This window comes from Sceloporus undulatus, chromosome 1 (genome assembly GCF_019175285.1).
Source record: "Sceloporus undulatus isolate JIND9_A2432 ecotype Alabama chromosome 1, SceUnd_v1.1, whole genome shotgun sequence".
Lineage (NCBI taxonomy): Eukaryota > Metazoa > Chordata > Lepidosauria > Squamata > Phrynosomatidae > Sceloporus > Sceloporus undulatus.
Genome location: NC_056522.1, coordinates 237,280,547 through 237,352,635, shown reverse-complemented (window position 1 = coordinate 237,352,635; position 72,089 = coordinate 237,280,547). Strand labels below are relative to the sequence as shown.

The window sequence follows — 72,089 nt, the reverse complement described above, 5'->3', positions numbered from 1 at the left end:
TTTTCTCATTCCCAGGACCCCAGACCGCGTGATTTTTAGTAAAATAGATCCAACCAACTGGGTTTATTTGGCCCCTGGCGATTTCAAAGCGTGAACCCGCGGAGCTACGGGCTGACCCATTTTACCCACGGAGAAGGGAGTTCGCAAGAGCTCCTCGGATTCTGGCCTTGTGCTGAGATTGGGTCGGGTGAGGGAGGCGCTTGCGGTTGAGTAGGAACTTCACTTGTGATTGATGAATCGGTTGTTCCAAAACCGGCTCCGGTATTTTTTTTTGTAATGTGAGCATGAGGCCCTGAGAAAAACATTCACCCTTTCATCTGGCTCTGCTCCTACTCCCCTTCACATTTAGATTTCGGTCTCCATTATGAAAGCTTACACCTAATCGACGCTTGAAAGTGGAACGCACATCTTTCTCATGTAATACCAACCAAGGGCTGAAACTGGACTTCATAAACAAACATCCTCATAACTGAGTTAAATACTGAAACACTGAAAGCATTGCTGTGCTCTTCGCACACCTTCACTCGTACATATCGATCACTAACATCTTAGGGTGCTGTGTGGCCTCAGATGATTGAGGATTTTATTGTGACAAAGTCTGCGTCCACTTCAGAGGATATATTTATCGGACGAGCTGTAATGACCTTCTACCAATGTTTGGTACCTTCACCCTTTCTCCTACCCTGTGACTTCTTTCAGGTCCTTTTTTTTTCATTGCGTGCACACTAACATAACAGTTAAGAAGTAGAACCAATTTAACACCCGAGTGCGGTAAGTATTAGGCCACGAATTATTCTTGCGTGAGACCTTTGATCAAACATACTCTTACTCTAACACCTTGCGTTATGGAAGGCGCAACCAGACTACAAAATGTGCACCTGGGTCCAATATGGTTGGTTCAGTCACACGATCTTGTAACATGCAAAAGCTTAGAGGATGACAGTATTTGTTCTATTGTACTTCTGTCCAGTCCACAACCATTCTATAGAAAGGCAGACGCTTGTAAATTTTCAACCAAAGAGGGGCATTTTGTGAAGATTTTTCCATTATTTCCACATGGGCCATCGTGGTAATGACTAAATGGGTATTGTTCAGCCACATATTTTTAGATATGATCTGTGAACAGACAGATGGCCAAAATGCAGACAAAAATTCTCACCAGAAATTCATATGGATACCCAATTCCAATTACAGATTTATCTTCATCTTCTTGTTGAAATCATTTCAGATCTATTCCAAGGAAAACATGCTAGAAGAGCCTAATTGATAGATGATTTTAAGCATTTGTCCTGTTTTAATAGTTTTATACCTCAGAGTATTTATCCTGAAGGTTCACTAGGCCAGTTCATCTGAAGTGATCTGATTGGGGTTACCAGCAGTTTCCTTCCCAGTTTTCCAGGGACTTGGTACCAATTTGTGCCAAGTGGCTACAAGTGTTTTCTTTCTTTCCTACAAACTCACCAGAAACCACGCAGGCCATAGCTCTTGGACAGACACCAGTTAATGGACCCTGAATCTGAATAACAGTGCACTAGGTTACAGCTCTTGCTTCTCTCCTCCTGTCCATGTGAGCTTGTCACTGAATAACTGCAATCTGCATAGGCTTTTCTTTCCTTCTGGAAGGTACTCATTTTTTAATAGTTATTTATAAATTCAAAAATGTAATCTTAAAACTTACTGAAATAGTAGATATTTAATGATCTGTGTATTTCTCAGGTCATAATATCCTGAAAAGGAGTGCAATGGGGAAAGAATTTATTTAAACTGTGCAGGATCTAGGTAGGATAATGCTGTTCTGGGTCTAGAATTTTGTTTTCAGTTCGATCTATAATGATTATCTTAAAAGTAAAACTCCACAACAATATAGTAATTTACTTTCATCTGCCTTATACCTAGGTTTGTAGCTTTTTAAATTCTGTTTGATGACTGAGCTCCTTGATAAACAGGAAAAAGAAGTCAGATCTCTCTGTTTCCTCTATCTTTTTGTCAGGGAACGTCAATTCAAGGTCCCTGCAGGAGCTGTTCTTATGGCAATAATTCTGAAAATGAAGGACGGAGAGTCCTGCAGGAGGCTATCTACCCTTTTGCAAAACACAAGGCCCAGAACAATAAAGACTCTCCGTGGATGGATCCAACATGTATGCTTTTGTAAATCCCTTGTCCCTTATGCTTCTCGGCCTGTTTTCAAAGAAAACCCTTCTGCCAGAACCAAGCCAGAGTTGGGGGCAGCCATTTCTGGATCAGATTGTCAACATCTGGGTCTGGTCTTTGCAGTCAAGACTGTCTCCCTGTCGATATCCTAAAGGTGGTCTAGGAGCTCACTTTTCTTCTTTAACCATTAAGGCTACAAAACTGTTGTTTGGCAACAGGAGCCCTCTAATCCGATTTTGGTGTGTGATAAAGCCAGTGACATATTTCTCAAGTCGGATCAAATCCGTTAGCCACATTCAGCCTGGGGATGTTTGAAAACTGTAACGGCAACAGCTCTGTTGGTGCAAGAAGAAAGCTTGCAAAGGACTTTGAGCAACCATTAACCGTTTACATGCTGCATACCATTCTTACTCTTTAGAAACAAAAGGAAAACATGGCTGACATCAGACAGAATAGACAGGCCACCAAACAATCCTGCTTGCGTGAAGAATTTCCCTGCATGACCTGTAACACTTTTGATCCAGCCTCCTTACCAGCCCACTGAAACAGGAGGACGGTTTGAAGCACCATCCTAGAGTCTGTTTTGCCCGGAGGCGACTACATATGCGGAGAAAGAGAAGGCCTTTGGAAAATACAATAGAAGGGGAGGAAAGGCGGAAGCAAATTAGAAATCTCATTGGACCAAAGCTTTAGCCCATTTTCTGTATGGTTGCTCAAACCCTACAAGTTCCTTTGTCTCTTCCCCATCTCCTCCCTCTCTTTTCCTTTCCCCCACCTTCCTAAAAGGAGGCACCCCAGGATAACTAGACATATCCTTTTCCTGGACATGTCTTCCATTTTCATCCTTCTGTCCAGGAGGAGTTCCCCCAAACGTCCTTCACTTTTTAGATGACTGAGAAGCATGAATTACATTATATGGGTGTTTTTTAAGCTTTTTATTGTGGAATTCAACAATGTCCTCCATTTGAGCATAACTAAGAACATGGATTTACATTTATTAAGGTGTTTTAAGCTTTTATTTTCTGTCCATGGAGGGATTCCCATAACATCCTCCATTTTGAGCATGATTTCCCCTTAAAAGCTTGAATTTACATTTTATACGGGTTTTGTTTTTTTTCAGCTTTTATTTTCTGTCCAGGCGTAATTTTGAAATGCCCTCCATTTTGAGCACAACTAAGAAGCCTGGGCTGAACTCTATATGGGTGTTTTAAGCTTTTATTTTTCTGTCCAGGAGGAGTTCCCAAAAAACACCTTCCATTTTGAGCATGGCAAGGAATGTTTAGAGATTTTTATTTTGGGCCGTGTCCTCCCTTTCCCTTGGCCGGGCCTTTATTGTGCGCTTGTCTGGCCCTCCTTGGGGTGAGGACACACCTGGACACCACCACCACCACCACCTTTTTTCTGAAGGAAGCAAGGGAGGGCGGTGGGCTGGCTGGCTGGCTGGGAGCTTCCTCGTCCATGGGGAGAGGGGTAAGAAATAGTCATCATCATTCATCATCATCCAGACCTACCTGGCTGGCCCTTTTGTAAAGAGTCCCCCTCCTTCCTTCCTTCCTTCCTTTGTTATGGCTCCTGGCCTTGGGCTGCCAGACCCACAAAGGGTCTTCACGAAGGGGGCTCAGGACCTAATAATCTGGGTCTCAGCTCGGTCTTTATTTCTAAACAAGGCTCCCGAGGAAAGGGGGCTGGGAGAGGAAGGGGGGCTCGAAGGCCTAATTTCCCCCCACAATTATACTCTTATATACTATATATATATCTATATATATATTATATATATATATATTAGTTATCTATAACAAATATATGAAGTCCCCTTTCCCCTTACATTCAGGGACTCAATAAGCTGGGTCTTAGCTCGTCTTCTTTCTGTACCCCTCCCCCAGGGATATGGGAGAGAGGAAAAGGGAGGGGCCAGCAGAAGACCTAACCCCCCCCCCTCTATTATATATTATATATGTAAGACACTAACAAAACCTAAGTCCCCCTTCCTCTCACATTCAGGGGTCCCCATAAATTGGTGTCTGAGCTTTGTTCTTCCTGGACAAAGTCCCCCAGGATAGGGGGCTGGGGGGGAGGGACAAGACAGGCCTAATTCCCCCCTATATACCTCTATCTGTCTGTTCTGTCCGTCTATCTTGGATATTACAAAACATGAAGTCCCTTTGCCCTCACCTTCACGGGCCCCAGAAGCTCTCCTCCTTTTCTGAACAAAGCCCAGGATATGGGGCTGGGGAGGAAGGGGCCAGGAGGCCTGATCCCCCCATCATAGATATACGTCTTCTTCGTCGCCCCATAGTCTTCCTTCCCTGCAGACAGGCCCCCAGGGTGTCCCCCAACCCCCCAACCCCCCCCCCCAGCCGAGGCCCAGGCCCTTCTCCCGCTGCCTTCCTTACCCACAGCCGAGGAGAGAAGGGCCGAGGGACAGGGGTCTGTATGGGGCTCCGAGCCCCCAGGCCGCCTCGCTCCGGCCCCGATGCGCCATGATGTTTGCGGAGGCTGTCGAAGGCGCAGCGGGAGCCAGGCGGGATGTTGGGATAGGCCGGTCGGGAAAGCGCAGCCGCCTCCTCCTCCTCCTCCTGGCGTGACAGCCGAGAGGCCTTCGCTCGCTGCTCGCTCAGAAAGTAGAAGCAGCAGCAGCGCCGCGGTGCACCATGGGAAGACGCCGCCGGATCCGTAACCGCCCACCCGAGTTCCTGTGGGGGCTTCAGGATCCTCTCCTCCGTCCCTTTCTCCCTCCCCCGGCATTCATTCCACCCCCTCTCCTGGAGGAATCCCAAACGGCCTCCATTTTGGAGAGGGCTAAGGAGCACCAAGGTGACCAGAAGTCCTCCTTTTTCCCCAAGACATGGCTACATTTCATCTTCTTTCCAGAAGAATCCAAAATGTCTCCTTTTCCAGGCTATGGCCTACATTTTTCTCTCCTGGAGGAATCCCAAAACGGCCTCCATTTTGAGAAGGGCTAAGGAGCACCAGGGCGACCAGAAGACCTCCTTTATTTTTTCAAAGGCCCTGTCCTCCCATTTGAGACTTCTCTCCAGGAGGAATCCCAAAATGTCCTCCATTGTGAGCTAAGGAGCACCACCGTGTCCTCCTTTTCCACCATGTCCTACATTTCCACCTTGTCTCCAGGAGGAATTCCCAAAATTTCCTCCATTGTGAGCTGGACTAAGAAGCATGAATTCACATTTATATGAGTGTTTTTAGCTTTTACTTTGGGCATGGCCCACTTGTTTTTCTTGCCTGCCCACCTTGTGCGGTGCCTTGTCCTCCTCCTTTGCGGTTAGGACATCCGGTCACCCTGTGAAGGAAGGAAGGAAGGAAGGAAGGAAGGGTGGCCAGAGGAGGACCCAACATTAGGATATTCGTAGGAAAACAATAGCTAAAAACCCTTCACTCTCATGGATTCATTTTGTCTGGGTTGTTTAGACCTGGGTTCAAATCCCAGCTTGGCAATATCCTCCATTTTCCCCCTGAATAATCCTCCATTTTGTGCATGACTTTGGGCAAGTCACGGTCTCTCAGCCTCTGAGAGAACATTATGAAATAAAAGCTACAAACACTCACAGAATTAAGAATTCGTGCTTCTTAGTCATGCTCAAAATGGAGGAAAGTTTAGGAATGTAGGGCATGTCCTGGAAAAGGAGGATGATTTAGAGCAGGTTTCGCATTCCCGCTGACCATGAAAACCCATTGGGTGACCTTGGCCAGGTCACACTCTCTCAACCTCAGGGGAAGAAATTTTGGAGATGAAGTACTGAAAGGCAGGGTGGTTGGTGAAGGGGCTCAGCAGTCAGCTTCATAGGGCAAAGGGGGCAGTTGTGGGCAGGTTATGATATGCTCAGGCACAAATTTAAACCATGTGATGTATCGCAATATTTGGGAATCTTGCAGCACCTTTGAGACTAACTGTGAAAGACGTTGTAGCATAAGGTTTCATAGACTTGATCTACTTCCTCAGATGTGTACAAAAGCTTACACAAAACTTCTTTTGCACTGTTAGTCTCAAAGATGCTACAACATCCCTTTGCACTCTGATATTCCAGACTAACATGGCTATGTCTCTGAATTCTGCAATATTGGGGGGGGGGCGTTTCCAACATAATGGCAACCCTAAGGTGAACCTATTGTGGAGTTTTCTTGGCAAGTATCTTCAGAGGGGGTTTGCCATTGCCATCCTGAGGCTGAGAAACTGTGACCAAGGTCACTCAGTGGGTGTAACATGGCCAAGCCCAGATTTGAACTTTTACTGATGGCTTTTGTACACCACACACATTTTTTATGAGCAAGAGTGAGTCAGGACAGGTACCCTGGGGATGGGTGAAGGGGAGCATACGCTGTTATGTATTTAATTCAGCTCGTTTTTAAAAGTACATTTCCTCAAGTAAACCTCCATAATAAACCCCACAAAACAATAGAAATGCAGTTTAAATATAATTAAAAGCATTTTGATAATGCATACATCATCTTAAAAACAAATACAAAAACTGAGGAGGTTGCATTGATAATAACAAAACAATTTTTGTTATTTTGTTTCTGGACAATTTTGAAATTATGTGTCACCTAAGTCAGAAGTAAGGATATGTACACTTGTTCCAGTAGTTATGCAATACTTGAAGTGGGACTTCCAGGAACAAGTCAGTCACTTTCAGCCTCAGAAAACCCCATGATAGGTTTGCCTCAGGGTTGCTAGAAGTCGGAAATGTCTTGAAGGCACACAGTAAAGTACCCTTCCCCACATTAAAACATGAGTATGACGTTACATTCTTTTTTTTTTTTTTAAATCTCTTCCAAACTCCTGGGGAAGCAGTTTTTTCTTGTCATGTCACAACATTACTCATGTTAAACCTGGCTTTAATAAGAGAAGTTTCCAACCCAGTTTAAGTATTGAAGCACAGCTCCCAAACACATGAGATTCCATTTTAAAAGTATTTCTGAGCTTCTGTAAAATGGCTTGTGGATCCATAAGTGTCCAACAACAGAAACAACAAGAGGGAAGGGGCAGACATGAACATACAAGAACAAGTTAAACAAAATTAATAACCATGTGTCTTATATTCTCACTAAATAATGCTGATTAGAATTCAAAGAGTGGATTATCTTCATCCTGCCTCTCATTATAGTGGTCCCACTCACAAACAGTTGTGTGACAAGAAGGTGGCATTTAAAATATCTGAAGATTAAGTACTCTTAAGTATCTACCATCAAAACTATACCTTCTCATATACTTTTTTCAGTTAAACTGATAAAAGGAAAATACTGTATTATTTAGCAAATTTTGAAGTGCAGGAACATGAATACATATATATAATTTAGCAGAACTATAAGTGATAAAGGATAGAGACAATCTTGACCCCAACCCCAGAGCTGCTCTTTGTAATAATGACAGCTAGTACAATGCGAGCAGGAGTTGCCTTGCCCTTGATCCAAACTTTCTTAGCACAGGTTTTTTGTGGGGGTTTTCAGGCTATGTGGCCATGTTCTAGAAGAGTTTATTTCACCAGCATCTGTGGTTGACATCTTCACAGATGCTGGCGAAACAACAGTAATAAACTCTTCTAGAACATGGCCACATATCCCCAAAAAAACCCACAAAAAACTATGTATGCCGGCCATGAAAGCCTTTGACTTTCTTAGCACAATTTCTCAGCAATATTTAATATTTTTTTTACTGTTCTCTGTATAATTTAGGCTGTTTAAGGGAAGATAGTCCTTCAACTCCCTCCCACAATTCCTAGATTTAAAAAACTAGGAGTCTTCTCTATGAAGAGAAAGGATAAATAGTAAGCAAGGAAACAAAAATACATTTTAGTTGCATTTCTATATATCTAACTTGAGCATAAGTGCCAATTAATTTAATTGGGCCTAATTTCAAAATGATAAAGGATTACACAGAAAGTGTTCAATATACATTCCTAGCCACAAAAAAGGGCACAAAAGATTGCAGTAATTATAGAACTATTGCACTAATTTCACATGCAAGCAAAGTCATGCTCAAAATTCTGCAGCAAAGACTCCTATCATATATGGAGAGAGAAATTCTAGAGGTGCAAGCTGCATTCAGGAAAAGAAGAAGCACTAGAGATCACGCTGCAAACATACGATGGATGGTGGAGCACACCAGGGAATTCCCAAATAAAATCTGCATGTGCTTGATTGATTAGAGCAAAGCCTTTGAGTGCTTAGATGACAAATAGCTATGACTTGTTCTTAAAGGAATGAGAGTGCCACAACATAGAATCGTAGAGTTGGAAGAGACCACAAGGGCAATCCAGTCCAACCCCCTTCTGCCATGCAGGAACTCTCAATCAAAGCATCACTGACAGAGGGCCATCCAGCCTCTGCTTGAAGACCTCCAAAGAAGGAGACATCTGATGCTCCTGATGTGTAACCTTTAGTCAGGACAAGAGGCTATCCTCAGGACAGAATATAGAGAAACAGAATGGTTCCCAATCAGCAAAGGAATCAGGCAAGGCTGCATACTTTCTTCCCGTTTATTCAACCTGTATGCAAAAAAATAAAAAATCATTTGCACAGCAGGCTTAAATTTAGAGGCAGGAGGAGTGAAGATGTGTGTGTGTGCATCTAAGATATGCAGAGGACACAACGCTACTAGCAGAAACCAACAAGGACCAGGAGCAATTACTGAAGAAGGTTAAGAAGGAAAGCTCTAATGTTTATTTAATACAGAACATGGAGAAAACAAAATTAATGACCACAGAAGATCTACAAGAGTTCATCCTAGACAATGAGAAAATTGAAACAGTTTATGAGTCCCCATACCTTGGATCAAATATTGACCAGAATACAGACTGCAGTCAAGGCATCAGAAGAAGACTAGGACTGGGAAGGGCAGCTATGAAAGCACTGGGCAAGATCCTAAAGTGCGCAGATATAGGATGGGGGACACCTGGCTGAATGAAACTACATGTGAAAGGGATCTAGGGCATGTAACAGAGCGCCCAAGAAGGGCGCTCTGCCGCCGCCACCGGTTGCTGCATCCGGGAACCGCAGCGGCCAAACCGCGCGGTTCCTGGGTGTAGCAAGAAATGGGGCTTCTTTCTGCGACCCGGAAGTGGTGCTGTGAGGCGCTAGTCTGCAATCACGGTGTCACTTCCGCTGCGCAACATCTGGACGCTACGCGTCCGCGGCATCAAAATGGCGGCCCCCATGTGGACAGGCACCGCCATTTTGTATGGACTCGGTCCGTATTAGGGTTGAGGGGCATCCTAGATCCCTTTCAGATGTAGTTTCATTCAGAAAGAAGCGCCCTTCTCAACCCTAACATGTCCCTTCCTAACCCTAATATGCCCCTAATACGCCATCCTTCTGTAATGCTCCTAGGAGTCCAAGTAGACCACAAGTTGAGCATGAGTCAACAATGCGATGCGGCAGCTAACAAGGCCAATGTAATTTTAGAGAAGAGATGGTTAAGAGGTGATATGATAGCACTGTTTAAATGTCATATTGAGGAGGGAGCTAGCTGGTTTTCTGCTGCTCCAGAGAACAGGACCTGGATCAATGGATGCAAGCTCCAGGACAAGAGATTCCACCTCAACATTAGGAGGAACTTCCTGACAGTAAGGACTGTTTGACAGTGAAACACACTCCCTCAGAGTGTAGTGGAGTCTCCTTCCTTGGAGGTCTTTAAGCAGAGGCTGGATGGTCATATGGCAGGGATGTTTGATTGAGATTTCCTGCATGGCAGAATGGGGTTGGACTGGATGGCCCTTGTGATCTCTTCCAACTCTATGAATCTATAATGATGTTGTCTTGGCAGGATGATGTTCAGAGGAGGTTTACCATTGCCTTCCCCTGAGGCTGAGAGCATGTGACTTGCCCAAGATCACCCAGTGGATTTCTATGGATGAGCTGGGAATCAAACCCTGGTCTCCAGAGTCATAGTCCAACTCTCAAACCACTATGCCACACTGGCTCTCGAGTAGTTCTGTTCCTGTTAGCTATATGACAGAACTGTAACAGACATTTCACATTTAAGAATATGCTGCACTTTCTATATTTTTACTTTCAACAACGTTCTATTTTCAGTAAGTTTGCACAATATACATTCGTGAATGGGAAAGGAATTATTAAACTCAACACTTTTTTTACATTTTAAAAAGTAATTTTAAACATTTGTAACAAAGAGTTTTCTTAAATTTCAGTGTTGTTGCCCAATCGCTTAAATGATATAAAAATACAGGGAAAAGATAAAACCACAAAGAGAAAAATAAGCATAATATACACAATAGTAATGACTAGAATTTCTGCACTAGAGTTGAGGTATCACTCTTTTTCATGTAAATACTATTGCATAAATAGTGTTTTAAGGCTAAAAATGCAAATTAAAATACTGATTACAAGGAGGGAGTGAAAAAAATAGCACCAATCAGGAATGAAGTAAGAATGGCTTAAAAAAATAAGTCATACTGCATTTTTAAGACTAACAAGTTTTATTTGGCACATGCCTTGGGCCCTGCAGCCCACTTTATCAGACGCATGGAAGGAAACAGTGTAGTGTAGGCAATTGTTGCAGGGGGTTTATTTTATTTTGTCATTTCAGCATACCACGCTAACATATTTTCAGCTGAAAGTTCACCGAACACGCCTCAAAAGTGAATGGAAGTTACCTCCTTCCAGTTTTTTGGCCAATTCTCTGCATTTCAAGTATATTTGGAGTGGTGGTGGAGTGAATCGGGTTGGAGTGAACATGTTTTGGACCACTTTACAGCAACTTCTTACCCCAAATTGGGAGGATGTGGGGAGGCTTTGAAGGGCTTATGAGCACCAGGGAGACACATGCAGCCTGCAGGCTTTCCCCGCCCCTGGAATATAGCCTGGGCTGATACATATGCAGGGCAGGCTGGAATGCAAAAGATACCAGAATGCTTATTTATGATCTTAACATTGGCCCTTAAAAGTCAGTGGTCATTGGAAGATGTCAACTACATCTAAACATATATAAAGAAATTCACACACGCATGGGGAAGACAGGTTTTGTCCAGTCCAAGCATAAATGAAGAGTTTTGCACCTAGCTATACTCTGTTAAGTGGGAAACTGAAAATTATAGGTAAAGGAAATGGCACAAATGGTGGTCATAGAACAAAGTCTGGAGCATTTGAGTAAAACAAACAATAGTAATACAGACAATCCTACAAAGATCTGATTAACCTATGTAGTAAGATAAAAAAGCCTTTGTGCCTATTCAAGCCAGAGGAGACAGAGTTTAGCTCCTTTGAAAGAATGCTTGTTCAAGTGTTTCCTTTAGAATCTGACTCTGAAGCTCTTCTCTTCAAGGACAGCTACCTTGAAGTCAGCCTCTTGGGAGTTGGAGGCGTTCTCCACTGGTTTCTAAATACTGTATAACTGTTTCTGATATCAGATTCTGGTGCTCATCCTTTTTAAATACTGGCTTGTTTTCCTATGTAAAATGTTGTAAGGTGTTGTTGGAAAAATATATATAGATCACATTGCAGGATGAACACATGAGCAAACTCCAAATGTTTTGTATTACATTATGGGGTCCTGTAATAGTGCTTTTGTAGACATGAGAACAGAATTGGCATCTATTTGCCTGTGTCAGGATTTCTGCTGTAAGGTCTATTGTTGCTGATGAGTAATCTTTCAAAGTAGGGTGCTGTTGGGTAAAGCAAGTGCAATCTTACTATCCAGAGTGAAAGCCTGGTAAGAAGAAAATCTGTACTGTAAGTGGCATTTGTTGGATTATACTACTTGTTAAATCTTTTTCACAAGCAGCCCAGAAAGCTTAAGCTGAAATGGAGAAGATCCACCTTTTAAATTCTGGGCCTGCCCCAATCACATTAAAGTGGGTAAGTGGATTGAAAAAAGGAATGGTTGAGGAAGGCATCTGCCTACTATAGCACCTTTTTTGTTCCTAAAATCAGATCAGCATACACTTGATCCTTGTGAAGGGTCCAGATTTAAACACATAGATCTGTCAACATCATTGGCCCCAAATAAGAAAAGAAGAATTACTGTATTCTCTGGTGTATAAGACTACTTTTTAACCCAGAAAAAATCTTCTCAAAAGTCAGGGGTCGTTTTATATGCTGGGTGTCATCTTATAGGGCAGGTGCTGAAACCTCCGAGCCAGACTCAAAAATCTGCGGTCGCCGCATGTGGGGGGGGGGGAGCTCAAAAACAGCCGCAGCCACATCCCCTCCATATGTGGCGACCATATGAAAGCAACAAGGGCGGCACTGTACAAGTACAGTAGAAAAAAATCCATTCACCAGGATTCGTGGAAAGAAGTGACTTAATACGGCCCCAATGACGAGGTGAGGGGGCGCCTCACCGGGAAGGTGTAAGTGAAGGGCAGAGCAAGCTGCAGGCTCCCCGGGGTATGGAAAAAAGAACCATGTTTGCACTACCGCTCTGATAACCTTGGAGACAGGGAGGGCTGGGCAGGCAGGGAGAGCTGACCAATCCAAGCAGGCTTTGTATACAACAAGTTTTCCTGCTAAATACTTGCATGTCATAAGTATTTGAAATAAAATTACCATATTTAAATCAAATCTGATGGTTTTTTAAATTTTTATTTGGAGTGCGTTTGAAGAGGGGTAGTCTTATACGGCGAGTATATCCCAAACTCTATATTTTAACTGGAAAAGTTGGGGGTCATTTTATACACCCAGTTGTCTTATACACCAGAAAATACGGTAAGAGCCCTAGCATAACAAAAGCTACTCCTTCTTCCGGGGCTGCACTGTCTGGAATCCTTTCTCAAATCATTTGGCAGCCTATACTTAGTGCAATTGCAGGGAAATTGTGGTTAAAGTACTGGCACAGATGTCAGCAAGGCTGTGATGTTTCTGTTCTGATGCTTCCACACCTTTCTCTCCCAACCCTTCAGCTGCCCACTGTTATGCTACTGTCACTGTGCTGAAATTATTCTCTCTTCAGGCTTTTGTATAAACCCAAATAAGCTTACTCAGTGTGCCAGAAGGCCACTTGCAGTGCCTGCAGCCAGCAGCACAGCTACCTGCCAGGGTGGCATCCCAAATTATGGCCCTATACAGACAGCCAAAATAAAGCTGCTTCGAGTCACTTTGGAGATATGGTGTTTCAATGATGCATGCATCCTAAGAGTCCAGAAGCCGCACCAAAGCCACGCTCCAGTCCTAAGGACTGGAGTGCAGCTTTGGTGCAGCTTACAGACTCTTAGGATGCATGCATCATTGAAACACCATATCTCCAAAGTGACTCGAAGCAGCTTTATTTTGGCTGTCTGTATCAGGCCTAAGTGTGTGTCTTCAAGTCATTATGGCAACCGCATGGATTTTATAGTGCTTTCTTAAGCAAAAAATACTCAGGGTTGGGTTTGCTAGTTCCTTATTCTGAAATATAGCCTGCCTGATATTCACTGGCAATCTCCCATCCAAGTACTCACCAGAGTTGACCCTATTTAACATCCAAGATCAGATAGGATCTGGTGCCTTTAGGGCAGTGGTTCTTAAACATTTTACTCCTATGACTCCTTTTACATCTACAAGCAGATGTTGCACTTCCCTCACTTGACATAGTGTATGAATAAAAGTATTTTGTTTGTTTAGTGTGAATATTTTTTCATACGTTCATGTATACAAAAATCCATCAGTGATACCTTTATTGGCCAACCAAAATGCACAATATACTTGTTGCAAGCTTTCAAAACTCAATGGGCTTCTTCAGCAGGCAAGATGTTACAAACCAAACAAGAGGAAAAAACAACTGGAGATGTTAGTCAGATGTCTGCATGTTGTTTCAGTCCTTAGTAAAGATGGCAACATTTTGCCTGATGAAGAAGCCCATGGTGCTTTGAAAGCTTGCAACAAGTATATTGTGCATTCAGGTTGGCCAATAATGGTATCTCAAATCGATTTTTGTTTGCATTTGTTAAATGGCCAACACAGCTACTGCTGAATGTTTTCTGTATTGTGAGATACTACGTTGTAGCTGCAACAGGGGAACCATGAAGAGTGGCCTGTGTACTGGGACCTCCAACCAAAGTAAAACAATTTTTTCTTCTTAAATTTGGACTGAATTTGCATGTTTTATCTCTACACCAACAAAATGTTCCTGATGCAAAAACATGCCAGTCTTCTTGAGGAATCCATTGTTCTCTGCCTACAAAGAGGCCTGTGAATGGAGACATATTGGATTGCAAAAGAGGGGTCCCTGTTGAGATGCGAATGGACTTTAAATTTCCTGGACTTTGAAAATCTCCCTATTACCACGTGGCCAGAAGGAGGAGGAGCCTGCCTGCAAAAGATATCATCGAAATCATAAAATCTTTACTAAGGATTGAAACAACATGCAGGACTCTAACATCTCCAATTGTTTTTTGTCCCCCTCTCCTGTTTGGTTTGTAACTTCTTGCCTGATGAAGAAGCCCATGGAGCTTCAAAAGCTTGCAACAAGTATGTTGTGCATTTCGGTTGGCCAATAAAGCCATCTCTGGTGGATTTGTTAAATAGCCAACACAGCTACCCCTGAATGCATTCATGTATGTTCATATTTTAACATCTTATAAGGCGATAGCTGTCTTCCTCCCCCTACCTTCATAACTACTATGACTCCCTTAGGCAGAGATTTCAGGTGCCTTCCTTGCCCTTTCTTTTCCCCTGCAGAAGATAAAAAGTTTGGGAAGGGGAAGAGGGGGATCAGGGCCTTCAAGTCTTGCCCCTGCCCCCGAGCAACTCTTTCACATCCAGAGGTCTCCCCCCACAGTTTTGAGAACCATTGCTTTAGGATAGTTAGGTCAATAAGTGTATTTTCAATGTCATTTATGTTGGGAACTGGTTGGGGACTGTAGATTTTTATGATTTCTGTATTATGTAATTGTAATTTTATTTTTGGGAACCTGCCTCAATCCAAATGGGAGAGGTGGGCTTATTATTATTATTATTATTATTATTATTACAATCCTAATATGTGGAACAGAAATTGAAATGCTGTTAATAACTTACTTTATGTCATTAGCTGTAAGAGCCGTCTCTGTTTCTTCACATGAAAATGTGAAAGATTTATAGGAAATGAATTTTACAAAGCACATTGCTTAAATACTCACAAACATTTTAAGGCATGGATGAAAGAAAAAGTGTTCTAAAGATTATCTAGTTAGTTAATCTATATGCAGCCTTTCGGGCTGAACCAAGCTCCCAAGGTAGCTTCCTCACAAATCTATGATAGAAGCAAACAACATTCAAAGCAGCCATCCAAGAGCCACCAAGCAGCAAGCCAGGTTATATACAGTACCTGGATATATTGAATCTAATACTTCCAAGTCTGTCTACCAGTAGTTGTGCTTTTATCTAGCAATAAAGCTGCTGAGACTTATCCCATCTTGACTTGAACTACAGTATGCTAAGTATGCTACAACCATTTCTTGTAAACACTATATATATATATATATATATATATATATATATATTTTCATTACAAATATAACCCATGAAATAAGATACCACTTCTAAAAACATATGACAACCAATAGTGAAATGTAGGCTTTTTATTTATAGCCATTTCATGTCCGGATAAATTCCTATGAAATTTGAGACAAGAGCTTTTAAAACAAATTCTAGAAGAAGACTAAACGGAAGCTAGAATTTTAGCACTTTCTAAAGGGGATATTATAGCAGAAAGCTACTGCTAATGTCACCAAAAGTCTTGGGAAATTATAATGTTGGATTAATTTAAAGGGGGAAAATATGTATTGTCTGAGAACATCTGATGCACTCGATAACAGTACATTTTTATACATGCCTACTCTGAAGTCAGCCCTATTAAATTAAAAGCGATTTAATCACAAGCAAATGTTTCTAGGATAGGGTCTGAGGTCCCATATTTTGCCACAGCAATCAAATTAAATCAAGATAGAATAATTAATTCCTTGAAAATTTCAACTCAAACATATACTAAATCACATCATTTCATTTATGTTTTTGCTTCTTAAAATTGTCTTCTGTTTTTCTATTTAAAAATGCCCAGTGTCACTAAAAGTAGTAAAATACAAATAAAAAAACAAAAACAGAGAACCCAAAGAAGTAACAACTAGTTGATCAAATTTCAACATTTACAGTTGCTGTAATATCACAGGAGGCCAAAGGCTTGCTGGAATAAAAAACTGCTTTGCTGCTGGAGGAGGTCATAACAAGGCTTGCAAACAGCTACAAGGAAAACTCTTCTTTCAGATTCTCACTGATCACATTTCAGATGTCATCAGAACAGAAATGAAGGCTTCTCTCAGATATCTTGAAACCCAAATAGGCTTGGCTTAAGTCAATAGGCATTTCAGGCAAGTTGATGCCAGGTCATATCAGTGTTTATAGATCATAACCAGCACAGTGAATTGTTCCTACAAACCAGTTGCCTATGAAACTATTCTAACAGGAGTCACATGCTGTACTCCTATAACTAACCCCTAAGCTGTAGATTTCTGTTAAAAATGGCATTTCCAGAATCTCTTCAAAAATAGCCCTTTAATAGCATATTTGTCCAAAGATGATATAGCTTTTGCCACTGTGGTCGGCTCTGACATCTCTGTAAGTGGGTTCACTAGCTGTAGTTGTGTAAATGTCTGCTTGACCACCGTTTTAAACCCTGGACACTTGGTTCAGGTCTGAATGCAGGGGACCAACCATGTGTTTTAAATAGGAGAGCTCATGGGATTGTTGTAACTTGAAAAGTCACATACACCATCCTGTGTTCAGGAGCTGCTTTGGAGTAAATCCAGTTGAATTCAGTGGGATCTGTTGCCAAGTAAACATACATGGGATCAAGCTGTACAAATATTGAAAACTTTGCCTGATGGTTTGAATTAGAACCTAGAGAGTGAGAACAAACACATTAAGAAGAGAGGAAATAGGGCTAATTTCACAAATAGCTCGTGGAAAAGAAACATGCTTCAGGAAATAGGAAATCTCAGTCCAGGGGATGAGAGTACAGTACAAATCCAAAGAAGACAAATGTATACGTATAGCAACCCTCCTCCAAATACTTTTGGCACATGTATAACTTGCTGTTGGTCTTCCATTCATGATATAAAGGTGTAATTGGAAATAAATGGCACCTCAAAGGAGCTACCTGTGATTTGTACAATTGCAACAGCTATTTTATCAGGAGATAGCACTCACACAAAAGCAGCAACCATGTGAATGCCACCAAGATGGGAGTTTGGCAGACTGTGCACATTCCTGTATGGCATGGGGCAATGGTAGGAGGTCACTGTATAAATCAACCCACAGAAATTGTAATACCATCGCCCCTCCATTTTCACAGGGGATTTATTCTGGACCCCCGCGAAAACGGAAATCCACTGATATACAAGCCCTATTAGCTTGAATGGTGTCCCCCCCCCAGTATGGGCACATGCCTCATTTTAAATCCCTCTGTTTACCCCACGCAAGTAAGCGAAGGATGCGGATTCAAAGTGTACATTATAATCCGCACAAAGGGAGGGACGGCTGTACCAACAATGGATACTATTGACTTAGATATGTGATGGAAACATGCTAAATACTCAATCATGTCCACTTCAGACTCCTGTTTTCCACAATATTTTATTTGATCTCCTACCATTGATCATAGAATCATAGTGTTAGAGACCACAAGAGATATCAAGTTCAACCCCATTCTGCCATGCAGGAATACACAATTAAAGCACCCCGACAGATGGCCATCCAGACCGTTTAAAAAATCTCCAAAGGAGGAGACTACCACTCTCCCAGGCAGTGTATTCAACTGTTGAACAGTTCATATTGAGATGAAGTTCTTCCTAATGTTGAGGTGGAATCTCTTTTCCTCTAATTTGAATCCAATGCTCTGGGCCCTATTCTCTAGAGCTGCAGAAAACAAACTTAGTCCATCTTCAGTATGACATCCTTTCATTTATTTAAATAGGCCTTTATCACCTCTTAACCCTCTCTTCTTCAGACTAAACATACCCAGCTCCCTAAGTTGCTCCTCACAGTGAATGGTTTCCAGACCTTTCACCATTTTGGTTGTCCTTTGGACACGCTCCAGCTTGTCAACATCCTTTTTGGTGTCTGAAGGGATTCAGCATTTTAGCTGGAAATGATTCATACTTATGAGTCTTTGCACCTGGCATGGTTTTCCTAATATTCAGCTTGTTGGGATTTTTTTGTTGCTATTGGAACAATTTTCTCAGTTAAAAGGGAGGACAAATGTTTTGGTTCTTAAGCTAGCTGAAGATTATTTCATCCACTCTGAATATTTTCATCCAGTCTTTCAACAGAAGTTCATAGAACTGCAGTTCCATGATCATCTCATCTACCCCATGTACTAAAAACAGAATGTTGTTTTGAGAAATACTCTTAGGTGAGTTTGTAAAACATAGCAATGCAATTCAACCAATCACATGTCACCAACCAAATAATGCCCTTTAAGAAACCCATCTTGTTGCCCACTGAACCTAGTTATTTAGGTGATCAATCACTCTAAGTAAATACTGATTTGGAGAGGAAGAACCTGCTGTGGTGCAGAGTGTTGGTCAGGGAGACCAGGATTGAAACCTCCATTGAGCCATGAAGTTCTCTTAGCCAAGCACACTTCATAGAGTTAAGAGAACATCAAGGGGGGGGGGAAGGAGGATCATGTATATTATTCTGGGTTTTCTGGAGAAAGAGCAAAATTGACATAGAATTGATGACCTTTCTCTTTTTTGTCATGTAACACACAGCTTATTGCAGTATTTAGTTCTATACCAGTCTCCCCAATCTGGTGCCTTCCAGATAACCGGACTACAATTCTCATTAGCCTGAGTCAGGCAAGCCAAAGCTTGGTAATTACTATGTGGTAGCCCAAAACATCCAGAGGGCACCAGGCTAGGAAAGCCTTCTTTAGAGTAAAGCTTGAAATATGATGTGGTTATGTAATGCAGCAATTTCAGTGCATAAAGATAAAGTCACAGACTAAGCAAGTCAGCCTTGATAAGTTTTGGACAGAGGGAACAGTGATGTCATCATCTTAGGCTTATTGAAACCCAATAGAACTTTATTCTAGAATTTTGGCCAAGACTGTATAATTTACTTAAATAAGATTTGACTGTATGTAACCAAGAAACTAAAAATAGTCTCAAACATAGCAAAAAACAGATGGCAGATTGTGCTTTTTTTGTTGCTTTTCATCATTCAACTCATGCATATGAAATTGTAATCATCATCTCTTATAGAATCAAAAAATAAATCTTGCCAAACAATGACTGACCGACCCCCCCAAAAAAACAGTTATAAAATAAATAAAAGACATCAATAGAACGTGCATACAGAATTAAAGAAAAGAGTAAGGAATACACGAATGTAATCAAAATATATTTGAGACTTCAGAACCTTGAAACAACACCTACAAGGTGCCTTTTCAAAGACAGTGCTTCCTTGTTTCAGGGAAGTGTCAGAAGTTAGTTTGGTTCATATCTCACATGCACAAATGTACTTGTTCACACTTTTTAAAATGCTGATAAACTGTATTAACATTTTAGCAACTGTAAAATCTGTTTTCAGCAACAACAAAATCATGAGTTTTAATTTAAAATAGTAACACAATCAACATCTATTTGACCACATAAGATAAAATCCCTTGATTTTGAAATGTCAACATCTTAAAGTGTTTAGAATAAGCTATACTGTCCAATAGTTTTTATATGTATTTCTACACACCATACAAGAGAAGTTATATTCAGGACATACAGCTGGTGTCTCTTTTCACTGATGTCCAGCCATTTACTGTATTATGTTCAATGTATTCTGGGCATTAAAAGTTCTTCACTGATGTCATAATTTTGAAAAACTGCCTATTGTTCCTTGGGAAAATTCAGTGGGAATTACACATTTCCGTGATCTCTTATGTGTCTGAAATGTATGTGACCTATGTTGCATTTAGTCTTTCAAAAGGAGCATAGCCAATACAGGTACAATAACCAAGATTATTAAGTTGTTCTACATGTTTGAATATATAGAAAATGTGAGGAGGTGATGTGAAGTCGAAGGCTTTCATGGTCAGCATCCATAGTTTTTTGTGGGTTTTCGGGCTATGTGGCCATGTTCTAGAAGAGTTTCTTCCTGACGTTTCGCCAGCATCTGTGGCTGGCATCTTCAGAGAATGCTTGCCTTGAAAAAGTGGGTATATATATATATATATATATACACTATGTTATATATACATTCCCAGGCTCACTCAGTATGTATTTCCCACTTTTTCCAGGCAAGCATTCTCTGAAGATGCCAGCCACAGATGCTGACGAAACGTCAGGAAGAAACTCTTCTAGAACATGGCACATAGCCTGAAAAACCCATAAAAAAATGAAGAGGTGATGTTTTTAGCTACCATTTTGAATTACTACTGCCATTTTGAAAATCAGACCACAGGGCAAAATACAGCTTCTCTTTCCTAATCTTATGGAACCTCATAAAATATGAACTGGAAAGCTTCTGGTAAACATTGCAGAGAGCTTCTGTGCTAGTAGTCCTTGCAGTATTCTATATTCTTCCTTTGAAAGCTTGGCTTATTTATGGCTTCCAGTGGTGTCCCATGTATGTACAAAGGATTGTTAAAAAATAAGCCAGTTCAGCATACAGTGTGGTAGGGCTAGGTAACCTAGTGTTGTTCAGATGTTATGGACTACAATTCTTGTAAAACCAACAGCCAGTTAAGGAAATTGTGATCTAAATCAATGGTTCTTAAATTTGGGTATTCCAGACATTTAAGATTTCAACTCTTCAGTTCTCAGATTCTCAGCCTGCTTGGCAAATGGTCAGAAATTCTGGGAACTTAAATCCAAAACACCTGGAGGACCAGAGATTGAGAACTAGTAATCTAAATCTTCCGAGAGTGCAAGTTCAGTGTGAATTAAGGAGTGCAAGTTCAGTGTGAATTACTGCAGTCCAGAGCTGCAATAGGAATATAAAGGCAATGAGATTCTATATAAGAGCAAACTCTCTGCTGCATCATCATCTGTTTGTTTTTGAAACTCTTCTAAATTTCAGGAAGTCTTTCACTATATAGAATCAAAGACAGAGCTAGGACCCTCTGATAATCATGAAGTTCTGTTAGGCATGTCAAGTTAGTTGTGATTCCTAGGTCTTAATCAGAAGACAATGTAAAATAATGAGTTTTTGTTTTTCTTTCCACCTATCTTATGTATATAATATTTGGAATTGTTTTTTTCCTTGCTAAAAATGACTCCAATGTTTAGACCTCAACAACTAAAGCTAGATGCTACTGATCTGCAGCAGTAGAGGAAAATGAAAGCAGTTTCAGCAAGTGGAGAGAAGGTGTACTTATGTGGAAATGATGAAAAAGGAAAACAGTCACTGATGAGGTGCCCTAGGTAGAGTTTACATATTTGAAGTGAATTTACAGTAGGTTTATCACCTCTTTCACACCGTGAAAGGTTTGAAGAGGACTGTTATGGAGAAGCTACTTATTACAGACAAGTCCAACTAGGCTTAGGAACTGACTTGGTAGCTCAAGCTAATGACATTCACTTGGACAAGATGATAGAAGTACAACCTTCTTGGTTGGGCTAAATATCTTAGCACTTTTGGACTTCTTTGACCATATTCTGCTATGATTATCCAGTTTGAGATTAGGAGGAACAGTAATATAATGGCTGCAATCCTGTGGTAGTGACTGATGATTTAAAGCTACATCAGATAAATGCTGTTTCACTCCATGGCATTTTGACAAGCGAATTCCTTCAATTCTGTTAATGCCATTTTTGTATTTTTATATGTGATTACATCATCAAGTGCATTTGTAAACTTTTGTGAGAGAATATTTCTGAAAAGCATGATTTAAGTGTATTGAATAAATACATTGTATGTTTGTGTGTGTGTGTGTGTTAGTTCATCTGGAAATGCTTAGACACTAGGGGGCAATATGGATCAAGTATCTTTTTCCAGAACAAATATTCCTGAAGAGCAAATATTAGTAGAGTTGGGGATGTTTCACATTGGTTTGGGTTTATAACAATGTGTACGTACAAATAATTTGAATAATACTCCAACAGCATGTGTTTTCACACAAATATGTGCAAAGCACAAGTTGATTTATTGAACAAATGTGGTTGAAAAGCATTATGATCAAACCATATTTTAAGCAAAAAGAAAAAAATATTTTACAAATCTCCATCATAGATACTTGGATGGTCTATGCAAATCCAAGCACCTTTTCAGATGATTAGGGATACTGCCTAATTTCTCTTTTCCAGCAAGACCACTGATAATGTTGTTTGAATATATTTATATAGGTTTCCATCCATATCACCTTTGTGATAGTTGGTATATTCCTGGTAGTATTCTCTGGGTACTGCAAGAGCTCCAAATGAGCTACACTGACAGCATCTCTTTTTTCCACAATAATAACATGGACAAACTCTTAGAAGCTGAGCTCAATAGGCAGCAAAGTTTATCAAATCTGCCAGGCTTGACAGAGATTCCATCAACTATTTTGGTATTTGAGGATGCAGCAGACAAATAGGTTATAGACTATGCAAGAGATTTTCTACTGTTGAATGGCCAATACTTTAATGACAGCATTGCAGGGTAGTATCAGGAGCCTCTAATGACACTTTTTTCTTAGATTTTGTGAAAGGTTCAATTTGACAGTGAGTTAATCTCAGATGACAAAATCGTCTTTAACAAGTTCATTATGCCTGGTATGTTTGAAGTACAACTTGTGGAATATAATGGTTATTTTCTGGATTTAGACATAATTTCTCTCTTTTTGGAGGGTATGTCCAACTTGCAAGAAAGGATGTGACTGCTGACGACTCTGGTCCTTCTCAACACCAGTAAAGAGTATTTTAGCCCCCTTTGCCTTTCTTCAATGGTTTTCATGTGTGCATGTACATGTCAATCAGCATTCTTTGCAGAAGTAGTCATTTAGTGGTTTACTTTAAACAAAAAGTTAATTGGTCAGAATTCATTTGTAAAAAGGAAGCATATTTGCATACGTACAAAAGCAATCAGATTTCAATGTCCACCTCCTTTTTAAAAAAAAAGAATGGTTGAGTATTAAAGTCCAGTACAGCATACAATCAATTAAGTAATAGGAGGTTTCAAAATAAATGTTAATAGTAGCAATAGCAGTAGTAGTAATAGTAATAATAATAATAATAACAATAATATAAAGTGTAGTTTTATTTGGCATATTTGGCACAAAGCTTACAAGAACCTTTTGATCCCTTCTCAATTTAATACAGTTAGCAAGAAAAAGGCATACTAATACACTTAAGTTATTCAGCTTATGAAAGAGAGGGGGCAAGGCACTAGGAAGATCAAGTGCATGGAAAATATTGACTCCAAGTGCCTAGTGGTATTAAAATAAGGCACAACTACTCTAGGAAGTTTACTATAAAAATCTAACTTTGTGGCTGCTTATTGTTTTTGGAATGTACAAGTTTTAATTCTATTGTTTCTAGGACCAAGATGCTATGGTTCTCTGTAATGGAATGATCTTACACAGCTATAGCTTTCTTAAGCAAACAAGACTTCCTAATGAAACAATGTAACTATTTTTTAAAATTAGGCAATGGCATTTACAAAAATAAAAATTACATGAGTTTAGCTGAAAATGTTTCACATATAAAAACTGTCTTTATGATTTCAGGGGGGAAAAGATCTGATTCTGGGGAAAAACAGATTTGAATGTTATTATTATGTCAAAAACATGTGCTTAACAAATGAGTACTATTGAACTCAGTGAGGCTTTGCTACAATTATGTCTAGCTTGATCCCACATTATCTCAGGTAACTTTTAAAATGGCACTAAACAGAATCCTTCTTACAACTGGGAATCAGTGTCTTGAAATTTAAGATTCAACAGAGCTAACAAAAAAGCTTTCCGTTTGAACATACTATACCAAAGGGCAGTAAACAATTCATGCTATTAATTTTCCTTAGAATAGACAAAAGTGCAGTAAACAAATTAATGCAAAAATGTAAGTACAGTTCACATTTGTGTGGCTACATGTGCAAAGCAAAACTAGTTCAGATTAACAGCCTCGAAGTCGTCATTGTTAGTATTAAAAAAAAGGGGGTACATTTTTATGTTTGGCATGATCATCTTGAAAGAACTATTAACGCAGAACGAAATACTTACAACCTAATGAATGTTGCTGAGTAAATTGAAAACTGGTTTTAAAGATTTTAACTTAAGTCAATAACTGTTTTATTTACTTGCTAATTCTGCAGTCCTGTACTGGCAAATAGTAAAAAAATTATGATGGACTCCTATCTGTTTTAAGTTTTGAGCAGGGCATTATACTGTACTATACAGAGCATTTAAAAATGTGTGCTAAGAAGACAAGGTTCATTAATGGGAAAACAACTTTTTGTCAGAGAGAACAATGATATGATTATGGATATAGCTGAAATGCAAAACACAATTTTGTGTCAAGAAAAATCAAGACATGAAAAAAAAGTCCATGCTATAATAGTACAGATGTGAAACAGCAATGGATGAAGGAGCACCTGAAAATGATTTACATAGTGCAAAGACTGGTGGTTCAAGAGCCTAGTACAGTGAAAAGTTTAGTTTATACAGGAGCCAACTTTGGATCCTCCCTATAGCCTTATTTCAAGAGAGAACTACAATGTTCAATTTGCTACTGCATGCAAAACAAGCCACAAGGTGGCCATCAAGGAACAGAGACCAATTCTTTGTGCCCTACTTTCACAACTACACTGATTCCATGATTTAGTAATGTAGCAACTTATTATCCATGTTCATGCATTTGTGCTTCTGTTCTCCAGCATTTTGCCAAGAAGGGCTGAGTTCCATATATCACATCTTGCTGAAACATTCTTTTGCATTTGTCCAGACTTGAATTCCCTTCATTAACAAATGGAACAGAAAAAACAGAAAATGTGGTAGTTGAATCAAGATATTAAACAGGCAGCTGGTGAAAAGCAAATGTCACCATCAATGAATTAACAAATGGGGGTAGGATTTACAGGTCATAGTAGAGAATGCAAATCTTACATACACCATATAATGCATGCTGTAATCTTAAACATGAGCAGAATGTTCCTCAGTCCCAAAGAATAACTTTAGAGATGGTAGGACACAGGAAGGAAAACAACAAGTATTTTAATGCTTTCTTTTCTGGGAATCAAAACAATAACATTATTACATCTGAATCTTTTTGACCTTCTGTTAGAAGAGCTTGCCTTTTACACGTACCTTTTTGCACATACTGATCTGCATAACAGCATAACTGATCAGGGCCTCTTTCAAGTCATGGTTCTTTTGCTCTTTGAAGCGTTCAATATCAGCCCAGGCACTTTTCATAAAGTCTCTGAAATAAACAGTAACCAGATTAGTGCAAATAATTCATGACTCATCAAGTAAAACCAAGCTGTTAACTCTTTAATTTATTGGATAAATAACTGGCCCTAAAAGCATGGCCTAATAGCAATTGCTCCTCATAAAAAGGGGCTTTATTCCAGCGAAATGATGGTCTCTACTTTTTCAGTGATACCTGTTACCCTGTTTGCTTACCAATTGCAATTAAGTACAGTATTTAGCAATTTAATACCTCCCAACTGTCCACTCAAGTTCTCCATTTGGTTCAACTGGTGCCAATTTTATTGAGTCTTTAAGCAACAGAGTATGCTGAACTGAAATCTGGAGGCTATATAATTACAATTAAACACCAACATAAAATAATTTTGTTTTCCTTATGTGGCTGGATTAACTACACTATTCAAAGTTCAATGAAGACTGACAAATTCAAAGAACATGGCTCCTATCGGTGCAGCAGTAGAGACAGACAAAAAGGAACTGGCCATTTCAGTGGGAAGCCCGTTATACAGAGGCACAGGAGGTGGGCAGGGCTACCATCAAAAAGTTGATGTAATGCTCTAGATTAGAAGGTCCCGAAAGTGCAGGTGCAGGATAACCCATTTGTACGAGCCACAGAGACCATAAAGAAGGACTAAAATTATGCACAGGAATACAGATTGATAATATTTGTTAAGGATTTCCTAGCTATGCAAATATAATAAACTTTCATAATTTATAAAAAAGAGGAAGGGAGGAAGAGGGTAGAAAAAGGAAGGAATGCAGCCACACCTTTAAGCCTAATTTATTAGTCTTAAAACTGCTGGTCTCCCCTTTTTCCCCTTCCTTCTCCTTTCGGTTTATGCTGCAAGAGACTAACATGGCTACTTTTCAGAAACTACTATTATTTATAAAAGTCAACATAAGAATTTTATTCTTCTTTGCACATTCGGTCTCTCTGGCTGCAGTTCTTTATTTTTAATGAGCAGATAGCTTATGGCACAGATGGGAATCATGGTGGCCCTCCATATGTTGGGAGACAGCAATTATCATTATCAGCCCAAGGTAAAGAATTATGCGAGTTTCAGTCCAAAAACATCTTGAGGATCAAAAATCTACCCCTGAGGCATACTGGCAACAATGTGGGCCACAGTAAACAAACAAACCCCACAATTCTATTCTGGCAAAGATAAACTGGTTTTAGAAACAACTGCATTTTTCTAATATTTTTATCCCTAAGCAGAAAAAAGGATAAGTCAGACAATGTAGGAACCACCCCATCCCCCCGGCCAGGCTCTGGCAAAATGAATCTGGATTAGAAATACCATCAATATAGAAAAAAAATAATATAAAGGAAATCTTAATTAACTAGGCTTTCCTCTATGTGATGAAGCATGTATTTGTATTCAGCTTTGCTACTACAACTTGTTATAGTTATTTCTTTAGCACAGCACACACAATAAGCTATTAAATTTTCATCTGTAACTGTGAAAGTGACCAAATTTCTCTCTGAGTAGTTAAAGGTGCATCTACACTGTAGAAATAATACAGTTTGCCAACACTTGGCTCCATCGTAGAAACAAACAGCTTCATTTATATACCATTTCACACTGAACTAACAGTGTCTAAGCGGTTTACAACTATAAGCTAATTGCCCCCAACAATCTGGGTACTCATTTTAGCGACCTCAGAAGGATGCAAGCCTGAGTCAAGCTTGAGCCTCCTTAGCTGGGACTGAACTTGCAACCTTATGGTTTTGAGTGAGTGGCTTCAGTACAGGCATTTAACCACTGCGCCACCAGGGCTCCTGGGATTTATAAATTTGTACAGAATCCTGGGATTTATAAATGTGTGAAGAACCAGCAATATTTGGCAGAGAAGGCCAAAGAGCTTGTAAAATGACAAATTTCTCATTACATAGGATGGAAATACAGCATTTAAAAGTGTACTAGATTTTATATAATGTAGAATCACCCTCAGAATGAGCTGTTTTTGCCAGTAACAGGAAGCATTTGAGGGCATTCATAACCACCAGAAGAAAATTTTTAAAACCTCTTACAACACTCAAACGATCTTATGCATCATTTTTCCACCTTTGATCATTTACAGTTTCAGTAATATAATCAACAACTACCGGCTCTCAACATTCTTTGCTTTGAGTTGCTCTTCTCCTTCATGTATTTGTTCTTCTAGCACCTTTATCTTTGCTTCCCTCTGTTCAGGGGTCTCCTGGCCAAACAGTTTGCTGGTCATTCCCTTCAAGGAAAATGTTCTCACAGTCTGGAAATAAGTAAAATATATATTCTAAAAGAGTATTTTATTTTCCCAAAAACACACACTTGGTGCCCAGCTACAAGGATGGGAAGGGGTTATATGGCACCTCTGTTCAAATGAACCAGAAATAGACATGGGAAGTAGTGGAGAGAAAAGGGACAACACAAGCCCAACCTACACTCCCAATCTGCTGAACAATGATTTAGAGGACTGTCTCAGTTGAACAAATGACTATGATGCTAGAAAAAGTCTTCAAATGCTAGTACAGTGACTTGATGGAAAGAAGATCTTTTCCAGTAAGCTATGTTTGCATCTGTGTTCAGCTATCATCTGGAACTTACTTGTACTAAAACACCAAAACACAGCAGGGGAGCCTAAGCTATAAGCAGTTATGCCGTTGCCATCTATTTCAATAAAATTTAAGAAGCCTACCTGCGTGGACAAATGGAGCCTTAAGCGTATTAGTTTTTACAAACTGTTCTGTGCTTGCAAGACAGAAAAATCTTACAAGTATTTTAAGATCTGTAGTTTATCTGATCCCTTTCTGTGCTTTCCAAAATTCATCTTTTCCTTGGCATTTTAAAACAGCATCAGTAAATGTCCAAATAAACACATCTCTTTTGTCAAATTCATGTGAATAGTCTCTCCATCTATATAGACACTGTTTGACAAATAACGTGTTAGTTTCCAGCAAACTATTCTATAGCTGTATGCCTACCAGAGCAACCCTCACATACTTCTGATATTTATGCTAACAGAGGACAGAGAAAAAGCAGAATTATTCAGCACTTTCTTTGCTTCAGTCTTCTCAGAAAAGGCAAAAGGTGCTCAACCTAAGGATAATGGAGCGGAGAGGACAGAACAGGGGAATTTCAGCACAGAATAAGTAAAGAGATAGTACAGGAAGACCTGGTTAATCTAAATGAATATAAGTGTCAGGACCAGATGAACTATGCCCAAAGGTATTAAAAGAACTGGCAAATATAATATCGGACACCAAATTAGGAGGAGTAGCTCCCCAGAGGTCAGGATCAAAATTCAAAATGACCTGAATAGACTAGAAAGCTGGGGCAAAGCTAACCAAATGTAATTCAACACGGAAAAATGTAAGATACTGCACTTAGGGCAGAAAAATGAAATGCACAAATATAGGATAAGGGACACATGGCTGAATGGGACTACGTTTGAAAGGGATCTATGAGTCCAAGTAGACCACAAGTTGAACATGAGTCAACAGTATGATGAGGCAGCTAAGAAGGCCAATGCAATTTTAGGCTGCATCAATAGAAGGATAGTGTCTAGATAAAGGGAAGTAATAGTGCCACTCTATTCTGCTTTGGTCAGGCCCCATCTGGAATATTATGTCCAGTTCTGGGAACCACAATTAAAAAAAAGATGTTGAGAAACTGGAGTGTGTCCAAAGGAGGGCGACTAAAATGGTTAAGGGTCTGGAAACTATGTCCTATGAGGAATGACTTAGGGAGCTGGGGATGTTTAGCCTGGAGAAGAGAAGGTTAAGAGGTGATATGATAGCACTGTTTAGATACTTGAAGGGATGTCACATTGAGGAGGGAGCAAGCTTGTTTTCTGCTGCTCCAGAGACTAGGACCCGGAACAATGGATGCAAGCTCCAGAAAAAGAGATTCCACCTCAAACATTGGGAGGAACCTCCTAACAGTAAGGGCTGTTCAACAGTGAAACAAACTCCCTCGGAGTGTAGTGGAGTCTCCTTCCTTGGAGGTCTTTAAACAGAGGCTGGATGGCCATCTGTCGGGGATGCTTTGATAAAGAGTTTCTGCATGGCAGGGGGTTGGACTGGATGGCTCTTGTGGTCTCTTCCAACCCTATGATTCTATGATTCTATGCCATTGCTACCTAAAATGGGATGGGCAAAGTGTAGCCACAGAAATACATGTGGCTCTCCCAGGGCTGCTTTTTTGGGGGGCGGGAAGGCAACCACCAAAAAAAATTACCCCGAAATTTACCCCTTTTTGCCACATTCCTCCACCAGGCCATTTGTAGGCCTAAGAATGGATTTTTTAAAAAAACAGGAAGTAAGCCAGAAGTGATTTCCAATAAAATCCTTTTAAAAAAAGGCTTCTCTTGAGATTTACATGGCCCAGGGAGCCTAAAATGTTTTGATTTTTTTTTGTGGTGGGGCATGGCCCTGTAAGGTCTCCTAGGGGGCTAGTGCGTCCCTTTCCAGCCTCTTATAGATTACCACCCTTGACGCAAAATATAAAGCACTCTCCTTCATTCCAATTCACTCTGTTACTCCCAAGCTACTGAACAAGTGATGCTTTACTAATCTTTTAAAAGAAAGCTCTCTTTTTCTCACTATAGCCTCCCCTCTAATTTCTAAATCAGCACTTATACAGTAGCAAGTTACACTCTCTTTGTGGGCAAGCAATAGACTTCTCCTTCATGGACAGCATAAATCTTAGTCAAATAAATCAGAAAGATGCATGACTTTCAAAGGACTCTTCACAAGCCTCCTGTCAGTGAGCCATACACTATGTCATTTAGGTTAAGAACTTGGCTCTGTTTCTAGGTTTTGGAGAAGAACGTGGAAAAAAATTAAGCCAGCCTTACTCCTGTTGCCAGTTCCTCACACTGCTGTTTCTTCGATGTCAAATCTTGAGCAGCCATTTCCAACTCATACTGCAGAAGTTCATGCTTTTTGCAAACTGTCCTGAAAATAATCAATAAAAATCTTTCATATCAAAAAGGCTCCTCGTTATGCTTTTTATTTTAAAAAAAAGTTTATTATAAACTTATTTCATCAGGGCTGTGTAGTGGTATACCAAACATTTGAGTCTGACTCCCAACTCCTCTACTCCTCCTTACTGTTTATAACTCCTTCATAAACAGTAAATGTATATTAATTAGTAATAACAGATTTACTGTAAGTAAAATGGTAGCACAAGGCATTTCATCACCACTACATGAATCATCGGGCTATTCAGAGTGACAGAACATAAAATATATTTAATTAAAATTTCTGAACAAGAAAACTTTCCCAAATTCCTGTGAAAGTTAATATGCAACAAACTAGACATTTAATAATTTTTAAAAAGGATTTTAAGTATAGAACGATATTTTACCATATAATGTTATACTATTAATTTTTGTTTTGAAGCTGAAGTCAGAACATTTCAATTGACTCTGACTCCAGCCAAAATTGCTTCCATGACAGCCCTGAATTTCATTCCACATAAACTTACCTATCATAAAAGTATGTCATTTATGTAACTCTACTACAATTACTCTCACATGAAGAATTTTCATTTATGTATAATGTAAGTGAGAAAATTACAACATAAGCTGCATCCACACTGCAGAAATAACCCCGTTTCACAACACTTTACATGACATGGCTCAATGCTATGAAATCCTGTGTCCTGTAGTTTGTTGGGGCACCAAAACTGTCTAACAGAGAAGCCTACATGTCTCACAAAACTACAATTTCCAGAATTCCCTAGCACTGAGCCATAGCAATTAAAGTAATTAAACTGGATTACTTCTGAAATGTGGATGCAACCATAGAGAGCTTCTACAAGATCCAATTCCTTAGATAGAAATATCAGCTATCTCCAAGTCATCCGGTCATCAGTTGGTCTAAAAAGCAGTAGCTAGGATACTGGTGGGCATATGCTCATTGGACCATTTTAGCTTACAGTTGTAAACCGCTTAAACACTGCTAGTTCTGTATGAAGCGGTATATAAAAGAAACTGTTTGTATTATATAAATCTTGCAATCTGTTCAGGTTGCCAGTTTGCTTCTGACATAATTCAAACTACTGATGATTCCCTTTAAAACTTATAACATGTCTTGAGTTCACAACATCTAAAGGAATATCCTCTCTCCCACCACCTTTCTTTCTAAGATCAGAACTACACTCTTCTCTTTGTCCCAAGATGAGAGGTGGCATAGTGGATGGGACAGATATAACCTCTAGAACTAGCTCCCCATGTCTACGCCTAATTCAAGCATGGGAAGAGGCAAGACCACTCTCAGTCCAACACTCTATCCTATGGGAGATTTAACTTGCTCCAACATGTATGCTATCCTCTGCTATGACAGAATCTTCATGTATCAGATTTAGGTGGAAAAAATCTGCCAGTGTCAAGTTCCTCAGTGACATATCATTCCATCTGAGGAAACACTTCTTGCTTCCAGTAGCTAAAAATCAGAGCATGTCTTCTGAGAGACTTCAAAAGAAGCAGTGGTACAAACATGCAGTTTTTTATACTAATAATCAGGTGTTAGGGTACAGGCTTTTAATTAAGATAATCTTTCTGGCCACCAACCACCTGCTGATGAAAGAAAATGCCTGTACACTGTTTTAATTCAGTACTTGGTTTTAATAGGATAATGCATTTCATTATTTTGTTTTTTACATTGTTCATTAATATTAGAACCAATTAATTTTATAGTTGCCCCTCCTAACTCGCGGGGATCCATTCCAGACCCCCTGCGAGTTAGGAGACACACAGATAATCAAGCCCCATTCACCTCAATGACGGGTCGCACCTCTGTGAATCATCAAGTCTGCCGATTTCAAGCCTTGGAGGGGCGACTGTAGTTATATTTTGTTTTAAGCAACCCGTGCCACCTTTGTTTATATTTTGCTCTAAGTTGCCTTGGATTCCACACTGAGAGAAAAGTAGGTTATAAATTATATAACAGGTTCGAAGATCTTTACAATTTTGACAATCCAGAAAATCAATCATTTTCAACAATATTCAGACAAATGAGAATGGGGTTAAACTCTCTTCAACATCGAAGAAAGAGAGTACTTTGGCTTTGTCACTGCTAACACAATTTGCTTACCGGAGTGCTTCTGCATAGAAAAGATATTCCTTCAGTTGGTCTGCATAATGTTCTTCCTCTTCTAGTATGTCATCAATAGAAGCTGCATATCTGTCAAAAGAGGAGGCAGAATAGCAAACGAAGTGCTCAAAACTGATTAGCCCAACACATAATCATAAAGGTCTAAGTTCCCCTTTACACTCAAAATTAAATGTAAAATAAACATAAAAGTCGTTGTGTTATCTCTTCCTCCTGAACACTTCGAGAACACTGCTACAATAAAATAATAAATCTTATACAGTATTAATCTAAAAATTTCCTTTAAAAGAAAGCATTTTATGGTAAGACTCACACCAAGAAAAATGGTTAGACTAGTTTATGAACACTATTCTGTAAATGTCAAGCTGCACCAAATTCTGTCTGATCTTGGAAGCTAAGCAGGGTCAGCTCTGGTTTGTACCTGGATAGGAGACCATGAATGAATACCAGGCGTTGTAGCCTATATTTTAGAGAAGCCAAAACAAGATAGACAATCAAAGAAAAAAATTAAAAATAATCAAGGCAAACTCCCCAGTACTTGTTTTGAAATGATGGATGAATTCGAGTTGGTGGACACATGGTCACACCTATATGGGGGAAAAAAAGGTTTTACTTTTTTTTCAGGTACCCACAACTCTCTGTCAAGAATAGATTTGTTTTTAGTGTCAAAAGAACTAATTTCAAGAATAAAAAGAATGGAAATAGCTCCTAGAGTGGTTTCAGATCACAATCAAATTGAGATTCTATTAGAAACCCAACAATTGAAAAAAGAATGGGCATGGAGGTTGAATGATACGTTAATTAAGGATGACAAATTTAACGATAAACTGAAAAAAGAAATGGCATATTTCTTCAAGGAAAACACATCCAAGGAAATTAAAAGCAAAACAGTTTGGGACACTTTTAAGGCGGTGTTAAGAGGTTTGTTAATAAAGAGAGGAACAGAAATAAAAAGACATAGACAAGGGGAAGAAAGGGAAGATAGACAAATGCTAAAAGAACTAGAAGAAAAAGCAGATAAAGAAAAGGCTAATGAAAGAGTCAAGAAACAATATTACCTGCTTAAGCAGAAAATTCAACAAAAAAACATGGAAGAATTAGCAAAGAAATTAAAAACTGTAAAACAAAACTATTTTGAAGGAGCAAATAAAACGGGTCGATGGTTGGCTTATAGATTAAAGAAAGAGCAAGATAGGAAAAGAATAAACAAAATTAAAGTGGAAGAAAAAATAATTACGAATCAGGAGGAAATTAAAAAGGCGTTCCAGGATTATTATGGCAAACTCTTTAAAGAGCATGGAAGGGAGGATAATATTGAAGCGAATATAAAAAGATATCTAGAAAAAAAGAACATAATTAAATTCACGAAGGAACATATAGAGAAATTGGAAGAGCCAATAAAGGAGGAAGAAATATCAAGTGCAATAAGATTACTAAAAACTGATAAGGCTCCTGGCCCAGATGGTTTCACCCCATTATTTTACAAAGTTTTTGAAAAAGAAATTATAAAAGAACTCTGTCAGTTGTTCAATAAAATAGCACTGGAAGGAACACCAAGTTCGTGGCTCATGGCAAATATTTCTCTCATACCAAAGGAAGGAAAAGATCATACGAGTATGGCTAATTACAGACCCATAGCTCTCTTGAATATTGATTACAAGTTATACACTGGGATATTAGCAAAAAGGTTGAAGGAAGTATTGGTTGAGATCATAAAGGATGATCAGAACGGTTTCCTTCCTGGCAGACAGATAAGACACAATGTTAGAATGATACTGAATATTATAGAACATTATGCTATACATAATGAAAAAGAAATGGTGTTGCTTTTTGTTGATGCCGAGAAGGCATTCGACAGTATGAGATGGAAATTTATGATGCAAGTGTTGGAAAATATGGGAATGGGTGGTAAATGTTTAGCAAGTATCAAACAGCTATACGCTAGCCAGAAAGTGCAAATAATAATAAATGGACAGAAAACAAAACAGATTTCAGTGGAGAAGGGAACCAAACAGGGATGTCCCTTATCCCCCTTACTATTTATACTTATACTGGAGGTATTGAATAATTCCATCAGAGATAATGTGAAAATAAGGGGCACCAAAGAAAAAGGACATGAATATAAGATTCGCGCATATGCAGATGACCTGGTAATAATGTTGGAGGACCCACTGGAAAGTATAGAGACAGTTTTGAATGAGTTAAAAGAATTTGGAATATACTCTGGAATCAAGATGAATAAAGAAAAAACAGTAATATTAACAAAAAATATAAAAAGGGAAAGAGAAAAAGATTTAGAGAGAAGATCGGGAATTAAAATTGTGAAAAAGGTAAGGTATCTGGGTATCTGGATTACAAATAAGAATATTGAATTATATGAAAATAATTATAAAAAGGTCTGGACCCAGATACTAAAGGACTTACAAAGATGGGTTAAATTTGATATATCCTGGCTAGGGAGGGTGTCAACAGTGAAGATGAATATTCTTCCAAGGTTAATGTTTCTTTTTCAAAACATACCCATTATAACAAAGGAAAAGGTGTTTGTAGAGTGGCAAAAGGAAATAAATAAATTCTTATGGAAAGGTAAAAGGGCTAGATTCAAAAATCAGACCATGAAAAAGGAATTTGAAAAAGGAGGATGTGGATTACCGGATTTAAAAATGTACTATTGGGCGTGTGGACTAGTTTGGATCCAAGATTGGATTAAAGCAAATAATTTAAGAATGTTAAGCATAGAATCAAGCAATGTTAGGTTCGGATGGCATGCCTACTTATGGTATAAAAAATATCAAGTAAACAGGGATTTTTTGAATCATGCAATCCGAAAACCTTTGTTAAATATTTGGAATAACATAAGGAAGATATTCTATCAAAAAATACCACATTGGGTATCAACTCAAGAGGCCTTCTTTAGCAGATGGAATAAAAAGCAAGACTGGGTAAGATATAAGGATTTGATAACGACGAATATAAATGGTGAGATAGATATAAAATCTAAAGAAGAATTGGAAAAGGAAGGGATAAGTTTACAATGGTTTAGTTACAGTACTTCCAAATAAGATCAAAGTTTAAACAAGATATGATTAAAGAAGGGTTTGAAGGAAAAGAAAATGAACTTGACAAAATAATTTGGGGGCAAGAGCAAGGTAAAATATCAAAATTATATAAAGCACTTCTTAGTCGTGAATTGGAAAAGGAAAATATTACACACAATATGATAAAGTGGGCACAAGAACTTGGACACACAATTGCATTAGATAGTTGGGAAAACTCATGGAGGAAGACGCGTAAATTTACGGTATCGCAAGATTTGAAGGAAAATTATATCAAGGTCTATAATAGATGGTACTATACTCCAGTTAGAATAGCTAAAATGTCCAGCTCACGTAATGATAGATGTTGGAAGTGTACAAATGAAAAAGGCTCATTTTTGCATATGTGGTGGGGGTGCAAAAAAATTAAGAAGTTTTGGGAAAAAATTCACAATGTATTACAAAAAATATTTAATGTAAGGTTCCCTATGTCACCCGAATTGTATTTGCTCAACATGACTACGCATTTGGGAAAAGATTTAGAGAAAACCCATTGGAGGATTATGTTGTATTGTATAACCGCGGCAAGAATTCTGCTGGCAAAATACTGGAAGAACAAGAAAGTACCGAATACAGAGGAATGGCTTCAGAAAGTGTTTGACCTAAAAGAAATGGACAATTTGACAATGTTATTAAGAGGTAGAGAGAAAGGGGATAAAAACTGGATTTCAATAGAGAAGTATTTGAGGAAATATTGGAAAGTATAAAGACTGATAACAAGACTTAACACTTTGATTTGCAATTAAATGAATATAATGAGGAGTAAGAAATGAATTTGAATTTGAAATAACAATAAGGAAGTTATGGGAAGTAATTAACAGAGGCAAGGATGGTATAGTTACATATTTTTTGTACTTTGCAATTATGATGAATTACATGGAGCTAGATGCAGTATATGTGTTATTTGTCAACTGTAAATATTTTAAATTAATAAAATTTAAAAATTAAAAAAAAAAAAGAGAGAAAGGAACTGGGAAAACCACTAATGAGTATTATTTGCCTAAGAAAACTATGAAATTCACGGGGTCATCATAAATTGGCAGGCGACTTGACAGCAGCTACATATTGGAAGGGGCAATGCAACATTTAAAAAAGACAGCTGTAAGGTTATTTTGTGTCAGATAGCCAAGAAAGCAGAGAAACTGTTTTGGTGGCTTGCCTACTGATCAAATATTATGATATCAAATAACTTTTTAAAGTTTTGTAGGATGGCCAGGAATACAGTCTCGCCAATTAGAAACAGCTTCCCAGCTGCTCTCCAGGATGCAAAGTTTTGAAAAAATATTAAAAGAATACTTGGTGTACAACTTGGGAAACTGACACAGAGGGTCACATAACTTGCAAAAAGAATACAAAAAGAATGCAAGACAACTTTCACAAGAAGTCTCCTGACTTCAAAAAGTTTCACAAACATACAGCATTCCTCTGCACTTAAAGCTACATTGACAAAGGTTTCTACCCCTAAATAATTAGAGAGTGAGCAATGGGAGAGGGGATGAGGAACAATGCCAGGCCCAGTCAATGTATTCTTATGGGATCTACTGAGCTAGCAAGGATTCAGAAGCACAACTAGGGTTTTTGTCCTTCCTAGAAAACTGGTTCCTGACCTGGGGGGACAAACACATTTAGATTAGGTTACAATAGGTGGTGGCAGTAGTCGTAGCTTTAGTTTTACTTGTCATGAATGCTTAGAAGACACTCCTTTTATTACAGATCCATTCTAATAAAAAGAGAAGAATACGCATCTGCTTTGATTTTATTGCTGAATTCAAGGGTGAAGATGGAAGGCTGTCTTGAGGAACAACTCTTTTCCTTTCTTCTTTCTCTTCACTTCACTTCCCTTACATTTTATTTTGTTTGGGAAGAGAAAAATATTGTACTTTGGATCCTTGAGGGACTTATTTGGTTTTTGGTGAAAGAGGCAATATTATTAGCATGTTTTCAACTTGGATAATTGGATAAGTATAGAGCCACCACCTTCTTTTATTACCATGAGGGGGAAAGTAGGACTACATGTTAAAAGATAATGTTTAAAAAAGATGAACAAGAGTTAGTAAAAAAATCAGGAATTCAGATTGTAAAGAAAGTTAAATATTTGGGAATTTGGATCACAAATAAAAATATTGAATTATTTGAAAACAATTACAAAAGGGTCTGGAATCAAATTTAAAAAGACATGCAGAGGTGGAACAATTTAGATGTGACACTATTGGGAAGGATCGCAATCATAAAAATGAATATACTTCCAAGGTTAATATTCCTATATCAAAATTTACCAATAGTTACAAAAGAAAAAGTATTTCAAGAATGGAATAGAGATGTTAGAAAATTCCTGTGGAAAGATAAAAAGGCTAGGATTAACAGTCAGATATTGAAAAAGGAAACGGCGAAGGGTGGATGTGCGCTTCCGGATTTGAAAATCTACTATTGGGCTTGCGGATTAGTATGGGTAATGGATTGGATTAAGGCAGAGGATACGAAACTGTTAAGTATTGAATCATGTAACATCAGATTTGGATGGCATGCCTATGTATGGTACCAAAAATATCAGGTTAATATTGATTTCATACATCATGCAATTCGCTATCCCTTGTTAAAAATATGGAATAGAATCAAGGAAAGGTACTACCAAAAAATTCCAAGCTGGGTGTCGACACAGGAGGCATTCCTTAGTAGATGGGAAAAAGGCAGAGAGTGGCTTAGATATAAAGATCTAATAAAAACAAATGAACAAGGGGTAGTAGATATAAAATCCAAAGAAGAACTAGAACAGGAAGGGAGAAACATTCACTGGTTTGGATATATGCAAATAAAATCTAGATACAGTCGGCCCTTCTTATACACGGATTTTTTATACACGGATTTAAGCATACACGGTTTGAAAATGTTCCAAAAAAGTATAAATTTACCTTGATTTTCCATTTTTTTTATAAGGGACACCATTTTGTTATGTCATTATATTTAATGGGACTTGAGCATACATGGATTTTGTTATACACGGGGGATCTTGGAACCAAACCTCAGCGTATAACAAGGGTCCACTGTATAAACAGGATTACGTTCAAGAGGGATTTGAGAAAAGAGATAATGAAATAGACAAAATAATCTGGGCTAAAGAAAAAGGGAAGATTGCAAAGTTATACAAAATACTTATATCATATGAATTAGAGAAAGAAAGCATAACAAACAGCATGACAAAGTGGGCACAAGAAGTGGGACACACAATTAGTATAGATGACTGGGAAAACTCATGGAAACAAACAGGTAAATTCACTGTGGCGCAGGATCTCAAGGAAAAGTTACAAAAGCAGATCCAATATATTCCAAGAGGTGGCATCCTCAATAATGAAGAAGGGGAATTGATCCTTTCCCTTATATTACAACATGGGCTGATAACACAGTATCTGGAAACCCTGCAAGCAGACGGCCAAAGAAGTACCTTAACCCGGCAGGCCCATAGCTAGGCTGGGGCAACCAGGGCACCGCCCCTGGGCCCCAGCCAAAGAGGGCTCCAAACGGCGCACACAGCGCACAGTAGGACTCAAAAGTGTGCAAACACTCCACCCTACCGAGCCCTACTTTCTGCCCCAGGGCCTCTAAAGGCTTAGCATGTAACCTGTCCACCATTAACCTCCTTCACTGTAACAGTAGAATTCCTCCCCAATTTAACAAATTTACATTCTGGGGCTTTCAAATTTTGGGCGAATCTATATGCTTCAGATATTAGATAGAACTAGAACATTCTCCCCCTTGTAATGTGAGCACTGAATAAATGAGGACTTTAAAAATAAATCCTATAAGTTTATGGTACATTTCTGGAATAAAGCAAAGCTACTGCTATCAAACCAAAAGAGAACAACAGATCTGGAGTACATTAAGTTTTATTCTACCAGTTTCTGGCATAATATCATAAAGAAAACACTGGATAAGTGCCAAACTCTTCTACAGTTTCAAAATAATAATAAAAAAGAAATTTGTTTTAAGATTTACTAGGGGCTCCTTGGGCTACTTAATACAATAGATTCTAAAACTGCCCCAAACTAGAAGCCAATTAAATATTGCACACAATATACAGTGCGATTCTTCAATACAATTTTTCCTCAAAATTAGATTTTCCTATCCCCTCCCCTTCTTAAAGTTTCTGTCTGGCTTCCATCAATTCTCAGATCGTCAATACTTACACATCCATGTGATGACCAGCACTTTGTAGTCCATCTCCCATCTCCTTCTCTATTGCACTCCATTCACTAAAGAAGAAAAACAACTTAAATAAGAAACATCAGCACACATGAAGGGCAAGAAAGTTAACAAATTGCATCCTGTTAAGCAGTTCTTCCCCATGTGACATCTATATGAAGAAAACTACAAGTTATACTGTATTTTACTAAGCTGGCTCAACTACCTGTAAGCAGTACTGTAGTGCTGTATCTGAAATGTGAATCTATTTTAAAATACTGTATGCTATCCTATCTTTAACATATGTATGAATTACAGAGCCTTAGAAGAAGATTTGCATGGATATTTGAAACTGAAAAGGAACATCACCTTACATTTCAAACCTAAAAATGAATGGCTTCCCCACAATTTTATATCTGTTATTGGAATAGTCAAAACTTTCAAGATTTAGCTTCACCAGGTTTTGAGATACAAAGACAGTATTATGGAATGTGGGATATGGATGGGGGAGGGTGTCCCACCTGAAGTTAAAATCTTTGGGATTTCAAATTTTCCCACTATTAATTGAATAGGAAACCATTACAGTGCCAACTCTGATCTCCCTAAGCAGTTGCCAGTCCCCAAGGGGAAAATATTACTAATATTACCAGTTGATACCATGTATCAAAGAAATGGCTTTGTAGTTAAGAATTCTGTTGTACTGTACTATATCAATTTACAGAACAATTTTCTGTTGTTCTTTGGTCAGAAATATTTGCCTCATGTGCCCTAATATTTTTTCTGAATATTTTATAATTTTTTGTTGTGAATTTTACACTGAAATCTCAGTAATGGGTTTGAATGAAATTGCTGAAACTTGTATAGAGATCTTGAAAAAAACCCCAACCCAAATGCTCTAAAGGAAACGAAAAGTTAATACTCCAGTACTCTATACAGTAAATACAAGAGTGACACTGATACAGTTTAAAATTCTGAACCCTGCTAGAAACAGCTGCAACTGATTAGCTTTGTGGGTTATATTAGCTAGTTATAGAATACAGAAGATTCCCTAATATCAAAGTCAGATTCTTTAATTTTCCATTGAGATGGAAAAGTTAAGCTCAAAATAAGGCATACAAATTATACACAAGAACCATTTCCATTTGGGTCAGCTCTTAAAACAGATACTTTTTAAAAACTTTTTTTTTTGCATAATTATCATCAAGTTAGTGTCCTTTTTATGTTGATAGCTTTTTTGGGGGAAAAAATCACCTTCTGTTTCCCTGCAAAGATGCAAGGCAAGCAAGGGATGAATCTGCCACAATTATTATAAAATTGCAATTGTGAAATAAGCCTCATGCACACAGCATAAAATGGTAACTATGCAACATGGTCAAAGACTGAGAATCTCCATGCATGTTTCTTGGTGACATAGTGTGGATAGGGTTTAGCTGTGTTTTATTATTGTTACCAAGTTTGGATTTAATAAAATTTTGGGTACATGTGGTCTGTGCTACGACCCCTGACTGACTCCATAGAAGACCTGCCATTAACCTAAAAGCAGAGAGACCACGTAGGCAGCTCACCCTGCAAAGGCAGAGCCCTAGAAAGAAAGCTAAAATTGGAATTTTCCATAGGAAGTTTGGGAGTCGCCAAACCAGAATCGCCTCTGCTGCCCAAGTAAGACAACAGACTTGGCTTCTCACTTAATGGGCCAGTGATCAGCTTAACAACTTAGTAATCAAGTTGGATGCCCTTCCAAATTGTGTCCAGACCTGAGCGCATTGTGCAACCCATTGCTTGCTCTTGGCTTAACAAAGCCCAGGCAATCAACACCTTTGTCTAGCAGATCCCCATAGCCTTGAGATATGTTTCACACTATATAAACCTTGAGTTTTCGGACCCTCCTTGGGCTTTTTGAGCATTGAGCTTTGCTGAAATCAACTGAGCTAAACTGAGCTTGCACTGTCACCAGGTTGCAAATTGGTTCACACCAATTTGAACTCTTCTCTTAAGCCTCGGCCCTCTTTCCCCACTCCTGCAGCCGTGATTCACTGTCCATCCAAGCTTCATCAGGACTTCCCAGAGAAGACTTCTAAGGTAGTATATCCCTAGTGGTGCCTCTCTTTTTCAAACCTATCTCCCGAACTCACCCCTCCCCTGCTGTAGCATTGAATGCGTATGTGTGTGTGTATGTTCCCCTTTTGCTGTGTGATTTTGCTTGTGCTATAATAAACAATACCCTTTTAATTGCACCTAATTGGTATCAGCGCCTCTTTCTCTTGGGGTGTGATGGTGACCTCTGGCATACACCACTGAGACACGATTCCAGCACGTGGTGTTGTAAGGGCCACCTCTTGGCAATATTTGAGCTAATTAAATTTCCCCTAATTCGATCCTTCCTAACATTATGACAAATACAGTACAACACAAATGAAGACTCAGCAAATGCAAATGGGAAACCACTCAGAGTCAGGGGCTTTCCCAGCAGATAATGATCACCAATTAGCAGACACTAATCCTCTTTTGCGTTAGCCTCCCAGCCTGAGGCCTGCCATCAGTACAGAACAATATACATGAAAATCACTCCTGCATTCCCAGGCTCACACAGTATATACAGTGTGTCCACATCATACGTGGACGCACCATACACGGCTTTCAGCATACGCTGAAAGCTGCTAGGGAACCCACAGGAGCACACGGGGCAGCACGTCCCATTAAGAATAGTGGGGTGCGCACCCATGGGGGCACGTGCACCGCTGCGCCGCCACGCCATGCAAGAGTCCCATTATTTTCAATGGGCCTCAAGCACAGGCTTTTTTTTATGCAGGGGGGGGGTCCGGAATGGCTCTCCATGTAAAAAAGGGTGCACTGTATATACCCAACTTTTTCCAGGCAAGCATTCTCTGAAGATCCCAGATACAGATGCTGGTGAAACGTTAGGAAGACAATCTTCTAGAACATGGTAACATAGCCCAAAAAACTCACAAAAAACTATGGATGCTGGCCATGAAAGCCTTCGACTTCACAATATAACATACAGTCGAAGTGTTTCACACCAGTCTCCTCCTCCTTCCTTCTACATTGTTTCCCTGATAGCTGGAAGCAACAGGGACTGAGAAAATCAAGTAGGTTCTGCTGTGTTGGTACTTCAAGGGCAGACTGAAGAACAATTCTTAACCTTTTGCAGCCACAGATATTTTTTTTTTCATCTTGTGGCTATGCCTCATGCCCAAAGTGCACTGTGTACTCTGTTTGGAAATAGCAAGCTGTTCTGTGAAACCCCACATAGGGCGTTCCAGATGATTTCCAGCAGCATTTACTGACAGTAAAATAAAACACACAATTTAAGGGCCAAACTGAGTATGATAGTAATGCAATTCCAAGTGTTTCAAGTGGAAATAACAGGCGCAGGAAAAGCTGTAAGATCTCAGCACATAGAGGGGATGGGGTGTTTAAAACCTCTATCTCCTTCAACACACAACTAACCACTATCCCAAGCCACAATGGAAACTTCTCTTTCAGAGAGAGCAGATGTGAAAGGACCTTTGGTATAATGTGCAGGGTGTGGAAGTCCCTAGTCCAGAGTGGCTACCTGGCCGCACACTTTCATCTCTTCAACTTGCAGGCTGCATTCTTGCTTCCCAGGAACACCTCCACCACAAGAGAGAGACCAATATGGCTTCATCTATCCATCAATGCAGTTCTAGTTGGTGCAGGACCTGCTTCCCTTATTCCTTTCCCATTCCTTTTTCATTTTATATCATGCCTATGACAGATTTTTTTCTGTACAGTGCTAGAAAATTTTAGGTGCTGCAGAAGAGAATAACAAAAATTGCTGCCAGCTGAAAACTTATTTGGATTTATTTTCTCCTCAGTTGTTTCTGATCTGCTGCTCTTCTGTGTTTTACATTTGTTTCATACTCTGTCTATGGAATTATTAAACTGCTGACTACAGTCACTTGGATTATTCATGTGATTCAAAAAGGTGGAAGAAGAGCCCTCCCTCTATCCACCATCTTGAGGGAGAGGAAGGCAAGCCATCTCCAACAGGCCTCCGAGGGAGAGCAGATATACTGGACTTTCCCCCTTCCCTACTGTCATTCCCTTCTCCTTTTGTGTCTTGTCTTTTTTAGATTGTAAACCTAAGGGCAGGGAAATGTCTAATTAACAAACTGTAAGCCGCTCTGATAGCCTTGGTTGAAGAGCAGGGTGTAAATAAATAATAATAATTATTGTTAAGTATTAACATTTTAATAAAAATCTGAGGATGATAGATTTAAAACCTGTTTTCATCTCTTACCTGAAAACTCTCCCATAATTCCCATGGACTTTGTAAACACCATACAGTCGATCTGCCACTCTCTAGAATAATGACAAGCCACTATTAATTTTCTAGACATATTTTTGAAGTACAGGTTTTAAAGAAAATCCAAAACTATCTGTCTGTCAGAGTGCCAATCCAGAAAAGTGAAGGAAGATAGACTTGAATTATAAAACAGTAGGAGGTAAAAGGTCACAACTGTTCTCCCAGTGAGAATTTTCTCTGAAACAATAAAATGCTTACTTGAACCAAAGATTTCCTCCTCATTGCTCCAATTCACATCTTGATCTACAGAACATATACTTTTATATTATAACGTAAAATTTTAAAAGCTTATTATATTACAACGTAAGATTTTAAAGGCTTCTTATTAGATTTTTTTTTAGCATGGGCCAAAACAGACTGCAGAAATAATCCATCTTCAGACTACTTTAACTGCCCTGACTCAATGCTAGAGAATTCTGGGATCTGTAGTTTTGTGAGGCATTGAGCCTTCCCTGTTAAGAGAGCTCTGGTGCCACAAAAAAACTACAGTTCCCGAAATTCCCTAGCACTGAGTTGGGGCAGTTAGAATGGTCTCAAGAGGGATTATTTCTGCAGTCTGTTTTGGCCACATAATCCATGCTCTTAAAACCTGAGCGGTAGATCTGAGGTAGATTTTCTCTACAAAGAGTTGCCAACTAGTCTGTAAGGTATCTGGTCTGAAGGTTTCGTTTTTTCTAACTAGACTGGTAATTCTAATTTTTTAAAAATAGATGTAGCACAGGAGTCTCAGTTTCAAGAATTTTAGAGAGTACAGTCATATTAACTACCTTTTAGCTCTGTGATATATAACTCAAAGACAAATACAGACAACATTTAGAGCAGATAAAGTCAGAAATTTTGTATCTAAAATTTTCAATCTATATTATCAGCTTCGACTATTAAACCCAGGGGTATCTTTAAAGCAGAAAAACAATTCTTTACATCTCACAGTACATAAAACAGGGGTTTATCATGACTGCACACAATCCTGTCCTCAGACCCACAATAAGGAGACTAAAAAGAGAAAGAAGCATGGATAGATGAGCTCATAGCATAGGCTGAAGTTCTTCTGGTTGAAATCCAAGAAAAACAAAGAGCATATGTTTTGACCATTGATATCACAGTGCAAATTAATGTAATAGGTGAGACAGAGCGTTCCCACAAGACCACTAATTGCAGGAGAAGAGGGCCGGATTAATGAACACAAGGAGAGGTTAAAGGCACCTCCCTAACCACCATCCCATTCCCAAGGAAATGCATCTCCCATTTTGGGTGCCACTAATTTATGCTATGATTCCATCTCCCTTTCTTAAACTGCTCCTTTCAGAATTCCACTCACAAACATGTGGCTGCCTTTCACATCTGTCACTCTCGTTTCATATAGTTCATTACACAAATCAAGACTGTGTTTTTAAGAAAACAAATCAACACTTCCAAAACACAACACTGCAGTCAGTTCATTTTCAGTCAACAATGCTGACTTAAGAGTACACTCATCAAATTCAAAAGAGAACACACTTACAGCTCTGACTCTCAGAAGGTGTGATATGACAGACTGCAACTCATCACTGTAGTGTTTAAGTTCTGTAAATCTCCTGAGAATATAAAAACAGATAGTAACATCATTAGCAGTCAGGGATGCAATTTCCTGAAATTCCATGACAAGGCAGAATGAAAAAACTTAACAGCACTAAGTCTGGGACAGTATATTTAAACAGAATTATCTCTGCTTCCCAAAGTAGCAACCACAGGATAAAATAACTATTTAACAGAGTAGTGTAGTAGCCTATAGAATTGGAACTGCCTGAGCACAACCAATCTGGCATTGCATTAGTCCATCTTTACCATGACAACTCATCCAGCAATAACATTCTGAAGTGAAATTGGGTACCTTCATTCAGTTAACAAGTGTACATTTCAAGGGCGTCTCACAACATCTCTGTGACCATATTCAAGAAAAACAAAATATACTGCCATATCCTACTTTTATCACAAAACTGAGCCTCTACATTTATAATATAACTCTACCGTTGACATCTGATCATCATATTCATTTGCAAAGATGTAGCACAACCAAAAAATGCCTTGCAGTCTGATGTTTCAGAATGAAAATGGTATGCATGATAAGAACACACATTTTGTAATTTGTGTTTAAACCTGTATTTGAAACACACACTTGTTTTTGAGATGGTCATTGATGAGCAAAGCTCTCTAAGAACTGCTCTTCTATAGTTTTCTACCATCTCCATGTACAGTCACTCCCCACATAGAAAGCAGCTCACTAGTATCAGGATGCACCCCATGGGACACAAGGGTGCATAATGGCACACCAGTGCAATCTTGTGTGCCATGGGGTCCACTGGTGCAAGGGCCCACCTCATAGCCAACCAGCACCATCTGCAAAGAAAGAGCCATCGTCCACATAGACCTGTGGTGCACTCCCTGAAAATCCAGGAGGGCAATAACTCCTCCTTTTTCCAGCTGCAAAACTACAGCTGGATGGTATTTAGAAGATGCTTGGCCCCTTCCCACTGGCCACAGGGGTGCACCCCACCATTGTGCTACCAGAGACAGCCTCATAGAACACAGAGGCCAGGCAGAAATATATGGGAGAGTTACATCCAACAGAATTTTAGCCAGTGTATGTAAGAAATATAGCTTAGTTGAACAGTATAGGACTGCTGAATGAAGCACAAATCAAAATGAAACTACACATAACAAAATAAAGGTACACATGTACACACTCAGTAGAGAGGTATGCGCTCATTAAGGTGGCTCAGCTAGCATTAATATCTTCAGAAAATCTCTCATACAGGAAGAAACGATGACTGTCATATACTAACCCTGATGTCTGTCCCAGTTATTCTACATGGTGTCCCCAATATGTGCTTCAGGTTTTTGCTGTTTTAATAAAGTAAGTACATAAAATACAGTAACTCCTCAAACTCTGTGCTATTCTTTGCATATGCACAGTTTATATGGATTACAGTGCAACAGAATAAATATTTGTACATAAACAACCTGGAGGAATACTTAGTTGCTGGTAGGATTGACTGGGTAAGGCTCATGACTCCTATATCATATGATACACCAGAGGTGTCAGTGAACTGTAAAACTCCTAGCAAATTGCATCCAGAAGGGGCTGCAGTCAAGTTTCAAATCAGATCAATCCTTCTCATGTGTAAAGCCACTGTTGGGAAGGGACTCCAGCCTGTCCATTACAAATGAAGTTATAGCTCTTTTACTGTATACATGCAGATCAGTTTGTAAAGAAGAAATACAGTGTGTCATGTCAAGCAGCTGGATAAAGCCCCTTCCAATCAGTGGTTCTGGTTGCAAAAAGGAACTTGACATTCATTCACTTTACAGATTTATATGTCGCTTTTCAATATGACTATTTTCAAAGTACTTTATAACACAAAAAAATAATAATGCAAGCATATTTTAAAAAAACAGCAAAAAGGGGATTGGAAACAGTCCCAGGGTGAGTTAAAAGCCAAGAAAAATAAACAAATAATTTATTGGTGCAAAAAAAAAAAGTTAACAAAGTGAACATTATGCAAGACCTGCTAAAATTTACTCTGGATTTCCAAACTTTGATTTATGTGGAAACGTGACACTACACCCAGGGAGGCCTTCTCCCCAATCAAGGTCAGCCTTATTTCAGATGGAGGACATACCTGGAAGAAAGTTTCCAGAAACCTGATCTACGTATACAGGTAGGCCATGCGCCACAAGGTGCTCTATCAGGTCCCTAACTATGGGCCTGGACAGACTGTCACTTTGTGCTGGCCTGGGCCCAAACTAGGGCTGCAGTAGGGTGGAGCATTCACACGCTCCCAAACCCTACTGTGTGCTGTGGACGCCATCTTGGCGCACCCCCGTTTACACCAGGCGCACCACATGACATCCGCCATGTGCAGCACCCAAATGGTGCAGCGCATAAGGGGCGTCATAATACCGTGTCATGGCAGTTATGGCATCCATTCTGCAGCGCAAAAGGAATCCTATTTTTGAGGCTTCTTTTTGAGCCATGCAAAGGGCGTGGCATGTTTCTGCCAATCTGTCTAGCCCCTATGTAAGATTTGTGAAAAGTTAGCACCAGCACTAGAAATTATGTTCAGAAATGGATCAAGATCCAGCACAGTTATTCAAGCACTAACACGATCCATTCCCAGCTATGGTGACTCATGACTCATTTTTTAACAAGTAACAGTCTCAAAATGCAGCCCTATAGAAAGCATTGCCTAATCTCTATGTGACCAAAGTATGGACACAACCATGATCAGGTTCTCTATTCAGGAGGGGCCAATGCTAACACATGAAACCAACCACTGGAGGGTTCTCTGTGGCATTATTACAACATAGATCCCAGTGATAAAGCTGAATCTATATTATAGGTTCACCTTAAGGTTGCCATAATCGGAAACGACCTAAAGTTACACAACAATGACGAACATTTCAAGATTTTTGGACCCCCATCAGCCCTGGTGACTGACCATGCTTGGTTGTGGCCAACATAGTCCAACAACATTTGAAGCACCACATGTTTACTATCCCTACTTTAGGAACAGCATTGTTACATAGAAAACAGATCACACTTCACTTTCTTTCTTTCTTTTAAATCATGAACCACCCAGCAACACTACTGTCTGTCTTGCTGAGATTAACTTTCAGTTTATTGGTTTTCAGCAAGTCCAAAACTCATTCCAAACACTGAGGCAAAGCTGAAAGGAATTAGGTGTTATCTAGACACAGACAACTGACTCACTCCAAATCCATCTGCCCAGCACGCCACACAAATGTGCAAAATGAGACAGAAAAATGGAACCTTACAGCTAAAATGTAATGGAATCAAGCAGAAATCTACAGTACCACCTTTTAGAACTGACCCCCTAAAAGTAGATAGGGGGCCACTGAAGCAATGTCCTCAACATTAGCATTGAAGCCATGACTAACAACATAAAACATTATCAGGTCAAATAGAATGAGTAATCTATCCAGATCTCTTAGTAGTTCAAAGAAGGGAAAACTACAGGTATGTTGTATATATGAAGACAAAATGATTGAGGCCCATTACAGACAGGCTAGAAAGTATGCGTGGAGGGCGTACTAGGGTTAGAAAGGGGCGGAGCAGGAAGGAGCTCCGTTTCGGAGCTCCTTCCTGGTTTGGTCCGCTGGGCGCAGCCTTCACACGGCTGCGCCCAGCGGACCAAAGGAGAAAGGGGCCAAGCAGCCCCTTTCTCCTCCTCCCCGCCACCGCAGGGTGTCCTTGAGGCTTGAAGCCCCAGGGACACCCCTTTTCAGGCTGCGGGGAAGGGGCCTTTTGCCGCTCTGGACGCTGAGGCCCCAATACAGCAGGGAAAGGGGCGGGTGCAGCCCACCCCAAACAGGCAGTTTGTAACCTGCCAGAATGAAGTAAGATGAGTAAGATAATTTGGTAAAGAATAAATGAGAATGGAAAGTAGATTGGTTTCCAATAAGTGGCAGTGTTATAGAAAGTCAAGAACAACTGGTTGATATCAAATCAGTATTTGATGGGGAGGAAGGTTAAGAGTGAATGTGAAAGAAGGTTAGAAGTAAGTAGAGAAGAAGGTGAGAGTAAGTGAGATAGGGACAGATGAAGTACAAAAGGAAAAGAAGGAAAGAAAAAGGAGGCAGCTAAGAGTAGCCATGGAGTGAGGAAAATAGAGGGTAGGAAGGAAAAAGTGGAGTTTGAGAAGAGGTGGGGAGGTTTAAGGTAGATTGGATGATAAGGATGGGAGTGTGAGTGAAGGTAAGATAAGGTTATATGAGAGAGAGATTGGAAGTGTAACATGTTAGATCAGAAGTGTAATAGGTTCGTGGTATTAAAATTTGAGGGATCATCAATATTAATATGGATATACCCATATTTTCCAGCGTATAAGACGACTGGACGTATAAGACGACACCCAACTTTTTCAGTTAAAATATAGAGTTTGGGATATACTCGCCATATAAGACTACCCCTATTCCAACACACACCAAATAAAAATTTAAAAAACATCAGATTTAATAATACTGTAATAATAAAATTTTATTTATATCCTGCCCCTCTGAGAACAATCGATTTGAATTGATTTCAAGATTTGATTTCAATATGGTAATTTTAATTCAAATGCTTATGACATGCAGGTACTTAGCAGGAAAACCTGTTGTATACAAAGCCTACTTGGATTGGTCAGTTCTCCCTACCTGCCCAGCCCTCCCTGTCTCCAAGACTATCAGAGCGGTAGCACAAACACGGCTCTTTTTTCCATACCCCAGGCATCTTGGACACCTGCAACTTGATCCGTCCTTCACTCACACCTTCCCGGTGAGGCACTCCCTCATCTCGTCATCGGGATCGCGTTAAGTCACTTCTTTCCACAAATCCTGATGAGTGGATTTTCTTCTACTGTACTTGTACAGCTCCACCCTTGCTGCTTTCATACAGTCACCACATATGGGGATGTGGCCGTGGCCGTTTTGAGCCCCCCCCCCATATGCGGTGACTGCAGATTCTCCAGTTCAGCTCAGAGGTTTCAGCACTCGCCCTATAAAGACAACACCCGGGTATAAGACGACCCCTGACTTTTGAGAAGATTTTCCTGGGTTAAAAAGTAGTCTTATATGCCAGAAAATACAGTATTATAACATGAGTTTGCTAGGAAATGAGTGGAATATTGTGTAATGATTCCTATACATACATTGGTTTTAATGTGTTGGTATGTATTTGAATAGTGTTTTTATATGTCAAGTATTTCATAATTTTTTTAAAAAAAAAGGATGAGTGATATACTATTCCCTGTCTTTCTCTACCAGCATGTCTTCTACTGAGGTGATGACTAGCAGTTTCCGTAACGCTATGAACTTTGTGACCCAACAATAGTGACCACCAATATTATCAGGTCCAAAACCAGCCTGAAATTAATCCAGTTCAAATTAATTCAATAGTTCCTGGAGTTGAACAGGCATCGCTCTCTCAAGTGTCTTGATTAGGAAAGAGAAATGGTCACTCTCTGCATCCAAAGAAAGCCTTTAAAAATTAAAGGAACTACCTCACAGGTGCCACTTCCCAAACAGCTGTGTTGTCTCTCTCTCAGAGAGACACTTGCTAGTTTCTGGATCCAGCTGGTCAGCTGCCAAATCCCTCATGCTAAATGAGCAACAGGTTAAGTAAACAAGTAACAGTATGAAACTCACTTGCAAGTGATTTTTATACTTTGTGTATGTGAACTACACATACACAAAAAGGGAAGCTCAGTAACATACTGGGACAAGGAAAGAGAAAGTGGAAAGAAGTCAGCCAGCATCCACACAGTCTCAGCTAAACAGGAATATTCAATATATTATAGAACCTGAAATTCTCTTGTCTTTTTAGCTATATTCTGAAGATAATTCTCATTAAAGGGGGGGGGGGGGAATCAAATTCCTCTCCAAGAAATACTGAATATGGATAATTTTTGAAGTAAGCAGCAATTATAAGCAAAATATCTGAAATGCAATTAGTATGGACGCAGCTAATGTTTTCCAAAGATACCTTTAATAATAATAATAATAATAATAATAATAATTAAAAGAAGAGGGTGAAAATAAACAGTGTCTGGCAGAAGACAGAGAGGGAGCCTCAAAATAAGATGCATTTTCACTCCCACCTATACACAGCTATGCATGAGGTTTTGTCAAGTTGGATCCAAATCCCCTGAAGATTCAGGCTCAAGTGCATGGCCTTGATTGTGCCCTTGACAACAGTGGGTTTGTCACTTTCTTTACTCTTACCCACTCACAGAAGAGTCCTCTGTTAAGTCTCAGCTGTGACCCCCTCCTTATGAAAACAGATGATTGCCTTTTGAAAATTTTGAAAAAATTGTCACAATTGTCCTTTTTATTTAACGCTCACTCTCTCTCTATTTAAGGCTATAGAGCTACAGCAGGGGAGAACAGATCTGTGTGAACAACTTTACAAATGTTATCCAATATATGTTTCCCTGTTCAAAGTGCCAAACTGCAAGCTTACTGAACTAGGTTTTCAGATATATTGGGGGGGGAGGGAATCCCTGTAAGTTTGTAGTGAAAAGGTTTTCAAAGTAGCACCCCTGCTCTAAAACTGCAGCATATGTCTTCTCACTGAACAAATAATTCTCACTGAAAATAACCCTGTACGAGTTTATATATTAGAAAAATAACACAAATTCTGCCCTCAGATGGTGTTTGCTGACTTTGGGCTTCTGCCAGTATTTGCAATAAGGGAAAAGACTAACTACAGTTCAATTTCCCCTTCTTACAGCAGTAGGAACAAATAGGTCTTAAAATGTAGTTAAAGGTATGGGTAAAAGTGGCCCTGGGAATGGAATGGTATTAGCAAGCTTCCTTTATCAGCATATGTTTCAGCCAACATAAGCAGAAGCCCTAATTGTATCAAGTATACTGTTTTTATGTTTTGCATGCTGTCTTTAAAAATATTAAGAGATGGGGGAGGGAAGCTTTGAGTTTGGGAAATTTTGTAATTATGAAGGGCAAAACAAATTTTATTCAAAATATCATCCAGATGTTTATTTTTCACCTACATACTACAACACTTTTTATTGTCTCTCTAAAATAAAGCCATTTTCTAGGATAGGAAAAGCTTAATACCAACTATAAAATCATCTGTAAAGTTGTAGTTTTTAATGCTGAGATTAGCAATGTAATTCAAGCTGCTAGGTTTTTTTGCTTTCAATGTTATGTGTGTTGTTTTTAAAAAGAAAAAAAAACCCCAAAATTATTACCCTTTTTTCCAATTGGTGAAAAGATAAAAATATTATCAAAATTTCTGAACACTTCTCAAAATCTATTTCCCCTGCAAATGAAATGCAGAAGAAAATATCAGCCATAATGAGCCACTAAACCTTGCAGCAGCAGAAGAACTTTGGCATATTCAAATGCATTAGTGACACAACATTTTACCTATGAAGTCAGATGACTATGTCATCTCCACAGAAATGAGAAATTTCCAAAAGCAACCATTTATACAAAGACAGACAGACAGAGGAAACTTTACAGAGTATACATGTCTACTCAGATGTAGGTCCTACATCTGCAAAATTCACAGCACAAACACACAGGCAGAAGACTCAAATATTTTATCCAGAAAATAACAGGGTTAAAATAAACCAATCCCAGGAGTTTGTTCATTTTGTCTCTTATTATTCCTGGTAGTGATAAGAAATATTCTGGTATAAGACAAACCATGGATCTCAAAAAACAAAAGAAAAATAAAAAAGAACAAAAAACAGAAAGAACAGGAACAAAACTTGGGGTTTTCTGGTCTTTTTAACCCCTAGAAAGCATCCTCATATGATTTTCATGGAGAACAACAGGCTACCCCACCACCCCAAGAAAGAGATGTGTAGTACCTCCTGCTGCTGTGTGGACTTGCTGCTTGCTACCTGCATGCTCCAACTCCCCTGGTGAACTGCTGGCCTCAGACTACTTCCTGTCAGGCCCCAGGTACCCAGCCAGGAACACCTGTTTCCCTTGCAAAGGGGATAAAGGCTGGGTGCCTGCTGTGGTGGGCCTGCCGCTGGCGGGTCCACCACCAAAGGGGGATGACAGCAAAGGGTGGGTGCCGCTTTGGGGGAGCCATTTCAGAGGGAACAAGGACAAGAGCCAGTTCATTTGGCTGGTAGGGGAGGATATATTTTAATATATTTTAATGTAATTAATTTAACCGTATTTTGATTAATTTAACTGTATTTAGTTAAGGTAATGGGATGAATTTTTAGTTGTGTATTTGTTATGTAATTGTTTATGCATTTTTAAAAAACTGCCTTGATCTGTTGGAAAGGCGGCATATAATTATTTATTATTATTATTATTATTATTATTATTATTATTATTAGTTTCAACTCATTCACCAAAAAGAAAAAAAAACAAAAAAACAGCCCAGCAGCTGAAGCTGAGACTACTGACCACATTTACCTCATTATTTATTCACCACTAGCTTCTGTGAAGACCAAGACATTTACTTTTGCTATGGGCCCAAGCGAGGTATTGTGGTTTGAACACTGTATTATTATGACTCTGGAGATCAAAGCTCAAATCCCCACTCAATAACTGGGTTGACCTTGGACCAGTCACATTCTCTCAGCCTTAAGGGGAATTCCCCTCTGAACAAATTTTTCCAAGAAAACTCCTGTGACAGGGGTGCCTTAGGGTCACCATAAATCAAAACAACTTGGAAGACATACAATAATGAGGCATATGGCTTTACAAGTATTAGTAGAGGAAAGCACATCTTCTAGACCACATCAAAGGAACATGTATTCCTATTTCTCCTAGAGGCCAGCCACAATGCCTGCTGAAAGTCCACAATTAAGATATGAGAAGGGATAGCTCTCACTTGTTTTTGTTTCCCAGAATGGGTATTCAGAAGCATGGTGTCATTGGAAGTAGCATACAGCCACAATGAATAGCACAATAGCACAATGACAGAAAACCTACCTAGAGGAAGTGATGAAGCCAAAGGAAAGAAATGAGGCCTAAACATATAGAAACATACAACTGTGATGCAATATATTTTCTATGCAAAGAACAATCAGCTCTTGGAGGCAAATACTGTTTAGACAAGTAAAGGGAATAAGGATCAACATCTAACATGCTATGGGTTATTTAAAATCATGGGTATCTATTGTACAATGGGACCCTAATATCTGCTGAGGTTTGGTTCCAGGATACCAAAAATCCATGGATGTTCAAGTCCCATGAAATACTATGGCATAGGGAAATGTTGTCTTTTATAGAAAATAGCAAAACCAAGGTTTGCTTTCTATAATTTATATCTTTTTTGAGTATTTCCAAGATATGGATGCTTAAATCTATGGGTAAAGAATCCATGGATATGAAGGACCAACTGTAACTCACAATTATGTACTGTGACCAAGCAGCAACCCTTACTAGGTGTATGGAGAACGTTTACAGAAAGCATACAAAAGAACAGTTACTGAATCGAACATGCATTTTGTTCTACATTGTTTCCAAGAGTGGTCTTTCAAATTCTGGAAAATTCCTTAGCACAGAGGCCACAGACTTTCTCACTTTTATTTTAAAAATATATTTCACAATCAAGAAACAATTCATTGGTCACAGACATTCCATATTACCTGACCTTGTTAAACAGCAATATTAAGCTCTCTCTACAAGGATTGTCAATCCACCAGTTTTACTAGCATTCTTAGGCCGTACTTTCCTGGGAGCTAGGCTCTATTAGGTAGGTGCTTACATCTACCTAAATAAACATATATACCATTGTATTGTCAATGTATCAAGTGATTTAAACATTTAAATTTTTATTTTGCGCAGTCCCTCTGGGTTACAGGTGACAGTGTTGCTATATTATGAAATGACTACTGAGGATGAGACATACAGTGTAAGTTACTAAAGGTAGCAGTGTGCCTACATCTGATGTTAAGAACAAAATCCAACATATTCAGTGGACCACAATTTATATTAAAAGAGAAAAAAAGTTTAGTATGTTGATAACTACAGCATAGGAGGGGCTTTTAATCCCATATTTTCAAGATCAGTTTGTGTTTGGGATAAATAGGAATCTAAAATGTGCACCAAATTTCAGTTTGATTCTAACATTTGATAAAGAAAAAGAAACCACACTTACTTGTCTGGGTTTTTCACTCTGAATGTTGCATTAAGAGCTTTTAACCTAGAATCTGCCTGGCAGAGGAAGAACATATATGCACAAGATTAAATTACAAGTTAACTAGGAATGCTCAACTTTATCATAATTTTCAAGGCATCTGTAGACATTAAATAAGCCCTGTACTGAAGTGTGTGCACACACACAGATTTTGTGAAGCTATTTTATATGGGAGATTATCACACCTAGAAATCCCGCCGGGACAGATGCAGGATTTAAAAGTCAAAAATGAGTGTTATAACACTTATCCATTCCCAGGCTGTATGCAACCCATACCCATCCTGTATAGCCTATCTGCAACCCAGACTTGTGTTGCCGCTGGGAATTTCCTGTTTCTGAAAAAGGTCCAGGCTGTAGACAAGCTGCCCAGGATGGGTACAGGCTGCACACTGCCTGGGAACAGGTAAGTGCAATAACACATTTTTTACTCCTGCATCTATCCTGGTGGGTTTTTCTGGGTGTGATAATCTCCAAAGTCCAATGAAGTCCTTTTCTAGGCAACATTTCATATGACACAGAATCCTTACAAAGGCATTTTCATGTAGGAATAGAATTGTTGCATGAAAAAAGAATTTCGTAAGTATGATCTTACTTTCATACTGCACAAAAAGTATTTACACACACAATGGAATTGTCTACTATGATCTACTACATGCATAAAAAGTATTTACACACAAAAATCAAGCTATATGAAGAAGCTGCAAGACTATGCAAACCCCCCAACTCCTATTTCCTTTCTGAAAATGGTATTTGTATGTTCAACAGAAAACAATGGGGGAACAGCAGCTTTTTTTTTGGTAGAAAACTAGTTCTAGGCTCTAATCTAGAAGAGAAGTATGGCATTAGAAAAGGACCCAGCAGCTTCTCTTCCTTTCCTTTTCCCTTTTAGAAAAGCATTATTAATTTAACATGTAGCCCAGCCTTCAATGAAGAACTTCACAAACTTTTCAGTAATGTTCTGCTCAAACATGGAAAATCACAGCTATCCCCAAGAATTATTTTTACTTATTTATTTTACGTGTGTGTGTGTGTGTGTGTGTGTGTGTAGTTGTAATGATGGCAAGGTAACTCACTGCAGAGTTGTTCATTTGAAGCAACAAAATGCTTGCCTTTATGGAAATGCACAATATTTCAGAAGTAAAACAGAGGTTTATAATATCTGATGACTTTCAGTTGCCAAAGTTATTCTGGATACTTCTTCCTACATTAAATTTTATTTATGAGTTCAATAATTAGGTATACTTAGTCAGACTGAGAGATATTACATTTGAAAAGTATATAATTACCTTCAGCTGAAACCCTGTTTCATTCACCATCTCCTTCCACCCACCTTCCTAGAAAGTGAAAATGCATTTTAATTGTTATACTAATTGTCACAGGAATGTTAACATTGTCTATATAAGAGCACACATTTAACACTGACCTGATTCATACCAACCAAAATATATTTATTTGCTCAAAATCCTAAGTATCTGCATGAACAAAATAGACTTGCAAATGAATCAACGTTAAGTTACTGGCCACAACATTTTTGTGTTATCTGGTTATGTGTGCTCTATCAGTACTCTGAAAATAAAATGAAATAATAGCTCCAATTTAAACTAACATTCCAGTCTTGTCACCAAGATGCAACTACACATTAATAGGTTAAGAGGCAGGACATGTATTACTAATTTCAACAGTTGTATGAAATGTAGTCATGAGGCCCTTTCACACCACAGAATTATAGCACTTCAATTCCACTTTAATTGCCATGGCTGCATCCTATGGAACTCTGCAATTTGGAATTTGGCCAGAGCTTGCTCACAGAGAATTCTAATTACCCCTCGCTATACTACAAATTTCAGAATTCCATAGGATGGATCCACAGTAGTTAAAGTGGAATCACAATGTTATAATTCTGTACTGTCAAAGTGCCACTACTCTGCTGGTTTAGAACTCTGAAGGCTCTCTTCTGACAGGCAAAGAAACCCTAAGGTGACCAGTCATATGCAAAGGCAGAAGAACAATTACCTAGCTCTGTTGTTGAATCTAATAATCTCGAAGCTAATCTTCTGTATTCTACCTTTTACTGAAGTGGCAGGGAAGATCAGAAAGATCAAACTGGTTAATGGATGCTCTTTCCCCAGCTAATATTTCAAGCTGCTTTTGCTCCCCCTCACCCCCATAAAGAGAAGGAAAATAGGAATGGGTCAGTTCTGTCTGCTTACTTTGGAAATCTACAGTAGGTTTTCCTCATTACATTTTCCTGCAATGTTTTTATGTCCACTTTATACACTTAGGAGACTTTCAGCAATAGCACTGCCAGCAGTTCAGCCTTTTCAGTTAGAGAAAGCAGTAACATATAGGACTACCTTATACCTGGTCAAATCATTCATCCATCTAGCTCATGTCAATACTGAGGGTTTCCAGGCAGGATTCTTTCTCTTATATAGAGAAGCCAGGAGTTAAACATGGGACCTTTTGCATACAAAGCAAATGCTCTGCCACTGAAGTATAGCACCATAATTATTATATACTGAAAGCTCTGTATCTATATAAATAAAATTGGGATCAAAATAGAGTGTTCTAGGTTTTGTTTTACTCTAGAGAGTACTAAGATACCTGGGTTAAAAAAGCATTAAAAATCTTCTCCCGGCAAAGAACAGGATGTGAGGCTACACGCAGGAGAAAATTTTCCAAGCCAATTCTTCTTCTTTCCACAAAATCTGGATCCATGTTATCTGCTGATAACTTATGCCAAACGAACTCTGCCTGTGGAACAAATGGGAATGTTAATAGCAGGCTATGTCTATTTTGTATTAAGGTGGTATAAATAAGCCAAATTACGCTAACTGTGTCAGTTACTACATTTTAAATGTAATTTGACCTGGGGCAAAACCACTTGAAGCTTTGCATTCCAGTCCCTAAAAGTACTTCTCAAGATCAGCTCTACCCTTCCTGCATTCTTACAGGGTATCACCTACATGAGCAAACACATCCTCATTGAAAAAAAGATTTTTACCTGAACTCTATACACAGATGAGTGAGTGATATGGTAACAGTGAAGCCTTGAATGAATTCTCAAGTGATGTATTTTGTTTTAACCTATGGCCTGAGCCACCATATAAAATACATTAATATACATAAATAACACTTTATTGAGGAAATAGAATAAACAGAATGAACTATAGTTGAAAATTTTCCTTACCCTTTTTTCTGGCAAAGGTGGTACAATAATATGTGGATAGTTGACTAGCAAATAATTCCTCAGCAACTCAAATTCACTATAGCGCCTCCAAAGAGAGTCTGGGGGAGAACATTGCCCTTCAGCCTGAGAATCCACAGCCCTGAAAGACAGCAGAATATAACTTTGAAGAAAGAATGCTAACATCAGTACAGCAGCCACTAATTCAGTCTTCAACTTACATACAACTTCTTAGGATATTCTTTGTCATGATTTTTGCAATTGTCTTTAAAGTGACATTAGGCTACATCCAATGTTAGTCCTACCTAGAGTACATTCACAGAAATGAATAGGATTTGTTAGTCACAACTCACTAAAGTTATATTCTACAGGTCTATTCTAGGGTGCATCTACACTGTAGAAATAATGTAGTTTGACACCACTTTAAGTGGTCTAGCTCTATCCTATGGAACCCTGGGATCTGTGGTTTTACAAGGTCTTTAGCCTTATCTGCCAAAAAGTGCTGATGCCTCACAAAATTACAAATCCCAGTATTCTGTAGGATGGAGCCATGGCAGTTAAGGTGATGTCTAACTACATTTTTTCTACAGTGAAGATGCATACCAGATAGGATTAATGTCAGTTTCAGTCTATTATGCTGTTTTTTGAATTCTGGAATTCAGATACTAACCTTATCCTGCCCTTTGTTAAGACTAACCTGGAACACTCTCAAGGCAATGGGCAGGATATTTTAAAAATCATGTATTTTAGCAGAGGACCAGTCAACTTTCAAACACTAATAGAATACTGTTCAACTATCATGTGTCTTAAAGCAAATCAAGCCTGAATTATACCTAGAATCCAAGATGACTAACCTGAGACTACAATACTTTGGACAGCTCATAAGAAGGCATGGCTCTACTGAAAAAATAGTGGCGCGTGGTAAAGTGGAAGGCAGTAGGAAAAGATGAAGACCACACTGAAGGTGAACAGACTGAGTCAAGAAAGCCACAGGCTTGTGTATGCATGACTTTAGCAGGGCTGTAGCAGGGAGACTTGGACGTCTCCCATTCACAGGCAAAACATACATCAAAATCAACCCGACAGCAATTAACAGCAAATGACACGTATATCTTAGGAACACCCATGGATCTACTTCAGGTTATTTGTGCTGCAGTGTTTCCTTGCTTATTTGTAAATGCCATTTCTCCTATATAGACATAAGATAGAAACCACTGTTATATTAAATGTCATCCCCTGATGAATGAACTTTGGTTTGAAAGACAGAACTGAGATTTTTCTTCCTTTTGGTTTGACCTAATATGGACTTATATTTTATTTCACTATTTATTTATTTGGCCAACGTGACTACTTCAGTCAGCATTTTTATCAGCACAACAGTCTTCTGGTTGTACATAAGCTTCATTTTAATTTGGCACCACTGTGCAAAAAGACTCCCATGTCCAACAGCTGCAGATTATATACATACAAATAAACAAATAATGTTTTCAGGTTAGCTCCATAAATATACACATAAAACACAAGCTTCCTTTCTATATACTTTTATGCTCACTATGGCAAGTGTAGGCTTGTCCCCATGGTATGCAACTATCCTTCCAAATTTTGAAGCTGCAGAGATGGTATAGATATAGATCATCTTAGCAACTGCAGGGCAACTGCGGGGCAACTCTTGCCCCCAGCCCAAGAGTTGAGTGAAAGCATGAAAATCCACAGCAGAAAACTGGGGATGGGAAAGGGGTTTGTTTAATTGCTGCCCAGCACAATCTGATCACTGGTATTCTGCTGCTCCTTTTTCCTATAATAGAAAGAGGCAGGATAAATATTTTTTTCTACCACTGCTTGGCATTAAGACTTGTAAGCTCTCTGACCAAACAACAATTGAAGTGGGTATACTCTCTGTTTGCCTTTTACTGCCAGAAATAGGTGATGGATTTCCTGATTTATTGCTGGGCAATGTTCCTTCAGGCTGAATGGGGGAGGGAGGAGCAAGACAACCCACATTTGTAGATGCCTACTCATATACTCATCCTCTCTCTCCATAAAATGGATGATAACAAATACCGTGCATGCACCTAGTGTAAGTTAAGCACCTCTCACAGTCTGTATCTCCCAAAAAGCCTCTTCAGAGGGTTGGTGGGTCATATGAAAGGACAGAGAAAACTGATTAGAGATCTCTTGCATGACTAAATTGTGATAGGGATGGTATTACACCTGATCTAGATCATCTGCAATGTCTACAGGATATACACACATGATTCAAGCTTCTTCTTTTTGACCTTAAAAGTTCTAAACGGTCTATGTGTTGAATAGCTCAATGAACATCTAAACTTGTAGCTGCTATCGATGCTAGATCCACAAGAGAAAGCACATTTGCACTGTAGAAATAATGCAGTCTAACACTACTCTAACTGCCATAGTTCAATGCTATGGAATCCTCGGATTTGGAGCTTCTTGTAACACTAGAGCTCTCTGGCACAGAAGGCTAAATATCTACCAAAACCACAAATCCATAGCATTGAGCTAATGGCAGTTAATGTGGTGTCAAACTGCAGTATTTCTGCAGTGCAGATGCAGCTGAGGCCCTAGGACAACCCCAGAACCTTGGAAACCTCTTCCTCCTGAGGCGATTTTGTGCTCTCCTGCACCATTCAAGAGACAGCTGAAATTGTTTCTGAGAGGTAAGCCCTACAGAAGTGTGCTCTGTGATGTTTAAGAAGTTTTAAATTGATCCTATGAAGTTATTTTCAAGTGTTACATATTGGAACACTGGTCAAGAAACAGTCTACTAATGCTGTAATTAAATATATTTAGCCTATACTGCTTTGCTAGACTGCCATTCCACTAACTACACTACAGTCAAAATTCTTTTGGATGACTATTCACTAAGTCTTGTTCAGCAATTTTAAAGAAGTGTTCAGATTAAGAGATAGATTAAAATGGAAAGCTGGAATTCTTCACTGCAACAAAACGAGACAAAGTAGGTTAAGTAAGAGGAGTTTTCAGTCCTGTTAAACATTTTTCCATCTGGCTACATTTTGTGGCCATAAAATATCACTGATGGGAGAATACCTCTCCCTAGGAACTTTGCTCTACAAAGGAAGTTAAACCCACAAAAAGTGCTCATTATGCTGAATAACTTCATCATCATTTGACTTTTTTTTTTCAACCACACTAATAACTTCATCTCCAAATACAAGATGGCGGCCTCTATCTCAATTACTATGATAATCACTTGTTGACATTTGGTCTAACTCCTCAATTTGTTATTGATTTGAGGAACAATATGATTCCTGTTAAAAATTCTGACAAGAAAACCACATGCTTCCCCTCTTAATATAGCTATAACAATGTTCCTTATTCATGGACTAGACCAAGATGACGGAGCAAAGGCTGGAGAAAGGGGTTAAAACCTTGAACATTCCCCTTTTAATGAATATTATCATAAGTAATTTAGATAGGGCACTGCTCTAAAAGCCACATTTATTTATCTTAATGAAGAATGCCAAACTAAAATAGAGGGTGGGAAAGACCCTCTAATTCTTACTGCTATTTAAACTAATTATCTGAAATGAGCCATTTAACTGAAGAAAAATCTTAAAATTAGAAAAAGAAGTAAGTACCTCAAGTTTATTTCCAGTAAAAATAAAAACCCATGGACCAAATGAATTAAACACTTCTGCTGTTTCACTATTTTAGGCAATGGATAAGTGATGCTGTTACCTCTCTTCAACATAACTCTGTTGTACTAAAAAAATTGAAGCTACAAATCCATACTCGTTTCTGGGTTAAGCAGTATTCACTCAAACCCACTTCTGAGCAAATATGTACAGGATCAGGCCCAGCTTCTCAAACCTTTCCTTTTTCTTCTACTTTCTAATAGAATATACTTGTTTACTTTGTAGGTATCAGTCACTCTCGAACACTTTCAATCATACATCTGGCCAAATAATGAGTTATTTTGAGTCCAGACAAGGATCTTGTGGATCTTTAATGAGACTCAGTATTTCAAGAGACATTTAAAGTCTTTCTCGACTGGCTGGCTCAGTTTAAGGGGCCCAGAAATTTTTTTAGTGGACAGTGTTTCCTGTTATTCTAAATTCATACTTAAGAGGTCTCATAAGTATTTATATCTGAATTTGAAATTTGGAAAAGAATGCTTGTCTGCCAAGAAGACAGACAAATAATGAAAACGGTATAAATAGAGCAGGTCATTCTCATTTTGGAATGCACCTTGCTTTGACCTAGTTATGATTTTTTCCCTTTGTTTCACTGGAAATGCAAAGAAGCTGACACACCAAAGGAAACGAAAAGGAGTTCCCAGTTCTCTACTTGCATCAGGGGAAAAAAAATAAACATAACATATTTGAAAGGCAGTCCAGTGGGAGAAAGTCTGTATTTTTTTAACAAAAGAAGGAGAACACTACATTAACAAATAAGCAAAACAGATCTATAAACACAAGAAAAAGAGAAGGAAAAACAAGGAGATCCTTCCTTATACCTTCTCAGTACATCTTTCTGTCATCTACGTACCCTTCTCACACGACAGTCTTAACCACATTTTCTAGCATACTGCTTATGTTTAACTCCTCGTTCTCTACAATGGCATGCATTCCCAAGGTGATTTACAAATCATGAACAGCAACAGTAGTGGAAAACAAGATGTATACTACACCCTGTAGAACAATTACAACTTGTTTCATTTCCTTGCAGTTCAAGTGAAGAAACTATTTTAGTTCCCTTTGGCAAAATGAAAGTCTATGAGGAGAGCAGTTTTGAGACCATCAGACTCAAGCTCACCATTTTTATGGACAACAGTGACTCTTGCAATCATTACTAATCAAGGTTTCTAGCCTCCTATAATACAAGCATTATTTTTTTCATTTTACATATTAACATAGTCTAAAAGAAGAATAAATGAGGTTATTCTCACTTGGACTAGGTAAAATGTAGATTTCTTACAATCAGCAAATTGTTAGAAGAGAAACGGAAGCAAACTGCTTCCACTGGCTGTACTCCTGTGCACACCAAATGAATACAGTATAGCTCACTTCTGTGCATTCTGCATAAAATTGAACTGACAGATACTTTTGACTTTGCAGACCACAGAGAATATGCAAGTTTTTTGATTTACAATGTTTGTCACAGCAAACAGAAAATGTACTGCAGCAGCTTGAAAAACTATATAATATCATAAGCTTTTGTGAACTGGAACTGGAATCCACTTCATTAGATTCACAAAATCTGATGCTCATTCGGCAGGTATACACATATCTGTCCAAAAGCGGGGTGAAAGGAGAATGTGAACAATGAGATCAAATAGAAATGAAAATGCAAAGAATTCTAAATAGTGAATTCTGGTGACAGTAAAGATCTATGGACAACAGTGGCATCTATGTCTCAAGAAAACACTATTCTTTCCAATGTAAAGTCGAAGGCTTTCATGGCCAGCATCCATAGTGTTTTGTGGGTTTTTCTATGGCTGGCATCTTTAGATGCTGGCGAAACATCAGAAAGAAGCTCTGCTAGAACATGGCAACATAGCCAGAAAAACCCACAAAAAACTGTTCTTTCCATTAGACCTGATCCCCTTCCCCACCACCATTCCCTTTTCTTTTTGTGTCATGTCTTTTTAGATTGTAAGCCTGAGGGCAGGGAACCATCTAATTAACTGTTTGTAAGCCACTCGGAGAGCCTTTGTGACTGAAGAGCTGGTGTAAATACGCTAAATAAATAAGTAAATTTAAGTTAAAACAACATGTAAGGACTCTCTCCACTTTATTTAATGTGTAAGCCATGTTTCCTGAAACTGAAAGCAACCAGATATTCTATACTGCTCACTCCTCCTTTAAAGATAATTTTAGAAGTTTATTTACATTATTTCTACTATCATACAAGCAATTCCATAAAGTGATGGCTCAGTTAGGGCTGGAATAGACTGGCACTAAAAGGCGCCTTGCAGGCAGCATGACAACATGGCATATGCATGACGCATGCCTTGACATCACCCGGAAGCCACCTGCCTGTCTACATGTGGGTAGGCTTCATGGTGCTTTTTGAGCCGGCCAACAGCCAGATCAAGTCTGCAGCGTGCAGCTGCCGTGGCCCTGATCTTGCACTCAAGGTTGCCCTTTAGTACCGTCTGTACTTGTCCTTAGTCAGGTAACAGGGTGTAACCTCATTCTGTTCTAGCAGGACACAAGTGAAAGCTAAGGACTGTTTGGTAAAGAAAATTTGTCTGAGATAGCTATTCATACTTTAGTGCAGAACCAATCATTTCAGTTTGAGTATCAGAGTGTTAACTCATTTCAATTAACAGCACATTTCCCTCTCTCCCAATCACCACATGTTTCAACAATGAATTACATTTGCTCTGAAATTTGACTACTAGCAAGGTTTCTTTCAAAATATTTCACACCAAATCAGGACTGAATACAGAAAGTAAGGGCTAGTCCCTTTACTAATAATCTTTGGCTTTGGGGTGAGGGGACGTCATGCTGATTTCTATGATTAACTCTTATTTCTGGAGACACATAAATTAAGTTTCTCAGTTTGAACTAGGAAGTAGTCTATTCAAAGAATAGTCATGGTTCGCCTTTACTCTCTTCTACATGTCTTCTCTGTTTCAAGCCACTCTGTTCTTATCTCTTGCATTCCCATTCAGTCTTTTTGTCTTTTCCTTCCTAACAGGCAGGCAACATTTGGTTCACACTGATTGAACTCAGTCCTCATTTGGGCTGTTCTGGGAGGAAGCTCATCTTCTCAACAAGATTTTTGCTAAAGATTTTCTGTATTTCTGCAGATTAGCAGGTACCGCTCCCTCCCTCCCCCCATGAATGGGTGGTACTGTTCAGGCTACTTAAAAGTTGCCACTCCCATGCTGAAACCTACTGATCCCTATCTCTATGCCAAAAACATTTTACAAAATTAAAATATTAACTTTCTTCATAGTAAAGACCTAAATAATTCACCAATATTAATAAAATACAAGCAATAAAAAAAGGAAAAAATTATGCATTTTCTATATCATTGGAGGTGCAGCTGAAAACATCATTGCTTACAAAAAGGGGGTTGGTCAGTAGTTGTGTACTATTTCCAAACAATTATAGGTGTACTAGATAATACTTTACAGTAAGCTTACACTAATAGTTAAAAACATATGTAAAGAGCAATAGCACAGCCCTGCAATGTAAAAAAAAAAAAACCCTTTTCAATATTGTAGCTGTTTTTAATGTATTTTGGGTGCCAAATTTAAAAAACACGAGAAAAATGTCATGCCACACGCAATTCTTTCACAAATTTGCTATTTTCATTAATTCAGTTGTTATTCAGCTTTGATTAAGTGCTGGTGCTGATGTTCCAATGCAATTTATTTTTGTAAATTGAACAGATGTTTGCATTTCATAGCAGTGAATTAAAGGATTTTAACAATCTATTAAATGACTTTAACCCCTTTCTTACTCTTTTCAGGATAATTATTTTTCCAGGATCATTTAATTCATTCACACATTATAACACAAAACTATCAAAACAAGTAGTGAAAAACTATTTTGTTATTTGTGGATTTAGAATGCCAAATTCCTATAAAACCAGCATACATTTTTTAAAAAAAGTTTTTATGACCCTCAATTTTACAGACCTGTGTAGCCAGCATTTATTCTAGTACTATGTCTGCATGTGCTGTCAAAATGAAAGAGTCAGCAGAATACTTGCATCCTATGAAGCTTTCAAACTGATTACTAACAATTTCATTTTGGACTCATTATGGTGGAAGCAGCATCCCTCCTCCCACAGATTAAATTCATTCAAAACTCAAAACAGAAAAATTCTGAGAACCATAGAAAATCTATAACTGAATAAATACAGACTATCCTTCAGGTACATACTGCCATATACATACAAATTAACAGGGATCATTTCAGGAACTGTTATCAATTTGGATGATCACCATATTTAGTGTTATTAAGCTGAGAGGCACACAAATCTTTTGCCTGCATGTGCAGCCCTTCTACTTGGCACCAAACCATGACTAAATCAGGAAACCTCTAAATAACCACAATTTTCTGTTTTGTCCAAGCTCCTGAACTAAGATGAAACTATGGCTTGAGATCTTGGTTTGTTTCAAAGCTGGTAACCACAGTTTCCCAGTGGAACAAAATGTGAAACTATAGTTAAGTAAAGATGTTCTTGTTCATAAGTTGCTGCAAAGAGGTTGCATGGGTAAACAAAAGGCTTGCGTTTTTCTCAGCTTAATAAACTCAATTATAACACCCATAAAATAACACACTGCATCTAGCCATTAAACTACAGGTGCCAATCTATTAAGTTTTTCACCCACCTCGTTTCCACCAGGTAAGCAGTGTAAGTTTCCTGCATATTCACGGCATTACGTCCAGTACGTTTTTCTGCTTCCGCAACACTGATTTCTATTTTCTTCAATAAACAATCTTCCATCATCTTTTTCACCAAGAGGAAAAAAATGTGTAAGTACTATTTGCTCTGCATGAGAAACTATTATGTCCTTTGATTTCTGCCAGGTGGCAAAGTCTGACTCTTAACAAGAGAAAGCCAAGTTTAATTTATTATTGTCAAAGTGCTCCCAGTGATGAAAGCAAATTCACTTCACAGTGCATGTATTAAGACATTTACCCTTTGCAAAATTAGAATCAGGACAGTCCTTATCACCTCTGTCACCCCCTGAACCTGTGTGATGTGCTGAGTCAAGATTTTGTTTTTTCAGGACTGGTAGCCAAACTTTTGTTTACTTTAAGGACACTCCCCTTTCCCACTTAACTGCTGAAACAATCCTGGGAAGTACATCAGGCAGTGAGTGTGTGACCAACACAAAGTGAGTTTCATAACGCAGTGGGAACTAGAACCCACTTAGAAGCCAAGTCTTCTGAGTGCTCACATTAAATATTAAAGGCTAGCATCATCATTACAGGCACCTCCTGGCAGCCTAGGACTCCAGCCTCCTGCAAAAAGGAGACTAGGTCACCAGGGAGGGGGGTGCGGCCCCCTTCAGATAACAACATGAGGGTGGGTGATACCAGTAGTCCCCAAACATCTGACTTTGGGCAGATATGGGCTGTGGTATTTGCTTTTGTGCCTTTAAAACATTGAAGAGGTGCTGTGAATGGTGTGAGACTAGAGAACTAGAGGAAAAAGGAAAGGCTTCAAGTTTTTTTTTAAATTAAAATTAAATTTTAATTTTAAGAAATTAAAAATTTAAAAATACTGATTTTAAACTTTCTTTAAAAACATCACATCTTACCAAATTTTCACTGTAACCACATGAAACAACGTACATGTAAATACACTGAGGCTATGCTTAGGATACCTAATGTAAAGGTATAATATAATTTTGCTAGTTGTTTATGTCATAACAACTATTGCCATTACATTCAGTGAGATACAGATGAATTATGATTTATGAGTAACATTAGCACAAAATGAAAAAAATTACTAAGAGAGCCAGCGTGGTATAGCAGTTTGAGTGTTGGACTATGACTACGACTCTGGAGACAAGGATTCGATTCTCAGCTTGGCCATGGAAACTCATTGGGTGGCCCTGGGCAAGTCACACACCCTCAGCCTCAAGAGGATGGTAATGGTAAACCCCCTCTGAAGAAACTTGCTGAGAAAACCCCACGATAGGGTTGCCGTAAGTCAGAAATGACTGGAAGGCACACAACAACAAATGGTGTGGTAAGGGAGGTCAACTGGGGGTGGGGGTGATACCATGAGTTACCGCACTGGGTGATACCAACCCTAGTGGAAACCCCTGTTGAGGGGTTTTCTTAATAGGTTAAGAAACAGGGGATAGAAGAGAGAGGGACAAAGAGGGGTCTCCAATGGGTGCTGATTTCCTCTCCATTGCACAGGACCTGCCCCAGGGTCACCAGGTGTCTCCTAACTACAAAGGAAGGCAAAGCACTGCAAAATGTAAGCGATTCAAGCAAAACAGAGGACATGCCAAAATAACAGCTCAAAACACTCAGATCAATATAAATTCATTCTTCTTGGTCATGGTCAAAATGGAGGCCATTGTGGAATTCCTCCTGGACAGAACGTTGACATGTAAGACCTGTCTGGAAAAGGAGGACGTCTGGTCACCCTGCGCCTGCCCAAACCCCCAACTCTGCAAAGAAGCAAAACACACAAAGCAACCACTGTCTTTCTCTCGGGGTAGCCATGCAGGTCCCCCAGGCATCCTCCTTTTCTTCCTAGGGCCTGCCTTCCATTTCAACCTTCTGTCCAGGATGAATTCCCCAATGTCCTCCATTCTGAGCATGACTACGAAGCAAGATTTTCCATTTCTATGAGTGCTTTGTGCCGTTATTTTGGCATGTCTTCTGGTTTGTCTTAATGTCCCCCATTTTTGCGATGTCGTGGTGAGGAGAGAGCTGGTCTCCCTGGGGCAGGTGCTGTGCAACGGAGAGGAAACCTGCACCCCTTGGACTCCCTCTTCTCCTTGTCCCTCTCTCTTTGTCCTCTGTTTTGTAACCTACTAAGAAAAGCCCCTCAACAAGGGCTGTCACTAGGACTGGCATCACCCAGGACCACAACGGTTCTTGTTATTGTGCACCTTCAAGTTGGAGCAGGTGCTGTGCGATGGAGAGGAAACCCTAACCCAGTCCTCCACCTTTCCTTGAACGCCCTCCATTTTGAGACTGACTGAGACACACAAATTGATATTTCTATGAGTGTTTATTACTATTACTGTTATTATTATAATTAGTATTATTATTAAGCTTTTCTTTGGCCAGGTCCTGCACTTTCCCTGCTGTGATGGTGCCTTGTCTTCCTTTGAGGTTGGTGACCCTCTCTGCTCCCCTCACTGCCCCATTCATTACCCCTATTCCTCCTCCACCTACTAGTAGTAGTAGTACCTCCTCCTGCTCCACTACTACTAGCACTGCCCTTCCTTCCTTCCTTCCTTCCTTCCTTCCTTCCTTCCTTCCTTCCCATGATCATCTGCCTGGGGCCAGCAGGAGCCGCAGCCACCCAGCTCCAGAGGCCCAAGGAGGGCTCCCTCTCTTCTGCCTTCCCCCCTCCTCCTCACCGAGAAAGACGAGAGCAGGGCCGCCCTGGCCTCCCTCTCCTCCTCCTCCTCCTCCTCCTCGGGAGGCAGGGGCTCCTCCTCGCCCTCCTGGCTGCCGCTGGTGGTGGTGGTGGTGGCGGTGTCGCTGCTCCCTCCGCCGGGGCTCTGAGCCCCGGGATGATGCTCCATAGAGGCGGCCCTGTAGGCAGACGCGGCGAGTCCAGAGGTCTCCCTCGGCCCTCTCTCTGCGCATGCGCCTCCCCCAGGCGAAGGAGGAAGAGACGACACTGCTGTTCTTCCACTTTTTTAACTGCCCTGGCTGCCTCCCCCGTTGCATTCTGGGATTTGCAGTTTAAATAGGAGGCGGTTTGGAATTCTCAGCTACAGAGCTCTTAGGCCTCCCTGGACTACAAACCCCAAAATGCAACAGGAGGAGGCAGCCAGGGCAGTCAAAGTGGAATAAAAGCAGCATTGTGAGAGTGTAGTGTGGTAATGTTGTCGGTTTATGCCCCAGGAGGAGGAAGGAGAGACAGCTGCACCCAAGCTGCCTATGAAGTTTGACTGCCACCCGTGCTGTGGAATGCTGGGAAGTGTAGTTCTGAGAGACATTTACCACATAACCACGCTACACTTTCTTACAGTGCTGCTATTCCACTTTGACTGCTCTGGCTGCCTCCTGTTGCATTCTGGGGTTTGTAGTTCAGCGAGGCCTAAGAGCTCTCTGGCTGAGGAATCTAAAAGCCCCTCCTTAAACTGCAAATTCCAGAACAGTAAAAATGGAATAGCACCACTGTAAGAAAGTGTAGCGTGGTGATGTGATAACTCAAAGAAAGAAGTTGGCAGCATGAGCTTTCCTAGACTTCAGTCTACTTCCTCAGCAAAAGCATCTGAGGGAGTAGACTTGAGTCTAGGAAAGCTCATGCTGCCAACTGCTTCCTTTCAGTGAGTCTCAAAGGTGATTGATACAAGATCTCTCTACAGACTCTTCCTAACTTCAGTGCTTCATAGAGGCATATATGATTGCAGACAAGGAAAGCTGTGGCACTTTGTGACCACTACAATGTCCTCCCAAGTCCAAAACACACTGCAGAAATAAACCAGTATGAGACCGCTTGAACTGCCCTGGCTCAGTGCTAGGGAATCCTGGGAACTGTGGTTTATTGTAGCACCAGAGTTCTCTGATCAGAGAGAAGGCTAAATGTTTCACAAAACTACAGATCCCAGGATTCCCTAGCATTGAGCCAGGGCAGTTAAAACAGTCTCAAACTGGATTATTTCTGCAATGTGTTTTGGATCCTAGCTTCGCTCCCAAAGGCCTGTCGGCTGCCATTTTGAGACCCCTCGCACACCTAACTCCTAGTGTGTTCACTTCAGGGATGAAATTTAACTCTCATTCAGGGTCCTCATAAACGCAAAGGGAGAGGACAAGGCACCACAAAATGGAAGGCACTGAAGAAAAGTATGTGGGACATGGCCAAATAAAAGCTAAAAACACTTTAGAATTTGTGCTTTTTAGTTAGGCTCAAAATGGAGGGCATTCAAGAAAAATATGTGGGAGCTGGCCAAATAAAAGCAAAAGACACTCATAGAAATATCAATTCAGCTTCTAAGTCAGGTTCAAATATGGAGGCTTCGAGGAAAGAAATGGAGGACTTTGGTTGCTAAATAAAGCAAAAAGACACTCATGGAAAAGTCATTCATGCTTCTCCCTCAGGCTCAAAATGAAGGGCGCTGATGAAAAATATGTGAGACATGGCCAAATAAAAGCTAAAACACTCCTAGAAAATTTCAATTTGTGTTTCTTAGTCCAGCTCAAAATGGAGGGCATTGGAAAAATTATGGAGGACATGGCCAATAAAAGCGAAAGACACTCATACATATTCATTCGTGCTACCAGTCAGGCTCAAAATGGAAGGCATTCAAGAACAACTGGAAAGCGCGGTGTGTTGCTAAATAAAACTAAAATAAATTTATATAAAAATAAATTCATGC

General features: G+C 39.3%; 2 protein-coding genes across 4 annotated transcripts in view; both read right to left on the bottom strand.

Annotated features, from left to right (window-relative positions):
- ZNF148 (zinc finger protein 148) overlaps window positions 1-4,641 on the bottom strand; it is a 54,203-nt gene extending 49,562 nt beyond the window's left edge. For all 3 annotated transcript variants that reach the window (XM_042473493.1, XM_042473511.1, XM_042473502.1), the window contains exon 1: window positions 4,545-4,641. In XM_042473493.1, coding sequence (XP_042329427.1) covers window positions 4,545-4,633 — 89 coding nt within the window. In that variant the 5' untranslated portion in view covers window positions 4,634-4,641. The remainder of the gene's footprint in view (window positions 1-4,544) is intronic.
- An 18,648-nt stretch (window positions 4,642-23,289) lies between these two features.
- On the bottom strand, window positions 23,290-70,355 carry SNX4 (sorting nexin 4). Its single transcript, XM_042473006.1, has 14 exons — window positions 70,119-70,355; window positions 67,392-67,510; window positions 59,060-59,198; window positions 58,474-58,623; window positions 57,156-57,203; window positions 55,831-55,886; window positions 45,697-45,769; window positions 44,130-44,191; window positions 39,853-39,918; window positions 32,559-32,648; window positions 30,317-30,416; window positions 27,585-27,730; window positions 25,352-25,466; window positions 23,290-25,000 (listed from the first exon to the last, which is right to left on the bottom strand). Exons 1-14 carry the CDS (start codon window positions 70,284-70,286, stop codon window positions 24,953-24,955), a joined length of 1,380 nt encoding a protein of 459 aa, XP_042328940.1. The 5' UTR covers window positions 70,287-70,355; the 3' UTR covers window positions 23,290-24,952.
- Window positions 70,356-72,089: the final 1,734 nt, after the last annotated feature.

What these genes read in the sequence shown, in the direction of transcription:
- SNX4 (XM_042473006.1), bottom strand. Translation starts at nt 70,286, where the DNA reads ATGGAGCATCATCCCGGGGCTCAGAGCCCCGGCGGAGGGAGCAGCGAC. An exon ending in CCCTGCTCTCGTCTTTCTCG is followed by an intron (nt 67,511 to 70,118) that starts GTGAGGAGGAGG and finishes TTGGTGAAAAAG; the next exon opens with ATGATGGAAGATTGTTTATT. An exon ending in GTGAGGAACTGGCAACAGGA is followed by an intron (nt 27,731 to 30,316) that starts GTAAGGCTGGCT and finishes ACTTATTTCCAG; the next exon opens with ACTGTGAGAACATTTTCCTT.